This window comes from Nicotiana tabacum, chromosome 16, assembly GCF_000715075.1.
Source record: "Nicotiana tabacum cultivar K326 chromosome 16, ASM71507v2, whole genome shotgun sequence".
NCBI lineage: Eukaryota > Viridiplantae > Streptophyta > Magnoliopsida > Solanales > Solanaceae > Nicotiana > Nicotiana tabacum.
This window is the reverse complement of record NC_134095.1, coordinates 61552844-61624932: the sequence shown is the minus strand read 5'-3', so window position 1 is coordinate 61624932 and position 72089 is coordinate 61552844. Positions and strand designations below refer to the sequence as shown.

At 38.0% G+C, this 72089-nt stretch overlaps 1 protein-coding gene across 2 annotated transcripts; it reads left to right on the top strand.

The window, feature by feature from the left end:
* Positions 1-16586: 16586 nt before the first annotated feature.
* On the top strand, positions 16587-58836 carry LOC107798886 (protein PIR). Of its 2 annotated transcripts, none has more exons than XM_075232870.1 (30): positions 16587-16916; positions 17031-17103; positions 22413-22477; positions 22560-22637; positions 24190-24309; positions 24403-24473; positions 25692-25784; positions 26844-26913; positions 27007-27071; positions 28213-28408; positions 28505-28661; positions 29445-29533; positions 30955-31170; positions 31467-31678; positions 32854-33001; positions 34072-34240; positions 34536-34612; positions 34947-35117; positions 35486-35562; positions 35645-35747; positions 36481-36600; positions 36705-36848; positions 38185-38334; positions 42283-42426; positions 42675-42762; positions 44539-44669; positions 47231-47438; positions 49136-49308; positions 51889-52095; positions 58473-58836. In XM_075232870.1, the coding sequence occupies exons 1-30, from the start codon at positions 16863-16865 to the stop codon at positions 58665-58667; spliced, it is 3864 nt and encodes a 1287-aa protein (XP_075088971.1). In that variant the 5' UTR covers positions 16587-16862; the 3' UTR covers positions 58668-58836. The 2 variants fall into 2 exon arrangements, with proteins under 2 accessions (XP_075088971.1, XP_075088970.1); XM_075232869.1 differs by having other exon boundaries at positions 28505-28669; positions 29447-29533.
* Positions 58837-72089: the final 13253 nt, after the last annotated feature.

The following is a 72089-nucleotide window of genomic DNA, read 5'->3' as shown; positions in this document are numbered from 1 at the left end:
ACCCTACAAATGGTCAAACAAATCATTAATACACATCAACGAGTACTTGTTTTTAATGGTAACATTATTCAACTGGTGGTAATCAATGCAGATCCATACTTCTTTTTCATAAATAATATCGATGCACCCCAAGGTGACACACTCTGTCTGATGAACCCCTTCGCTAGCAACTCTTCAAGCTGTTCCTTCAACTCTTTCGGAGCCATGCAGTATGGTAGAATAGAGATATGCTGGGTACCTAGCGTCAAATCAATAATGAAATCGATATCACGATCTGGTGGCATGCTTGGTAAATCAAAAGGAAACACATCAGAGAACTCCCGCACCACGGGCACTAAATTAATCGTGGGAGTCTCTATAGTAGTATCTCGAACATAAGCTAGATAACCAAACAACCCTTCTCGACCATATGTTGAGCCTTCAAGAAAGACATAACCTGACTAGATGCACTAGTAAATAAATCCCTCCACTCAAATCTAGGCAACTCTGGCATTGCCAAGGTAATAGTCTTGGCATGGCTATCGAGGAAGGCATGATACGGAGATAACTAGTCCATGCCCAAGATGACCTCAAAGTAAGCCATGTCGAGCAACATAAGATCCATTCTGGTCTCATAATGATAGAAAGTCATGATATAAACCGGTAAACGCGATCCATAACAACAGAATCGCCCATTGGCATAGACACATATACAACAACACCCAAGGACTCAAGAGAGACATCTAGATAATGAGAAAATAGAGAAGAAACATATGAATATGTAGACCCTAGATCAAATAGTACTAAATCCTCCCTACCACAAACAGAAATAATACCTATGATCACGGTATCTAAGGCTATTGCATCTGGTCTGGCTGGAAAAGCATAGAACCTAGCTGGAGCAACACCTAAGTGGCCTCCACCTCTAGGGCGACCCCTATACACCCGCCCTCAGCCTCTGGCAGGCCGAATGGCCAGTGCAACAGCTGGTGCGATGATCATGGGCTAATGGCCCTACTACACTACCTTGCCCCGAAACTTGGGGCAAGATCTCCTCACATGACCAAGTTCCTCGTACTTATAGAAACCTCTCAGTATGGAAGATGATTGACCTTGAGTATGACCTTAGGGACCTGAATACCCGTTGGAAGAACCTTGAATAGCCGGTGGACGATAGGAGCTCTCTAGAATGATGTTGAAATAGGGCCACATCGGTGCACCCCAAGAAGGTGGTGGCGCTGAATATGTGGGTCTACTGGACTGACCCCTCATGAACTAACCTCTACCCCCATACAGGGCGCCACTGAATACTCAAGAATGCCAAGGCCTTTTCTCCCCCATCGTATACAATCGGCCCTAGTTGCGGATACCCTCAATCCGTCGATCTATCTCCATAACTTGCTCATAAGGAATCCCCATCTCAACCTCTCGAGCCATAGTAACCTGAATACCATTATGCAAGCCCGCAATATATCTTTGCACTCTCTATGTATCGATGGGGAGTATCATAAGTGCATGGCGGGACAACTCAGAGAACCTAGCCTCATAATTGATCACAGACATCTAACCCTGCTGGAGCCGTTCGAACTGGCCCCATAGCTCTTCCCTCTGAGAGGGTGAAACATATCTTTCTAGAAAGATATGTGTGAATTGATCCCAAGTCAAGGGAAGTGATCCCGCTGTCTGCTATGAAGATAGGATTGCCACCATCTACGGGCCCTGCCCTCCAACTAAAATGTGGTGAAGTCCACCCCGTTGGACTCCAATACTCTCATGTTATCAGCATTTCTCTACAATGATCAATAAAATCCTAGGGTTCATCATGTCGCTCATCGCCAAAGGCAGGATGATGTAGTCTGGCCCATCTATCCAACAGCTTGTGCGGCTCAACAGTTGCATCTGGTTTGAGCTCTAGTGCAACCGTTGCAACTGGCTGAGCCCCGCCCACAGGTAGTGCACCTTGGGTATTATTTATGGCAGCAGCGTGCCCTAGAGCCTGAGAGATAGGGGTCTATTCTCCCCCTCCCGCCTGAGATGTGGTTGGGTTTGGTGGAAATAAACCAACCTGCATCATAGAGTCAATGAACCACAAAATACGGCCAATGATCTCATGAAATCCCGGCGCAGACATGAAATCTGTCGGGGACGACTTAGCTGAAGGTACCTCACCCTGCTCCTCAATGATAGGATACTCCACTATATATGCTGGTGTTACGATAGGAGCAACTCTAGAATGCCCTTGTCCTCTAGTAGGAGCTGGAGCCCTCCCTCAGCCTCTAGCAATAAGGGGAGCAACTCATCCACCACCGGGTACATCTATCGCACACGTTCTCACCATGTGTGAGAGAATAAGAGAAAGATACTTAGTACAACATCAATTTCACGATAGGAGATGAAGAAAGAGAAGTTTCCTAATACTCTATAGCCTCTCGAAGATAAATACAAACGTCTCCACACCAATCAACAACGCTCTATTAGGACCTCTCATGACTTGTGAAACCTATGTGAACCTAGTGCTCTAATTCCAAGCTGTCACGATCCAATTTTCATATAGGTTGTGATGGCGCCCAACGTCATCGCTAGGCAAGCCAACAGTGAACTAACCATTTAATGGCTCATTTTAATATTTTTAAAGTCATTGATTTTTAATAAATAAAGAAAACAATTAGTAAGTGAGCATAGTAATGTAAAGCATAAACTAAACGTGAGAGTAAGATAGTGAATTAAATAATCAAAAACCATGAGTGACTACTAGAATTTTCAAAATCGGTGTCACAAGTGCACGAGCATCTAGTAGAATATACAAAACTCCTTAAAAACTACTGTCTGAAACAGAATTGACAGAAATAATAAATATAAAAAGAGAAGGCTCTGGATGCTACAGAACGGAGCATGAGAAACAACTCACCACTAGGCCTCCGGGTAATGCGGATGCGTGCTTGGACGAACTCCATATGAACCTGCCTCAAAACCTGCACAATATGTGTAGAAGTATAGCGTGAGTACGTAAACAATGTGTACCCAATAAGTATCTAGTCTAATCTCGAAGAAGTAGTGACGAAGGGTCGACATCGACACATACTAGTGGTCAGTATACATAATGTGCAAGAATTATAAATTATATGCATGAAATACAACAATAATAATGGAATAAGAGGCAATATTTTAAATGATTCTTTAACAAAATAACAAATTAAAAGTCTCCAAATATCACATGCTAATTTCAACAAGTGTAGGCCAACATTTATTTACAAATTCTCAAGTCATGAAGGATATATCGAGTATAATCGGACTCTTAGCGACAACTCGCACGAGTTATGCCGAGGTCATACGACCCCATCCATAATAATCGTATACATACATTGTTGAGGTCGTACGGCCCGATCCATATATATATATATATATATATATATATATATATATATATATATATATATATATAAGTAATAAGCTATATTCGATAAGCTATATATACATCTTATATACTCTTCGGACTGCGGATTAGGTGTTTACAACTTTAAGGTAAGCCCATAAACGAATATAAATTTCCATTAATAATTAAACATTCCGCTAAGTCTCTAAGTAATGAAGCTCGATTTAACATAATCTTTAACAAAATTTTTACTTATTAATACAAACAATTAAACTAGCAAGTTGAGTTCAAACAATGCAAGTATTGCATAATAAAGTCCTATGTCTATCCGGACATAAAATAAATTTTAGCTACACACAAACTCTCATCACTTCGTGCGTATGTAGCACCCAAAATTAATAGCAAATAAAAATTTAAACACCTACGAGGTTAATTCCCTCTTACAAGGTTAGGCAATAGACTTACCTTGTTTTCAAGTTCACTTTCCGGTCCACAAATCACTCTAAAAGCCTCAAGTTGGTGCCTATAACGATCTGACCGGTCGATTTAAGCTTTTGCACTTTGATCGCCAGTTCTCAGACATTACTAGCTCCGTATGGTGTATTATGACTTATGCAAATCATCGGTTTTGGTTTTTAGGGTAATCAGAATGGATTTGGAAGGACAGTTCTCCGTTTGAAGCTTAAAATTTGAAAGGTTTGACCAAGTTTTGACTTGTTAGTATATGATCTCAGATTTGAATTTTTATGATTTGGTTAGCTCCGTTAGGTGATTTGGGACTTAGGCGCGTGATCGGAATGTGTTTGGAGGTCCGGAGTAGAATTAGGCTTGAATTGGCAAAATTGGAATTTTGGCGGTTTCCGGTTGATAGGTGAGATTTTGATATAGGGGTTGGAATGGAATTCCGGAAATTGGAGTAGTTCTGTTGTGTCATTTGTGAGTTGTGTGCAAAATTTAAGTTCATTCGGACGAGGTTTGATAGACTTTTTTATCAAATTCGGAATTTGGAAGTTTTTGGAATTCAAAGGCTTGAATCCGATGAAGATTTGATGTTTTGATGTTGTTTGAGTGTTCCGAAGGTTGGAACAAGTTTGAATGATGTTATGGGATATGTTGGCATGTTTGGTTGAGGTCCCGAGGGCCTCGGGTGAGTTTCGGGTGGTTAACGGACCAATTCTTGGTTTTTGAGAGTTGTAAATTTTTCTTCTGTTCTGTTGCAGAGTTTGGTTCTTCGCGTTTGCGAGAGGGCCTCGCGTTCGCGAAGGGTTAATGAGAGGGGTAGTCAAGTTGTCTTCGCATTCGCGATATAGGTCCCACGTTTGTGAAGGTGTATGAGTTTAAGGCTACGCGTTCGCGACCTATGCCTCGCGTTCGCGCAGAGTCTACGGTCATGTGGAGTTCAGGCAATTAAGCCTACGCGTTCGCGATTGGTGTTCCGCGTTTGCGTAGGGTTGAGCTGTGTTGTCATCGCGTTCGTGGGTGGGCCCTCGCGTTCATGAAAGAGAGAATTTTGGTCAGTGAAGCTTTGGGCTTCGCGAACGCAAGGGTGCTGCCGCGTTCGCAATGAAGAAAATGTCTGGGCAATCCGATTTTATTTGGAAATCAAGGGTTTAAGTCCAATATCACAAAAACCATTAGAGAGCTCGGGAGAAGGTGAAATTTGAGGAGATTTTCAGTGGAGTTATTGGGGTAAGTATTCTTCACTCATATTTGGTTTAATTCTATTATTTAGTGTTGAATTTTATTATTTAATTTGAGAAATTAGATTGGAAATTGGAGAAAGATGGAAGAAAAGTTTGAGAATTCTTTTGGGGATTTGAATAGGCATTTGATGTCGAAATTTGATGATTTTGGTATGTATAGACTCGTGAAAGGATAAGGATTTTATTGATGTGATTTTTATCGGATTCCGAGACATGGGCCTAGGGGTCGGGTTTGGCCAATTTCGGGATTTTTGATGTAAATTGGTTATTTTCGAGTGGGCTTTGTTCCCTTAGCATATTTTGATGGTATAAATCTGTATTTGGTTAGATTTGGAGCATTTGGAGAGCGAGTCGAGAGGCAAGGGCATCGGGGGCTAGAGTTTGGACCGGATTGAGGTAAGTAATGATTGTAAATGGTTGTCCTAAGGGTATGAAACCTCGAATTTCATATCGTTGTGCTATCTTGAGGTGACGCACAAGCTAGATGACAAGCACGGGGTCGTGCACCATTGGAGATTGTGACTTAGTCCGTCCCGTATGACTATTAAACTGTGTATTTGATTGAAAATTGTTTGCTATCATTGTGTTTTGGAAAGTATTATCATGTTTTGGGCTGAATGCCATGTTTGGGCCTCGTGCCAACTATTTTGGACCCTTAGGAGATTTTTACTACTATTCCTCACTGTTTTGACTTCATATTTGTACTCGGTCATACTGTATTCTACTGTACTCATAACTCAGCCATATTTACTCCGTTTTTGATATTTTAAGTGATATTTTGGGCTGAGCATCAAGTTTTACTGTTGCCTGAGTGGCTTGAGAGATTTCTGACTAAGTAAGGCCGAGGGCCTGTGTTGTGAGGATACTATAGGATCGGGCTGCGCGCCGCAACAATGTTGTATTGATTCATGATTATGAGGATGAGGGCCTCATTTGTTACGACGCGAGGTGGCTTGATATGAGGCGTAGAGACTGTTTGATTATGCCACGAGATGACTTGTTATTGCGTTTGGGCTGTAAGGAGCCCCTCCTGGAGTCTGTACACCCCCAGTGAGCGTGGGTACCTAGTGTGAGTGATATAATGTAGCGCGAGGGGCTGTTATCATTTTATATTGTTGCCCCATGGGCTGTTCTTGATCCATGTCTTGCCCGATGGGCGGTTCTTGAGTTATGTTATGCCAGAGGGGCTGATTACGAGTGATTGTGAGGTAGCCCGAGGGGCTGGTTCTATTGATATTATGCCCGAGGGGCGGTTCATGGTACATGTTTTGCCCGAGGGGTTGTTTACATTTCTATCATGTTTACTCACTGTTTTATCACTCATTTGAAACTATTAAAAATTGTTTTAAAAGGTTTTACCGAAACTGATCATGATTTTTACAAAGTAAATGATTTCTGTACTGTGTTGGAAATGTCCTGCATGTGTTCTAGCATTTTGACATAGTTTATGTGTTTTCTTACTGCTCAACTTTCATTTATTTTTATTACTTACTAAGTTGGCGTACTTACATTACTCCCTACACCTTATGTGCAGATTCAGGTATTTCTGAACCCGGTAGCGGGTGCTGATTGCTCAATGGCAGAGTCATCGGAGTTAGAAAGGTAGCTGCCCGACGTTCGCAGCACTACTTTTCTCCCTTTTGTCTTCCTTAGACTGTATTTAGTATATTTTTAGACTCTTCGTTGTATTCAGACCTTAGTAGATGCTCGAGACTTGTGACACCCCGATATCGGGCTTGTGTATTTATTCCGCATTGTTCATTTATACTTACATTATGAGATATTTGATTAATTAAAGGCTTAAAAAATATTTTTTATTAATAAATGGTTAATTCGGGAGCTATGTCGGTTGGCCTAGTTTCACGATCGGCGCCATCACGACCGAGTCAGTTTTAGGGTCGTGACAAGTTGGTATCAGAGCCTAGGTTACATAAGTCTCACGAGTCATGAGCAGGTTTAGTAGAGTCTCACGGATCGGTACGGAGGCGTCTGTACTTATCCTCAAAAGGTTGCTGAACTTTTAGAAAAAACTTTACATTCTTGAATTCTTATCGTGCGTCCTTGATTAAACTTGAAATGTAACTCTTTGAATTCCTTCCACGCGTTTGTATGCGCGCATGAGCGATCGGTATCAGCTGCGCGTCGACGACTTGTGATTCTCGGATTGATGGGCGAGATGTGATCTCTGTGTGTTGATGTTGGGCCAGTCTGGAGGAATTGAGGTCGGGCCTTGCCTGTAGCTTGAACTCTGAGCTGTTGATTGCGCGAGCGCGTGTTTCTGGATTTATATGTTCGATAGTGTCCCTATCAGGGGGAGTGATGACTGGATAGCAATGTGATGAGCATGATGTGACTGCGAGATATGCTCATATGATTTGAATGAGATGAGAAGGGTCTGCTTGGGGGTAGTAAGAACTATCTGGTGCTTGATTTCCATCGTGATTTGATGTATAGCCCCAAGTTGTGGGTCTGTTGAAGGATCTTTTTATGTTGCCTAGTTGGGAAGCGAAGTAGATTTTACGTTGTGATATGAGTTCAGACTCAGGAAGATTAAGTTACTGCATAATTTTTATGACGGTGGGAGGGTATAAAGAGAAGTTAGTTTGAGGCGAAGCATGTGGGTTATCTCCTGTGGAGTGTTCTGAAGTTTGTGTGATCCTTATGTTGTTTGTTGGAAGATCTCTTTTACTATTGGAATAGATGTGTTGCAATTTGAATTTGGATCACTTAAGAGAGTGGTCTTGACTGTTACGAGGGTGAATGCAAGATTTGCAAAAGATTTGAAGTACTATATGTCTGTGTTGCACGAGCTTATGAAGGATTGAGTTTAATCTCACTATGATATTATGGCAGTAATAGAGTATATGCATTATGAGTTATTATGTGTTTTGATCTATGGCTTTGAGCCAAGTGGGGGAGCCTGCTATTGATTAGTTGATTGCACGGTTATGTGCTATGTTGGTTCCAGTTTGAGGCGTACTGGTGAATCAGTTATTGCTTATAGAGGTTGAGACCGAGGATGGCTCGAGTAAAGGAAATTTCAATAAAGGTTATGTTATGCTTTATGAGTGTATGAGAATCACGGCATGACTTGAGTTTTTATTGGTAAAGGATGTACGGTGCATAAAACAGGAAGTTGCTTGGTTGCATTAAGGTAAGGTTACATTCTGCGATGCTGGAGTGCTATTGGAGCACAGGTCGTCCGGTCCGTTTGATCGGTCTAATTGTAGTTTGAGTAGAGTGGATGACTCTCGAGAATGGTTCTAATGGGTTCAAGATTTTACATGTAATAATTGGAGATTTTCAAGTTGTATATTTGGCTAGAAACTGAGGTTTGCATTTGAGGGTGTCAAGACTCGTGGTATTTCTATATCATTATGGGATTCTATATATAAGTATCAGGAAGGTGAAGGTAATGGCTTTGGGTTCGCAGGGAGTCACTTCAGGGTAGGTATTTTGAATGTGGTGCTTTTGGGAATATTTAAGAGACTATTCAGCGGCTTATGAGCCTTAGACGGTGTGGTTTTATGCTTGGGTCTCGTGCGGTGAGTTTGGGTTGAGGAATTGTGGTGTTATAGCGAGAAGAAGTATCAAGTTGAAGGTAAATCAAAAGAAGCTTGGATAGATGGGATAGCTTGGTAGTAGGCCGGATTGGCATGGTAAGGATATGATTAGTTCTTTGGATGCTTATGAGGTAATGAGTTTCTGCAGGTGTTTCGGGGCAATGCTCTTGGGTTTTGGTGGTCTACATAGCTTGGTTGAGTTAAAAGGATTCAGTCCTGATGGTTTAGTTTTGTGCAAATGGAATTCGGAGAGTTCTTGATGGTTTCTACTACGGTTAGAGATGTATATTTTCTACGAGCGTGAGGAGCATGGGATGTATAGCGATTTTCTTCTAGATCGGATCAATGGAAAGTTCTTGGCTAGTTGAGTACGTAGTTGCTTGTAGCTCGGAAGGGATATGAAGTTCTCATGTTTATCCTAGGATGATATGGTATATGCGGTATGTTGTGTAGGATTGAGATTTGCATGTGTAAGGTCACGGTTCAGTTCTGAAAGGAAGGTCATAAAATTCTTAGGCAGCACGGGCAGCTTCAGATGATTAGGGAAATGATATTACTAATTGGTGTGGCTTGATGAAGGTATACGTTTCAAGAAAGGGCAATGCGATTGAGTTGATGATACTTCATTAGTATTGCGACACTCTCTTGTTGGATCGACTGCTGATATTCAAGTTTGCTTGGTGGCACAGAAGAATTATAGGAGTACCTCTCATGGGATGATTGGGTATTAGAGGTGTGTTGTATATTTGGACGGTAAAGTTGGGATCGGATATAGTGATCCACGTGCTGTATGGATTTGGAGATCGGAGTTCTCATAAACAGGTTAGGACGTGGTTGTGGACCGCGTATATCGGTCTTGAGTGGTAAATATTGGAGGTTTAGAGACCCGAGTGGATCCTTATTGCTTAGTATACTAGATTTTGGTGTGATATTGGGTATGGAGTGGTTGTCTCTATGTTGTGTTATTCTAGACTATTGCGTTAAGGCAGCGTTGGCTATGTCGGGGATGCCATGGATTGAGTGGCGAGGTTCGATGGATTATGTTCCCAGTAGAGTGATTTCATTTTTGAAGAACCAGTGGATGGTTGGGAAGGGTTGTCTTTCTTATTTGGCCTTCGTGATGGATGTCAGTGCAACGACTTCTACCATTGATTCAGTTCCGGTGGTGAGGGATTTTTTGGATGTGTTTCCTGCTGCCGGGCATGTCGCTAGATAGGGTTGTTGATTTCGATATTGATTTGGTGTCGGGCACCGTATCATATGGCACCAGCAGAGTTAAAGGAGTTGAAGGAGAAACTTCAAGGAACTCCTTGATAAGGGGTTCATTGGTAGGCCCATATGGATGTGTGTTCTAACTTGAGTCGGCTTGGTTGACTCCGAGTTGTATTGTTGAGGGATGTGTTGATTCGATTGTTATTGAGCATATTAGTGATATGGGGAGATCTATGAGTTACATTTCCGTGTTGCGAGGTGCTAGGATTTGTTGGTTATAGGCACATGTGGTGCGATTTTATTGGGGCCTCTTAGTGGAATTTGAGCGGGAAGAGTATTGGGTATTGCTCGGCGGATGGCGTATCGATTGTGTCCTTTCGGGTTTGTGTAATGTTATGTCAATTGCTTAGCCGTGGTTAAGATAATATGCTTTGGTTCTAGACTGTATCGATGTGTCATGTCACCAGAGTAGTTGTGTTGGATTATATGAGATCGTTGGGATCTATAATAAATACAAACGAATTCAGTTTCAGCATGTTGGAAGGATAATATCGATGTTCGGCTTAGAAATTGCTATGATCCTTGCCAAAAGAGAAGTAACTTCACGAATGGTTGATCTGAGGAATGGTTATGACTTTCTACGTGTTTCATTTATCATTGGCAGTATACGGAACTGTTGGAATGTGGCTTTATTGGATAACACTTAAGAGGCTTATTATCGATATTCTGTTGTTTTGAGCAACCGATGTGATTAGAAGTTATCGCTACGAGTATTTGAGTTATGTGGTATATCATGTAATTGCATCTGAAGTTGAAGGTATGGTTTGTTACATCTTGTTCGGGCTTATTCAGAGTATAAATGTGAAATTTTAATCTTGTAGATGATTTCAGAAGTGGAAATGTCATTCTGAGGTTTATGGGCTAAGTTGGATTGCGAAATTTCAGTTACATTGGTTTATCAGACCTATATGAGATAGAGTGACGTGGGATCACCCCCAGGTATGTACATGGTAAGGTTACACTGTGGTTTGATGGCTTTGAGAACAACTCTGGGCACGTTCGAAGACGAACGTATGTTTAAGTGGGGGAGGATGTAACGACCCGATCGGTCGTTTTGAGCTTTTGCACTTCACTCGCTAGTTCTCGGGCATGACTAGCCCCGTGTGATGTATTATGACTTATGCAAATCGTCGGTTTAGGTTTTCAGGGTAATTAGAATAGATTTGGAAGGAGAGTTCTCCGTTTGAAGCTTAAAATTTGAAAGGTTTGACCAAGTTTTGACTTGTTAGTATATGATCTCGGATTTGAATTTTTATGATTTGGTTAGCTCCGTTAGGTGATTTGGGACTTAGGATCATGATCGGAATGTGTTTTAGAGGTCCGGAGTAGATTTAGGCTTGAATTGGCGAAATTAGAATTTTGGTAGTTTCTGGTTGATAGGTGAGATTTTGATATAGAGGTCGGAATGGAATTACAGAAATTAAAGTAGGTCCGTTGTGTCATTTATGAGGTGTGTGCAAAATTTCAGGTCATTCGTACGAGGTTTGATAGACTTTTTGATCGAATTCGGAATTTGGAAGTTTTTGGAATTCATAGGCTTGAATCCGATGAAGATTTGATGTTTTGATGTTGTTTGAGTGTCCCAAAGGTTGGAACAAGTTTCAATGATGTTATGAGATATGTTAGCATGTTTGGTTGAGGTTCTGAGGGCCACGGGTGAGTTTCGGGTGGTTAACAGACCGATTTTTGATTTTTGAGAGTTGCAGATTTTTCTTCTGTTCTGTTGTAGAGTTTTGTTCTACGCGTTTGCGAGAGGGCCTCGCATTCGCGAAGGGTTAATGAGAAGAGCAGTCAAGTTGTTCTTCACGTTCGCGATGTAGGTCCGCGTTCGCGAAGGTGTATGAGTTTAAGGCTACGCGTTCCCGACCTGGGTCTCACGTTCGCGTAGAGTCTACGGTCATGTGGAGTTCAGGCAATTAAGCCTACTCGTTCGCGATTGGTGTTCCGCGTTCGCGTAGGGTCGAGCTGTGTGGTCATGCGTTCGCGGGTGGGCCCTCCCGTTCGTGAAGGAGAGAATTTTGGTCAGTGAAGCTTTGTGCTCCGCGAACGCAAGGGTGCTGCCGTGTTCACGATGAAGAAAATGTCTAGGCAGTCAGATTTTATTTGGAAATCGAGGGTTTAAGTCCAATATCACAAAAACCATTAGAGAGCTCGGGAGAAGGTGAAATTTGAGGAGATTTTCAGTGGAGCTATTGGGATAAGTATTCTTCTCTCATATTTGGTTTAATTCTATGATTTAGTCTTGAATTTCATCATTTAATTTGAGAAATTAGAGTGGAAATTGGGGGAAAATGGAAGAAAACTTTGAGAATTCTTTTAGGGATTTGAATGGGCATTTGATGTCGGATTTTGATGATTTTGGTATGTATAGACTCGTGAGAGGATAAGGATTTTATTGATGTAATTTTTATCGGATTCCAAGACGTGGGCCCGGGGGGTCGGGTTTGGCCAATTTTCGGATTTCTTATGTAAATTGGTTATTTTCGAGTGAGCCTTGTTCCCTTAGCATATTTTGATGGTATAAATCTGTATTTGGTTAGATTTGGAGCATTTGGAGTTCGAGTCGAGAGGCAAGGGTATCGCGGGCTAGAGTTTGGACCGGATTAAGGTAAGTAATGATTGTAAATGGTTGTCCTGAGGGTATGAAATCCCAGATTTTACATCGTTGTGCTAACTTGAGGTGACGCACACGCTAGGTGACGAGTGTGGGGTCGTGCACCGTTGGAGATTGTGACTTAGTCCGTCCCGTATGACTAGTAAACTGCGTATTTGATTGAAAACTGTTTGCTATCATTGTGTTTTGGAAAATATTATCATGTTTTGGGTTGAATGCCATGTTTGGGCCTCGTGCCAACAGTTTTGGACCCTTAGGGGATTTTTACTACTATTCCTTACTGTTTTGACTTCATATTTGTACTTAGTCATGCTGTATTCTACTGTTTTCATAACTCAACAATATTTACTCTGTTTTTGATATTTTAAATAATATTTTGGGCTGAGTATCATGTTTTACTGTTGCCCGAGTGACTTGAGAGATTTCTGACTGAGCGAGGCCGAGGGCCTGTGTTGTGAGGATACTATGGGATCGGGCTGCGCGCTGCAGCAGTGTGGTACTGATTTATGATTATGAGGCCGAGGGCCTGATTTATTACGCCACGAGGTGGCTTGATATGAGGCCGAGAGCCTGTTTGATTATGCCATGAGATGGCTTGTTATTGCGCTTGGGCTGTAAGGAGCCTCTCCCAGAGTCTGTACACCCTTAATGAGAGCGGGTACCTAGTGTGAGTGATATGTTGTAGCCCGAAGGGATGTTGCTGTTTCATATTGTTGCCCGATGGGCTGTTCTTGATCCATGTCTTGCTCGAGGGGCTGATTCTGTTGATATTATGCCCGAGGGGCTGTTTACGTTTCTATCATGTTTACTCACTATTTTATCACTCGTTTGAAACTATTGAAAATTGTTTTAAAAGGTTTTACCGAAACTGATCATGATTTTTACAAAGTAAATGATTTCTGTACTGTGTTGGAAATGTCCTGCATTTGTTGTAGCATTTTGACATGGTTTACGTGTTTTCTTACTGCTCAGCTTTCATTTACTTTTATTACTTACTGAGTTGGTGTACTCACATTACTCCCTGCACCTTGTGTGCAGATTCAGGTATTTCTGAACCCGGTAGCGGGTGTTGATTGCTCAGTATCAGAATCATCAGAGTTAGCAAGGTAGCTGCCGACGTTCGCAGCACTGCCTTTCTCCCTCTTGTCTTCCTTAGGCTGTATTTAGTATATTTTTAGACTCTTCGTTGTATTCCGACTTTAGTAAATACTCGTGACTTGTGACACCCCGATGTCGGGCTTGTGTATTTATTCAGCACTGTTCATTTAGAATTACATTATGAGATATTTGATTAATTAAAGGCTTAAAAAATAATTTTTATTGATAAATGGTTAATTCGGGAGCTGTGTCGGATGGCCTAGTTTCACGATAGGCGCCATCACGACCGAGTCGATTTTAGGGTCGTGACAGTGCCGAATAATCCAAAAACTAGTCAAAAGTTGTACAAACTAATCAATAATTGCCCAGAAGTTCATAATTTAACTATTAGAGTAATTACTCAACCCAATTTAGAAGGTTCCTAAAATTTACCCTGGGTTCATTTGGCCGAATTTCGATTTTTTTTTTTAAAAATAATCGTTACCCATAGCCTCACGAACACAAATATATGGTTTCTACCCAACCCCATAATCTTTTTCATGGTCAAATCTAATTTTTATCAAATCCTAGGTTTTTCAACAAACTCCTAAAATTTTCATATTTTTACATGTTAAAATCTACACATAATCTATGTATTTAACTTACATTGTATAAAAATCACTTACCTTCGATATACAGGTGAAAACCTCTCTCCAAGAAACTCCAAATTCGGCCAAGGGAAATGAAAATGAGAGATAATGGTCTAGGTCCCGATTTTATTAAATGGCAAAAGGCCAAATATATCGTTGTACTATGCTAAAAGATTTAAATATACCATTCGTTATACTTTGAGTCTAAATATACCCCTGTCGTAATACTTATATTTATAGATCAAGATAATTAGCTAATCAAAAAAGATGTCAACGAAATATTACCATATGTATAAGTTAATTCTATGTTATTATCTATTTATGCGTTACTAATTTTATAACTTTATATATCAACTAGTATTTATTTTAGTAGTCTACAATATGAAGCACGATATCTTTCGATTTAAATACAAAAGATACAAATAGTATCACTGTCCTCTTGAACACCGGCAATTTTATTTTAATTGATCCCGTTAATTTTATATGTATAGGACAAAAATAATTGTACACCTCATCTGATAGACGGAAGAAAAGAAATTGAACATGAAAAATTATGACAAACATGTACATTTGAAAAACAAGTAAAGCTACCAAAATTATTTATTATCCATAAAATTATGCTTTTGCCACAAGTACAAACATAATAAATTTGACTAGAAACAAACGAAAATCAATTCCAAAATAAGATATATTTGATAAAGAACGTCGATAGCACTACAAAGTCAAAGACCATTAAGGTGAGGTCAATTTTGTCTAAAAAGTAAAATAAAATAAGATATACATATACATATAATATATTCGTATATATTACATTATTTTTTAAAAGAACATTTACAATAAAGAAATACCTCTTTCTTGCCAAATTAAACTTTGATTTGTCATTTTCGTAGATTCAGATAATATTTAATATTTAACCTCGAAAATTAAGTCACCAACTATCCATATTAATCATCCACAAACACTTACACTTTATTTTTCATGCATAATTACTTACTTAAAACTTTAAGTTAATAACATTAATATTATTTTACTACATTGTGTACCACAAAATAACATACACGTGCAATGCATGTGCGGAGAGATTACTTTTAATAAAAAAAATTAGTAACATAACCAGTTTGACTCCTCAATTAATTATTTGGTTAAGTTTTCTTATAACTTTTAAAGTATCATGATCCGTATCTTGTTGAGTTTCGTTTAACATCTTGATTCTTGAGTTTTGCTTGAGTGGTTACGGAAGATTGGTAATTGAAGTAATTGTCTGAAAAACACAAAAATCTGAAAAGAAAAATAGATAAAAAAAAGTACAGTATAAGGGAAAGACAAAGAAAATATTGGCGTTCTCTTCGGGGAAAAGAAATCTCAATGGAGTTAGTCTTCAAAGGGAAGACAACGTGCTGCTCCTCCACTTTGATTAAAATAATTTTTTTTATTATGACTTCCCCACACAATGTATGAAGTAGTCATGAACGTACTAATTTTTTTTTATATATATATATATATATATATAAATCATAAGATTCGTAACTACTGAAATTTTTTAAGTTGTATTTAAGTATATGACCCTCATATTTTATGTTTTTTTCCAAATCAGTTGTTCACTTACCATAAGGTTTTTATGGTACGTTTTCAAATCTAAATTGTATCTGTTATTTTCTTCTCTTAAAAAAAGTATTATATTATATAAATTAACTTTGAACCATTTAATGCTTTACCTCTAATCCAAATAATTGCTCATTGGGGTATCAAATATCAATAATTTGATTTGACAGATTATTTTGAAATTAAACCTTATTTTCTTGATTATCCTATTGTGCAAAGGTAAAATTAAACTTTTTGATCTGTCTCAATTTTTTTAATATTTGTATGATTAGGTTAATTTTCGGTAGTTTATTTTTAAAATGTCTTGTAAGAGTAACTGTTATTTTTAATGTAATATATAAAGTGTAAATTGTACAATTTAAATAAGTTTAATATTTTTATTAAACAAAAATTTTACATGTAAGAGTTTAAATGAGTTCCAACTTTTGGTAGACGTTTGGACATAAAAATTATAATTTTTGAAAATTAGTAGTAGTATTTTAAGATTAGTTGAAAAATGGTATTTGAAATTATGTTTGAAGATATATTTTATTTGAAATATTGCAGTTTTGTGAGTGAGGAAAAATGTATTTCTAAAAATTTTAAAAAAGCGATAAAAACTTTTTTTTGGTTTTTGAAAATTCATTTTCGGAAATTTTTTAAAAACTTGCAAAATTTTATATTTAAAAAAAAAATTTCGAGAATTTTTTTTTTTTTTTTTGGACAAACGGGTTTACTATTTTCAAAAGTGAGTATTTTTACACTATCGTTTCTGAGTGCTAGAACTAACACTGGTCTCTGAATTGTTTATAATTCCTAGGAGTAAATACAAAGTGGAGCTGTAGGAGAATTGCACCTCCTCCTTAAATTGCTGTACCTTCTCCAGATCTAACAAGACCAAATACGCAAACACAGCGTTAGTTCAAGAGTTTCGCTCCTTCAACAAAAACATAAGAGCAGAGCCCCACAGTTCAAGAGTTTCGCTCCTTCAATGCAATAACTTTCTGCTAATTCTGAAAGATATTTACCACATTTTGTCTCTCAGATCAAATGGCTGTTCCGATTGAAGAAGCTATAGCTGCACTATCCACATTTTCTTTAGAGGTTAGTTTTTTTAACGTAATTATTATGAAAATTAGATTCATACTCAGGAAATGAACTTTATATATACGTTTGTTTTTTTCATTGATGATTTTCTCGTTAAAATTATAATATTAGGATGATCAAGCAGAGGTACAAGGTCCAGGGTTTTGGGTTTCAGCTGAAGGAGGTGCAACTATTAGTCCAATTGGTAACACATATTTTTCTTTTAGGTCTTCAGTACTGATTCAGAAGTTTTTTTTTTCTTATTTATTTTTGTTGTTGGTAATGTTATTATTATGATTATTATCATTTACATTTTTCCTGAATGTTTTCATTAAGGATGTTCCCTTTTGAGGTCTTCCTTTCTGTAATTATAAATTACTTTGCCTTCAATATTTTGTTTTGTTAAATAAAATTGCCTTCAATATTGTTTAGATGTGCTGTCTTTTTTCTCATTTTTTTTGGTAATCGAGAAATCCTTGAGGACCAGTTGGGATCAAACTGGGTTTGTTTTTGTTGTTGCTTGAGGACCAGTGCCGCGAGGTTTGAAACTCTTGATGATGTTAAGTGGCAGAACTCCCACATCGGTGAAGTACCAATTTTTCACCCTATAAAAGAAAGCCAAATGTTTGGGATTTAAAGACACGTCTCATTGCCTTCTTATCTTCTTAAAGCATTTGTATCTTCTCTCTTTAGTATTATTTTACTTGTATTTTTGGAGTGGAATAAAATATTAGTTGTGTCCGAGTAAGTAGGCAAAATTGGCCGAACCTCATAAATTCTGGTGTTCCTTTTATTGTTGCTTTATTGTCTTATTTATTATTTGGTGGCTGTCACAATTTTTGGTATAGTAGTTGTGACTCATTCACACTATATACATTTGGCTTCCGCAACAATTGGTATTAGAGCCAAGGTATTGTCTAAGTATGCTCTGTGGTTGTAGCATAGCTGTTCTTCCACATCAGAAAAGATTTATCTTGGTTAACTGAGTTAAGGTTCTGTCTGAGTATGCTCTATGGTTGCAGCTTAGTCTGATCTTTCACACCAGAAAGGAAATAATCTTGATTTGTGTCGTCAGCTATTAAATAATATTTGTGTCAAAAATAGGAGACAATAAACAAAAGAATCTACATCAAGTGTCAATAATACGTCATCATTGGCATCTTCCCTTATGACAAGAATTGTGTCAAATGCGAAATTTGTGGTAGAAATTTTTGACGGGTCAGGACATTTTGGGATGTGGCAAGGCGAGGTTCTAGATGTCCTTTTTCAACAAGGGTTAGATCTTGCTATTGAAGAAAAGAGACCAAATGTTATTGGAGAGGAAGATTGGAGAATTATTAACCGTGTTGCTTGCGGTACCATTCGATCCTACCTTGCTAGAGAGCAAAAATATCCATACACAAAAGAAACTTCTGCAAGTAAATTACGGAAAACACTGGAGGATAAATTTTTGAAGAAAAACAGTCAAAATAAATTGTACATGAAGAAGAGACTGTTTCGCTTCACCTATGTTCCTGGTACCACGATGAATGAACATATCACTAGTTTTAATAAGTTGGTCACAAATTTGCAAAATATGGATGCAACTTTTGATGATGGTGACTTGGCCTTGATGTTGTTGGGGTCACTTCCTGATGAGTACGGGCACCTTGAAACTACTCTACTCCATGGGAACGACGAAATTTCTCTTAGAGAAGTTTGTTCGGCTTTGTACAGCTATAAACAAAGAAAGGGAGGAAAACAGAAGGGCGGAGAAGGAGAAACACTAGTTGTGAGGGGTCGTTCTCAAAATCAAACGAGGACAAGGAAGGGAAGATCCAAGTCAAGATCTAGACCCAGCAAAGATGAATGTGCCTTTTGTCGAGAAAAGGGGCACTGGAAGAAAGACTGTCCGAAGTTGAAGAATAAGGCCAAACATAAGAATGGAAAGACCATTATGGATTCAAATGTAGCTGATTGTGATGATTCAGACTTCTCATTAGTTACAACAGAGCCATCAACATCATCAAACATATGGTTGATGGACTAGGCTTGTAGCTATCATATGTGTCCTAACAGGGATTGGTTCGTGGATTTTCAAGAAGGAGAATATGGAGTCATCCACACAGCGGGCAACAACCCTCTTACCTCATATGGAATTGGTTCAATACGATTAAGTAACTATGATGGAATGATCAGAACATTAACAGATGTTCGATATGTACCGGATTTGAAGAAGAATCTCATCTCTATGGGAGCCCTAGAATCAAAAGGGTTCAAAATCATTGCAGAAAATGGAGTGATGAGAGTATGTTCCGGTGCACTAGTGGTAATGAAGGCCAATCGGAAAAACAATAACATGTACCGTTATCACGGTAGTACAATTATTGGGACAACGACAGTGACATCCAGTGACGAAAAAGAGGCAGAAGCAACTAGGCTATGGCACATGCGCTTGGGACATGCTGGAGGAAAATCCTTGAAAACTCTATCAGATCAAGGATTGTTAAAAGGAGTAAAAGTTTGCAACTTGGAGTTTTGCGAGCATTGTGTCAAAGGGAAACAAACAAGGGTTAAATTTGGTACAACAATCCATAATACTAAAGGCATTTCGGATTATGTACACTCTGATGTTTGGGGTCCTTTCAAAACACCTTCATTGGGTGGGAAGCACTATTTTGTAACCTTTGTTGATGATTTTTCCCGAAGACTGTGGGTGTATACAATGAAGAGCAAAGATGAAGTGTTGGGAATTTTTCTCAAATGGAAAATGATGGTGGAGAATCAAACAGGCAAGAGGATCAAGTGTATTCACACAGACAATGGAGATGAATACAAAAATGATCATTTTAATAAGGTCTGTGAAAATAATGGCATTGTCCGACACTTCACTGTCAGACATACACCACAACAGAATGGAGTGGCAGAGCGTATGAACCAGACCTTGCTGGAGAAGGTACGGTGTACGTTGTCCAATGCTGGCTTGGGCAAAGAATTTTGGGCTGAGGCAATTACATATGCATGCCACCTCATTAATCATCTACCATCTGCTGCTATTGATGGCAAGACACCATTTGAAAAATGGTATGGAAAGTCTGCTGTAGATTATAACTCTTTGCACGTGTTTGGCTCAACTGCATATTATCATGTGACGGAGTCAAAATTGGATCCAAGGGCAAAGAAGGCTATTTTTATGGGAATTACTTCTGGAGTCAAAGGATATCGCTTATGGTGTCCTATGACAAAGAAAGTAATATTCAGCAGGGATGTTACCTTTGATGAATCTGCTATGGTAAATAAGGTAACAGAAGATACCAAACAAAATGAGGGTGTTTCTAAGCAGGTGGAGTTCGAGGGAAAATTTATTTTTCCTACACAAGAAGTAGAGGAGGAAACAAATGAAGATTATCCTCTGGAAGAAGAGCCAGTAGAGAGGGAGATTCCAACTCAGGAACCTCAACAATACCTCGAATCAATAGCAACCAGCAGACCAAAAAGGACAATAACAAAACCTGTTCGTCTTATAGAGACGGTTGCTTGTGCCGCCTCAATTGTAGCTGATGATGTTCCTACCACTTATAAAGACGCAGTCCAAAGTTCAGAAGAAGATAAGTGGACGATTGCCATGAATGATGAAATACAGTCTCTTCATCAGAATCATACATGGAGATTGGCCAATCTTCCGAAGGGAAAGAAAGCAATTGGGTGCAAATGGGTATTTACAAAGAAAGAAGGATTTCCTAACCAAGAAGATGTTCGCTACAAAGCAAGATTGGTGGCCAAAGGATATGCTCAAAAAGAGGGAATTGATTACAGTGAAGTGTTTTATCCGGTTGTAAAACATTTCTCCATTAGAATTATGTTGGCTTTGGTAGCACAGTTGGATTGGGAACTAGTTCAGATGGATGTAAAAACTGTGTTTTACATGGAAACTTAAGAGGAGGAAATCTACATGACTCAGCCAGAAGGATTCAAAGTTGCTGGAAAAGAAAATATGGTGTGCAAACTTGAAAAATCGTTGTACGGATTGAAACAATCTTCTAGACAATGGTACAAACGATTTGACGAGTTTATGTTGCGGCAAGGGTACAAGAGAAGCAAATACGATCATTGTGTGTATTTGCGCAAGCTTAAAGATGGTTTCTTTGTATATCTTCTCCTATATGTTGATGATATGTTGATAGCTTCCAAGAATTCGGAAGAAATTGATAAATTGAAGATTCAACTGAAGAAGGAGTTCGAGATGAAGGATCTGGGTGAGGCAAAGAAAATTCTTGGCATGGAAATAATAAGAGATAGACGTTCAAAGAAACTCTGTTTATCTCAGAAAGAATATTTGAAAAGAGTACTACAACGTTTTGGCATAGATGAGAAGACTAAGCCAGTTAGTACTCCACTTGCTCCCCATTTTAAGCTAAGTACTACTATGTCGCTAAGCTGAACAAGAGTATATGTCAAAGGTACCATTCGCAAATGCTGTTGGTAGCTTGATGTATGCAATGGTCTGTACGAGACCTGACATTTCACAAGCTGTTGGAGTTATTAGCAGATATATGCATAATCTAGGAAGGGAGCATTGGCAAGCTGTGAAGTGGATTCTACGGTATATTCATAATACTGTAGATGTTGGGTTAGTTTTTGAGCAGGAAGGCAATCAGTCTGTAGTTGGATATTGTGACTCAGATTTTGCGGGTGATCTGGACAAACGAAGATCAACTACTGGTTATGTGTTTACTTTTGCAAAGGCACCAGTTAGATGGAAGTCTACTTTGCAGTCAACAATTGCTTTGTCTACAACAGAGGCAGAGTACATGGCTATTACAGAGGCTGTGAAGGAGGCGATTTGGCTTCAGGGATTGCTAAAAGAGCTTGGTATTGAAAAAAAAGTATCACAATTTTTTGTGATAGTCAAAGTGCTATTCAATTAGCAAAGAACCAAGTTTATCATGCAAGGACGAAGCACATTGATGTTTGGTATCATTTCGTACGAGAAATCATAGAAGAAGGTGGAGTCACGGTGAAGAAAATTCATACTACAGAGAATCCTACTGATATGCTGACAAAAGTGGTGACTGCGGTCAAGTTTTAACATTGTTTGGATTTGATCAACATTGTTGAACACTGAAGATTGAAGATGAAGACACAACCAAAATTTGTTATTGAGAGAAAATTGAAGATGCGGAATTTTGCCAAGGTGGAGATTTGTTGAGTGGCAGAACTCCCACATCGGTGAAGTACCAATTTTGGTTGGTACTTCACCCTATAAAAGAAGGCCAAATGTTTAGGATTTAAAGACACCTCTCATTTACCTTCTTATCTTCTTAAGACGTTTGTATCTTCTCTCTTTAGTATTATTTTACTTGTATTTTTGAAGTGGAATAAAATATTGGTTGTGTCCGAGGAAGTAGGCAAAATTGGCCGAACCTCATAAATTCTGGTGTTCCTTTTATTGTTGCTTTATTGTCTTATTTATTATTTGGTGGCTGCCAAAGGTTCTTTTTTACCTTTTTTAATGTTTCAAAATATTTTTGGCAGAGTACAGTGACGTGGCTGCATATAGGCTGTCATTATCGGAAGACACTAAAGCTATTAACCAGCTGGTATATGTTAAGAAATTGTACCAGTTTTCTGCTGCTGAAATTGCACTTCTTTTCCTTGATGTAATGCTGAAGTTGTTTGCAGAACACACTTATACAAGAGGGGAAGGAAATGGGTTCCGTGCTCTACACATATAGAAGTTGCGTTAAAGCGCTTCCTCAGGTTGGTAAAGGACTTCGGCTTCTAACAAAAAAGCTTTTGATTTCTGAATATGAGATAAGGCATTATTATTAGGATCTTCTACTTTGCTGCTAAGCTTTTTGTTTTTTGTCTGGTACGTGAAAATGATAATAATATATGGTGTTTGTTTGTAGTTTATTTCAGAATATTGTTGTATATCTACATATATGTAGCAGTTATTAGTTAAAAAATCTATACATCTGTGGCAGTTTTGTGAGAGCACAAACAATGAGCAATTTCAATTCATACTTAACTTTTAGCAGGAAGAAGAGCAAAACCTTTTTAAGCAACTGGCTTGTAAAATTTCCTGATAACTTCGCCCAAGGTCACTAAACTAAATCAAATGTGGAAGGAGTGCAAAATTTGTTATTAACCAGCACATGTAGTAGCATTAAAGCTCATAAAGGTAGCTTCGTTTTAAACCAAAGTATACCCGTCATGCCACCTTGGGTCCAGGTCTAAGGAGATCTAGGTAGGTATGCCTTGGTAGTAGAAATGCTAGCCATTTAATAGACTCCAGTTGTAGCTGTTTTCATCTTTGATGACTTCAGACTTTAACTAAAATGGGAGAAAGGGGAAGTACTTGAGCAATGTTCCTTATAAATTATACTAAAAAGGGCAGCCCGGTGCACTAAGATCCCGCTATGCGCAGGGTCCGGGGAAGGGCCAGACCACAAGGGTCTATTATACGCAGCCTTACCCTGCATTTCTGCAAGAGGATGTTTCTACGGCTTCCTTATAAATTATACTATTCCTTTCAAATTCATTAAAGTTTCATATAACGATTCTCGAATGCATCAGGGTTTGTTAAATTGATTCAAGTCTACATTGATATGTAACCACCTTTTCAATGTGATAACAAGCTATATCAATGTTATTATGTCGTCGCTTAAAGCGATGAAGTGAAGGGAGGGAGTATCGCTTCATGGGTGAAGCCATGCACTTTAGAGAAGTGCACGCATCAAACAGGATTCACAAAAAGATCCTAATGAGAATCAACCAGTTCTTTGAATCTCAACTTTAAAGAGTTAGATTAATATCAACATTATTGTATTTTGAATGCTGAAATTAGTTATTTTAATTGCAATTTAATAGAAATTGTATGTTGGTATAATTTAATTTTCTCTAAATAGTGCACTTCACTTGACAGTGTCCGTTTCACTTCAAGCTTTTTGCTTTTAGCCTCATGATCCTTGTCATTTTTTGCGCTTTTCATTTTAAAAATACTGCAGTATATTGCTGTTGGGATATTAAGTATGTTATCTAGATTTGTATTTCCTTTAACTTTGTTTGGATGTTTATTGTGTAGTTAAATGTGTTTACGAAGCCCTAGCAAGAAAACAAGTGCTGAAAGCTGATTTTTCTGAGAGATAAAGTTCCTCTCAATAATTGAGGCAAATTTATGGCAGATTGAAGTTGTTAATCTTTCTTTCTTGTACATATTTTTTTGATGTCTTCACCTTCTTTTTTCCACCTTCCGACTTTTTCTTTTTCCTTTAATAAACTTGTAATAGATATAGACTTAGTATTGCAGCTTCCAGATTCTATGAAGCAAAGCCAGGCTGACCTGTATCTCGAAACTTATCAAGTTTTGGATTTGGAAATGAGCCGTCTGCGTGAAATCCAGAGATGGCAAGCATCAGCTGCATCTAAGGTTTGAACCCGTGATTCTATTTATCTAAAATCTTTGCTAAAGATATAAATTTTTTCTCACACAAGCTTTTCTGCTCGATCCATTTCAACACAGCTGGCAGCTGACATGCAACGTTTTTCCAGACCGGAGCGTCGCATTAATGGTCCCACAGTAACTCATCTATGGTCTGTACATGTGTCTTATCTTTTCATTAGTCTATTCTCTTTATATTTATAAAAAAGATTAGTCTATTACCTTTTTTCTGAATTGTAATTATTTACATTAATTGGTTAAATTACTTGCCACTATTTCATATTCACATCCTAGATGGTAATTGCTTCTTTTATGGTTTGTATAATCTTCGGAAATGTTACGAGGGAAGGGAAAGCCTAGCGTAAAGGGCGCTCCACCTCCAGTCTTAGGGGTTTGAGTCGCCAAGGAACCAAAGTGGAAAAAACCACTCTTTGGCTCCTGCATAGGGCTATTTTTTTAATTTTTTTTTTTTTTGGGGGGGGGGGGTGAGGTTTACCAAATTTAAAAAAGATCTTCGCAAGCGTGTCAGTTTTCTGTTAGAGGTCTCTTCTTTGCATTAAAATGCACAATTGAAAGCAGCTTTACTTACCTAGCAGTGTGTATCAGAAAAATTTACATAGGCATCAAAGCCAAATTTCAATAGTCCAGATTTGCGAAATGTTCAGTACTTGGTCTGACTACTGAAAATTTGATATGACAACGCATAGCTTATTACTTTAGACCAATTAAAATTAGGCGAGGCAGTCAAATTCCTCTTGACATAGATTTAACCTGAAAAAACCAGTATGTTTTTTCTCTTTTGGAGGGAAAATAGGAAAAGAAACAAAAATTCCAGAACTTATTAGCATGTCATGCCAAGGTATCTATTTCTTGTGTCTCATATAACTTGGTGATTGGGGAAAAGGGTATCGGAAGAATGAGTTCCAAAAACTTGGTTATGCAGTTCTGGATTTTATGGCAAAATGTGTGTATAGTGTATAATATTGTCTCATTGTTTAGGAGACAATGTTTTATCGGTGCAGTATTGTTGGATTAATCTTTGTGAAGAAATTAAGACGCCAGTTATTTGCACAGATCCAAAACATTCAATGAATCCTTCTTTCATGTCTGCTGTACCACCTGATTTCTCATTACTACATGATTATTAGCCCAAAGAAAAGATCAAAAAGTATACAGTTGAACAGCTCAAGTTTTTCTATCATGACCTGATATTGTGATAATGAGCTTGCAACTTTACTAGTACATTTAGTTTGTCAGTTCTGTTTTCTTAAGCTTATGATTGATGAATTTACTTGTTTTGCTCAAATGCCCCTGAATCTCTGACTTTGCAATGAGCAATAAGGCATAAATATTCAAATATTTTGTTGCAGGTCCATGCTGAAGTTACTTGATGTTCTGATCCAGCTTGATCATCTTAAAAATGCAAAAGCTAGTATACCTAATGACTTTTCTTGGTACAAAAGGTAAAGATGTGCATGTTAATTGTTTGTTCTTCATGAGTGCTCAACTTTTCAATCCCTGCCGTTTACGACAATTGGTTGCACAAAGGCTTAACATGTTATAAATTGACTACTTAACAATAATAATGCTTGTCAATCAAACCACGAGGGAATTATATGAACACTGTAAGTGATCGTTTAAAAGAAAAACACTGTAACTGATGGTAAAAGTTCTGAAATTTTTCATGACTACCGTCATGTTTGGTGTTTATTTATGAGCAGATCTTCCTTGTTGATTGCAATCAATACTTTTTATCTGCATATTTTATTGAAACTCTCTTAGTAGCAAACTATATTTCAGCAGTGATATCTTCTAAAGTGTTGCTTGTTCTTGTTCAGTGTATACCGAGTGTGGTCGCTTTTGCTCCCAGACTTCTGTTCTGATTTTAATTTGAAAGCATTCTTGAAAACATAGATCTGTTATGCCACCTACAAAATTGTGTAACCACTAGGCACTAGAAAATTAGAGGCAATTCCAACATCCTCTCCCTGGGGCGCAAAAGGGCGTGGAAAAGGCAGGATCCTCGAGGAACAACTTTGAGCTCTGAACTGCCAGTCTGCCTGGTGAAGGGGCCAAATCTTGGTGTTCCTTTCACAGTCCAAAAGAGAGAACAATGACTAAGAAAGAAGAAATGGAAAAAACCAAAGGTCCCACAAAAATTTATTTAATTGTTTGTTTGTGCTGGGTGCTTGCATCAGAAAAAATATATATTTAGTATCTCATGAAGTATTAGTCAACAAATTCTTATGTTTATAATGAGGTAGCCTAAATTTGGAACAAAATGAGCCTGAATAGAGTGCAATAAAAAACAGAGGATTCATATAGTCAGCCAGACTAGTTAGGAATTGAGCTTAGTTGATCGATTGAATGAAGCGGCTTAAGAAATTTGTTACATGGTTGTTCTCTTTTCCCCTCTTTTTTGTACTTCTCCCAACATCAGGAATTTCAGTTCATCTTCCATTTAATAGAACTTCCTATTTGAGTGAAAGTGTTTCATTTGTTTGTCTTATCCAATATGTCAGAACATTCACACAAGTCAGTGTACAGTGGCAAGATACAGATTCAATGAGGGAGGAGTTGGATGATTTGCAGGTGCATATCTAATTCTTGTCTACGTTAAGTTTTTGCATCATGTGAACTTGCACGTATTTGTGTGTGCTGAACATGAATTGCACATATTTTCAGATCTTCTTGAGCACGAGGTGGGCTATTTTGTTAAACTTGCATGTTGAGATGTTCCGGGTGAACAAGTATCCTTCCAATAATCTTTCTCTACCCAGAGGAATGGTAAAATGATGCTGCAGCACTGAGTGAATTTTGTCTATGTATATGTTTGTATGTATGTGTATTTACTGTGTCTCATGGCCTTCAAGATCTGTTATGATAGGTCTTATTTATTGGAAGCTAATCATCTTAGATATCTGAAAGTTCATAACTACATAGGTGATAAAACATTTAGTCTGAAGGAATTTTCATTTTCATCCTTGTAAATCTTGAGGTTTCTTCATAACTGAGATATTTAACTTATCCGATTTTGGAAGTAAAAGAGAAACAGCTTTTCAAGTTTAATAAAAAAGTGTTCAGTTTCGACTTAACTAAACTTAACTTTTTCAGACCTACTCTTTTGACAGAATTCCTGAAAGGAGCCAGAAGTTTGATTTGGAGGAAAATATTCAAATCTGACTTCTACAAGAGTCACTATAAACATAACCATGAATTTTGCAAAAGGAACTTGTGCACATCCTGTCTTGAAGTTCAGAATTTTTACTTCATTTCTTTTATATACTTTTAGTTCCCCCTGAATGAATGTTCCTAATTTTTTTCAAATTATTTACGTATTAAACAAAATCCGTCCTGAAAGGAAAAAGAAGATAAAGAGGAAGAATGCATAGAAAATCCTAAGAGAGACATTATCGCCTGAGAATGGTAAGAGAGAGCATTGGCATATACTACCCTCTGCTAATGGCCTTAGAAAGGTAAGATCTGAAATAACCAGTGCTTGACATAGCCAACTTGGTATTTCCTGCTGGATTGGATTAACCATTGGGACAGAATGGAATCTGTCTGGGAGGATCTTATATTAGAAAGGTAATCAATCTTCCAACCTCGATATCAGAGGTCAATTCGTTCAGCTTTGCATTCTGAGAATCTGAAGTACCTTTTATATAAGTCACTTTGATTGAGTATAGCACAAATCATGGAGAAGGGCACTTCTGATGAAGCCAGCACATGTCCATCGCTTTCAAGATATCTGACCACTAATGTCTGCACTTTGCGATTTTTTGTATCTAAATATCATTTGATTTGGTCGTAATTTCTATCATGTATGGCATGAAATTGTCTACTCATTTCCTGTGCTCTACTTTTCCTGAGCTCCTTGACTCTTTATAGTGTTGAAGACATTCTTCAAATTCTCATTGTCTTCATAGTCGAGTCGTTGGAGTTGAATTTTGCACTTCTGTTTCCGGAGAGGCACACACTTCTTCGTGTTTTGCCTGTCCTTGTTGTCTTAGCATCATCATCAGAGAAAGATAGCGAATCATTGTACAAAAGGGTGAAAATCAACAGACTTATTAACATATTTAAGGTATGTTCATTTTGTTCTTATTATGATATAAACTTTAATACTACATACTCTCAACCCCTTGGAAAATTGTCCTTTGTTACCTTTCTCTGTATGCAGAATGATCCTGTGATACCTGCTTTCCCAGATCTTCACCTGTCTCCTGCTGCAATTTTAAAAGAGTTATCAACATACTTCCCTAAATTTTCTGCACAAACTCGGGCTCTCACTCTTCCAGCACCTCATGAGCTGCAACCGCGTGAGGCACAAGAATATCCTTTCTCAGTGTTTCTGACCTTTAATCTTCTTTGTTGCTTTTGACGCTGTTCAATTTTGGGTCCATGTGAGTCAGAATCGGTTTTCCTGAAACTTACTTTTCATTACTGCTGATAACTTGAGAACAGATTCTGTTGAAACAGAATAGAATTTTAGCGAGGTGCTTTTCCTTTCCCTATTCCAATTGATTACTTAAGTAACAGAAAATCTACTGTTTTTTGAAGGAAATAGTTAGAGAAAGCTTACAATATCTGTTTTTTTCTTTTTCTTTTAACACTTCCCTCTCTTCACCAGCAGTCCCAAATTATTACTTTTCTCCACGAACATTATTACTTTGAAGAGTCGCGACCAAGCATAATATTGTCCTAATTTGAAGTGGTTTAATATTGTACACATTTTTTGCAGCTCTCCCCCCCCCCCCTCCTTCACAAGAGCAGTAAGTTTGAATCCATAAAACTTATTTGGCCTTCTAATGGAGGTGTTATTTTTTCTTGGTATTAAAATTCAGTAAACGGCTTTTAAAATGTTTTTTACTACTGGAGCAAGTATTCTAAAATATTATAAAATATCAGGCAGTTCATATTTAATGATAGAAAGTTTAAATGCTTTAGTTCTTTTATAGTACGTGTCATCTATGGGAGTTTATTTGTATTTTAACTTATAAGTAATTTCTCTATACTTTCCATTTGTTTCCTCTATTTTGTCTAATAAACTTCCTCCACTATCCACTGGAAGATCTTCAAGGGTTTACTTTAAGTAACTTCTTAACGAACATTTACATATCAGCGGCAATATCTGATTGTCAACCATATTGGGGCGATCCGTGCTGAGCATGATGACTTCACTGTTCGTTTTGCTTCAGCCATGAGTCAGGTGCTTCTCTCTCTCTCTCTCTCTTGACTTCTTCTTCTCTTTTTTTTTTCAATGTGTTCTACGACTTGTAAATAATACAGCTCGTAGAGTTGATGGCAAGTCGAGTTCACAGATTCAGATTAGCAATGTTTTAGGTGGCCGATGTGATAACAGATCAAGTATCACATATTCTGATTAGCAATGTTTTAGGTGGAGGTTGGATCTTCCATTTGAATTGAGCCCGATAGTATATATGAACCTGGCTCCAGAAACTCAACATGTACGGGCCTATGGGGAGACTCGTTTGAGGTGGAGGTTGGATCTTCCAATATTTTTAGCAATGTTAATATAGACTCGTTTATAGCTATGAATCAACAGGGGTCCGTGAATATCTGTTATGGATACACACTTTTTACCATCTTTGGTTGTAATTTAAGAAATTTGCATGGAGCACCCGTACTCATGTCACACCCATTCATCCGCCACGAGTACATCAAGACAAATGAATTTCCAATGTAACATAGCTCTTTTGCTTAGAGATGTATGATGGAAATGTTAATTTCAGAATATACGGAACCTGTAAATAAGATTTAATTTTTTCTCCCGATATGATCAGTCCTGTACTTCAAATATGAATTTCCTTTCAAATTAATATGAATACTTAAATGTACTGCAGGGACAATAGAAAGCTAGGAATTTCAAGTTAAAACTAATTTATAAAGAGAGATTGGGAGATATGGAAGTTATTGAATGTCAGATGGATGGGTTTATTTGTGATTTAACATATGGAGGAAAATGAAAGAAAAGAAATGGAAAGGTAGAAAAGTATTTGGTTCTTGAGCATCGGCATGGGAACCAACTGTCCACACTTTTCCTTTTTCTTTTCTTTTGTTTCTTTTAGAATGTGTGGAACAGTGTTCTGGCTGTAATCATTCTTCTTTTTGTTCTTTTATTACGGTGTTGGGGTAGGGGAATAGGCAGAGCGTGAGAATGGGATAGGAAGCTGCATCAAACACAAGTGGTAAATTTACATAGTTTTGGGGGAGAATTTTAGTTTCCAATGAATTGTAACTGAAAAAGAAATTTTGGCCCCCAATGCTTTGGTCTAGTGGCAAGAGCATAGCACATGATGTCTGGGTTAGGCACACATCACGGGCTCGGACCGCGCCGCAGGCAAAAGCCTAGTATTTAAATGGAGAAAGGTAGACGGGCAGGGCCATTATACGCCAATTTCGAACTGTGTCCGTTGGCCCTCAGAAAAAATTGCATAAAAACTTAACCAGAAAACTAAACTAATCTCCCTTTTCAAGTTCTTTTTTTTAATAAGAAATGAAAACCCAAGATTCACTAAACCCTTTTTTCGCGAATACCCAGACTATGATGCATATGAATCCTCATTAGTGAATGGTTCTGATCATATTATATCTCGGCTTTCTTTGCAGCTTGTCTTGCTAAAGTCAATAGATGGTGTGGATGTTGAGTGGGTTAAGGAAGTCAAAGGAAATATTTATGACATGGTTGTTGAAGGTTTTCAACTTTTAAGCAGATGGACTGCACGAGTTTGGGAGCAATGTGCTTGGAAATTTTCTCGCCCATGCAAGGATCCCGTTCCAATAGAGTCACAAGAGATGCCTGCATCTTTTTCTGACTATGAAAAGGTTTCATTTAATTTGATTCTTATGTACTAGTTGCCCTCTTACATATAATGGTGCATCTCAGTGAAATCCTCAATCTCTTTTGCCTCCTCCCCCCCAACAACAACAACCAAAACTCACCAAAAAAAAAAAAGGAAAGAAGAAAAGAAAATGGAACTGCCATAAAATAAGGAAGAAAAGAAAACGGAACTGCTCCCTAAATGATTGAGAAGAGCTGCTTTTTTTTTTGTTTTGTTTTAAAAAAAAATATGCATCTGACATGATACCTGCAAATTTACTATTCTTAAATTGAAATGAAGGTAGTACGGTACAATTATAGTGCTGAAGAAAGGAAGGCTCTGGTTGAACTTGTGAGCTACATCAAGAGTATTGGATCGATGATGCAGAAGGTTGACACCTCAGTGACCGACGCCTTGTGGGAGACAATCCATGCAGAGGTGCAAGATTTTGTTCAAAATACAGTGGCGACAATGTTGCGGACAACATTTCGAAAGAAGAAAGACCTTTCTAGGTGGAAACCACTTCCTCTTTTTTTTTTTCTTTCTTTTTTGTTTCGGGCAGTTCTTACTATTCTCTTTTCTTTTATTAAGTCAATGAAAGCTCAAGTATATTCATCATCGTAATAGTGATCCCCAAGGTTCAACGAATGAATGAGTCGTAATAGTTTGAATGCATGTTTTGACTGGAGTAGGATACAGATTTCTTTTGGTGATTAACATATCTTTAAAGCAAAACATTATTACCTAAGTTAAAGTGTAAAGCTATTTTCTTAAAAACTTATTTTGGGCTGAACGTAAAAGATTCCATTGATGAGAAATTAAAGAAAGGATAAAGTTGTCCCCGATAAATGAATCAAGTGATAAATTGGAACATTTTATAAAACTCCACTTAATCATGACAAAGGCTGTTCTCGAAAGAGGAGAGACAATTTATGAGTGATGAAACTCGGTAGAGAATAACATTCTGATTATGATGTTTATTATGAAAAAGATGAAACACCTTTTCTTTGGGAACACAATTTGGAATTGAGTACTTTTTGCTGAAGGTGGAGAGGCATACAATTCTACTTTGAAGTGTTGATATACAAATAAGTGAGAAAACATCAACTGTGACTTGTGAGATTCAGAAAGCAGCAAGTTAAAGCTTTTGCATAGTTTTGGGAGTGTATTGGGGAAAATGATGTGAAAGCAAGGGAGCTATACACAATAGTTGAAAGCTGAAATTTACAAGTAAGCAAAAGGGAAACCAGAGTGGTGCGAGAACTGAGCAAATTTGACGCTAGGGATTATTGAAAAAACAGACAAAAGAAAAAAAATGAAATTATACCTTGTAGGGTGGCTAAGATTATGTTTTACAAGTGATTTTGGTCACTAATGGGTAAGAAGATTATGGGGGTTTTTGGGATAAGAAATTATGTCCTTGGTCCTTTTTGGTCTTTGTATATTTTGTTTGTGTTGGGTATTCCATGCTTCAGGATATGCAAATGCTAACGCATTTGAGGAAAATTTAACTTTCTATATGAATCCATACAGATTGGCTCTGGAGTATCAAACCCCGCATACGCAATAGGTCTTTCAAGTTGGAGTACCTTGTTGTCATACATAACTGATTTGGATAACTTGGATTTTGGTCCAATTGATGATCCTTCTAGTCTCTAATTGCTCTGCGTTTTTGCAATGTTTTCAGAATTCTTTCTGATATGAGGACACTTTCAGCAGATTGGATGGCAAATACTAGTAAGCCAGAGACTGAAATGCAGTCATATCAGCATAGTGGTGAAGAAAGCAGAGGGACCTTCTTTTTTCCAAGGCCAGTGGCACCAACATCTGCTCAGGTTTCCTTATATTTTCTGATTTGGTATTCAATGTTGTAGTACACTTCAAGTACAAATTCTGATTATTGTTAAAACGCATGACAATCATAAATGATATTCTTATTAACTCAAGGTATTGCTCTGGGTAGAACTGCTTCTTTAATAGTTTGTGGTCTCTTATCTCATTTGAATACTTGTGACACCTCACAAAGGAGGCTTACATGGCCAGAGTGAAAATTTACTACTTTCTTTATAAGCTTCATTGTCCTTATACATGCATTGTCGTGATCCAAGTAGTGGCAGATGGGTTATATTCTGTTACTTATCTAATATCTTTATTCTGTTAGGCACAAGTAGTGGTGGTAAAATGCTTAAAAGAAAAGAGTTATCAACCCATATTATCCATTAAAAAATGGGTTGGATAATGAACTTTAAAACGGGTCAAATATGGATAAGAACCATATTATCCACTTAGAAAATGGATAACCAATGGATAACTAATGGGTTTAACTTTTACATTTGTAAAGCCTCAAATTGGGGGTTTCTCAAGTTTGGGAGACATGGAATTCTCCCAAAAGTGATCATATTCAAGAATCCATGGATAATATGGATATTCATATTATCCGCGGGGTAACCCTTTTTTATCCGTATTAAATATGGGTTGGGTTGGATAATTTACCCGTTCTTTTGTATCACCCATTTTCGACCCGTCCATATCCGCCCCACCCCGCCCGTTTGCCACCCCTAGGCACAAGATGTTTAATTTTTCTGGATCTGAATATAAAAAATTTCAGTATTCTTTGATTAAAGCATTTATAGTTGCACATCCATGGCACATCTAAAACATCTTTTCCTGAAGTACTATATTAGTCAAGTTTTCCCAAATTAGAAGTCAGAAGTCATACTTATGACTTTATATCTCGCGGAGTAGTGCTTTTCTTCCTCTGTAAGTTAGTGCAAAATTGGTAGCAACTAGCAAACTAAATAATGATGAAAGTGATTATATCTAAAAGAGAATACATTAGAAGCGTCTACCTTGGATATTGGGTAAACTATATATTACTCATATCAATGTTTCTCCCTTTCGCCAGGTCCATTGCTTGCAGTTCCTCATATATGAGGTGGTTTCTGGTGGCAACATGCGGAAGCCTGGTGGCATTTTTGGAAATAGTGGTTCTGAAATACCTATCAATGACTTGAAACAACTGGAGACATTCTTCTACAAGCTTGGCTTTTTCTTGCATGTATTAGACTACACAGGTATCTATCTATACTGTGTTATTCATATCCTGTAAGGCTCATTAAAATTCATGATCTTTTATATTAATGTGCAAGTTAGGGTGTATAATTGTTAGTGATACTGTACTTATTTAGTCATAGCTATTTGCACGTATAAGAGTGTGGTTAGTTCTTCTGTGTCATTTTTCTGGCCTTCATATGCCATTGCTTTATGTTTTTGCATCAGACTCCTCTAACACTATTTTGAGCATATGGAAGTTGTTTATTCTGTAATATATCTTCCTTAGCATAATCCATTTCAATGCACTCCTTGCAGCTACTCTAGGAACTTTGACAGATCTTGGTTTCTTATGGTTTAGAGAATTCTATTTGGAGTCTTCTCGTGTTATACAGGTATATAAGTGCCAACTTGCTTGATGATCCCTTTTTTGCATAGTTAAATTCCTATTTGCTAGAAGTTTTGGTGTTCCATGCTGGTGGTATATCTATGGATTTCAACTTCACAGCTAAAGAGGTTCCTTTCTTAATACATATCAACATCCTGATATTCCTTTCTTGTGAGTTGGAAGTAGGAGGCGCCCTGAATCTTCTTAATATCTTAAAAGTTGTGCTTTCTGTAGTTTACTTACTCCCAAACAAATTTAAAAAATGTACGGAAAAGGCTTTGCCTAGTTCTTCTTAATCTTTAATGGCTATTTCAAGGAACTTTATTCATATCTATTTGCAGTTCCCCATTGAATGCTCCCTTCCATGGATGTTGGTGGATCATGTGATCGAATCTCCAATCATTGGCCTTCTGGAGAGTGCCTTGATGCCATTTGACATCTATAATGATGCTGCTCAGCAAGCATTAGTGATCCTCAAGCAACGCTTTCTATATGATGAAATCGAAGCTGAGGTAATAAACCGTTAAATTCGCATATTAACATTGTTGATCCCGGGGAAAACCTTTTGGTCATCTTCTCTCCATCTTCCTAACTTCACATATGTACATGCAATCTCTATATTCAGCAGATTTTGATGCTGTTGAATTGTATTCTTAATTCTATCTTATGAGCTAAAGGAACTCTATTATTTTGAATTTCAAGCATTATTCTCACCTTGTAGCATATGCTCATGTGATATTTAAAGTGCAATTTGTTTAAGATATCGTAATATCGATTATGCTTTTAGGAAATCTAGTTTAGCAGATTCAATCGGAAGCACTATCTTCCCTTTGTGAATTAAAAGGCATTTACAGCACCTTTTGTTTTCCATATTCTCTAGGTGGACAATTGTTTTGATATATTTGTCTTGAAGTTGTGTGAGACTATTTTTACATACTACAAAAGTTGGGCAGCCAGGTATTTCTCTTCTTTACTTTTTACGTGTAACTTTTACTAAATGAGATGGTCTATCAGAAGTTGACGATCTCCTATTCTGCAGGGAGCTACTTGATCCATCATTCCTCTTTGCCATAGATATTGGCGAAAAGTTTGCGGTCCAGCCAATGAGATTCATAGCACTTTTAAAGACGACTAGAGTGAAGGTAAGTATAAATATAGATTCTGTATCTGGTAATGAACTTATTTGTTTTTATTTTTATTTTGTTATGTCCAGTGACAGTTGGTTCAACTAGTAATCAAGTTACCTCGTTTTCTTCAATATATGGAATTTCCCAAATTTGCATTTGCTTCCATTTTCAAAGATTGAGAAATAAAATTCCTGATTGGTGTGCGCTGAGAAGTTTGGATATGTTTTATTTAACAGACGTGGTACAATACAAGTGACTTGTCTGACATCAACCTTTTTTACAAAAGAAAAAAGAGTGGAAAAATAAGGAGATGGAAAATATGCTATTGATATAATTATTTAACTGTTAATTTCTATAAAAAGAAAAAAAAAATATAATACTGTATCTGCAAAGAGAAGATATTATATTGTATCTGTCAAAGGTTCCACAAACCTACTTATGAAAACCAGTTACATGGATACAATGACCTCTTAAAAGAATAGATGCCGCATTAGTCTACAAAAGTTAAACATATCCTCGAGGCACCATTCATTTTAGAGGAGATGCATCCATGTTGACCAGTTGTTTTTTACTTATGTTGAAATGTGTGACCATCTCAACGGAAAGCTTAAGCTGTTAGAGAGAGTACACTTTTTACTTTACTTATTTATGTTCTAATTTTGGAGTTGTATATGAGAATCTTGGTTTACCTACATTACGTTCACTCCTTTAGTTATTAATTTCTAACTAGAATTTTTGTAACATGCAGCTTCTAGGAAGGACCATCAACTTGAGAAGTTTGATTGCTGATAGGATGAACAAAATGTTCAGAGATAATCTTGAATTCCTGTTTGATCGCTTTGAATCACAGGATTTATGTGCCATTGTGGTACAAACTCTCACATATCTTCTGAATTAACCCAAAATCTGAACCTTCCTTGGCTCTTAATTGAAAATTTTAACACTTATTCTCTCTCTCTCTAAATATATCAGGAACTGGAAATGTTGCTGGACATTTTGCAACTTACTCATGAATTGCTCTCAAAAGACCTTATAATAGATTCTTTCAATCTTATGTTGAACGAGATGCAGGAGAATGTATCCCTTGTTTCTTATTCTAGTCGACTTGCTTCTCAGGTTTGTCAGTATCTTTTTCAATCCTGTGTGAAACGTAGTATGACAGATACTCATATTTATCTATCTCTGTTTTATCTCCTGCTCCACCTTAACTTATCTTCTTGATTCTGGTGAGTTGTGGCTTTAATTACGATTTTATAAGCTCCGCAATTCTAGTCAGTTGTGAATATATATGTATATCACATAGTTATGAACTTCGTTGATTTCTTAATATGTACTGCATATGCAACCAATGAAAAGGGCGACATGTTCGCAGTAGTTATGATTTGAAAAGTTAATTGTTGGACCTAATTTTGATTCCATGTCTTCACCTTTATGATGTTCTGGTGCAATATACTTTCCCAGTTTTATTTTCTTTTGTAAGTTCTTTCTGGTCTTCAACCCTATTCTAATTTCTGCAAAATGTTAAAAAATATTCCTCTGACTTGTTGGCTTTTGCTTTTTTATTTTTTTCTTTTGAAGAAAAGGAAACGATATGATTGCAAGATTCTAAATTTGCTTCTCCTTGGGGACTGTTGGTAATTATGATAAGGGAAGAGGTACGTGGGAATGGAGGGAAAGATGGTTGGCACACTGTGTCTGTGGGTGGGCATAGGAGTGGGGTGATGGAGTGGTGCTGGGTACATGACAAATTGGTTCTCATTCTGGGCTACATGACAAATGGGTTCTCATTCAATTCAAGCAAGTGACGAGTACAGTTACAGTCAATAGTTGGACAACAGAGAACTACCAAATGCTAAGCTAAGAGTTCAAAACTAAAAACTTAAAATAGTCCCCACCCCTCCCCCCTTCCAAAGAAAAGAGAAAAGGGAGGAAAATGAAAAAGAAGAGACAAGAGTAAATAACAAGGCACTGATTTGCAGTAGGTTTCATATGTAACTAGAGAAAAACAACAATGCCTACGCGGGCACACATAAACAGAAAATATAGCCCGTCATTTTGGTTACTGCAAGGTCTGTATTTTTTTTGGAAAGGAAGTGCTGCAGCTTAGTTTATCGATCAAGTGAAGAAAAAGGGTCTGTAGACCAAAATAAATGTGCTGTGCTTTAGTACGGTGCTAGTTTTATCATCAGTACAGTAGATTAACCTTGATTGTCTTCATTTGTGTGGAGTACTTGAACGATCAACCTGCTTACATGGATAACTGGCCAATCTATGTTTTCAAATATCGTTTTGCGATATGTGCTAATTTTTCTTCCTGAATTTTATACATCTCCCGGGCCGAATTGTTTTCCTGTTAACATTTCTAATTAAGAGTCTTACTAAGACAGTTGTCAATACCGGAACAACTCACTAATGTAATAAGGATACTAATTATGCTCTTGATGTGCTCTAGATTTGGACAGAAATGCAAAATGACTTCTTGCCAAATTTCATCCTTTGCAATACAACTCAGCGCTTTGTCCGATCATCACGAGTACCCCCTGTTCCTGTCCAAAAGCCTTCGGTTCCTTATGCAAAGCCAAACTTCTATTGTGGTACTCCTGTAAGAAACTACCTCCTTGGCACATTTCCTGAATGTTCTATTACTCTTTAAATGATGTTTTCTGCTGTTACCATATTGAGGCTTCTGTATGTCTATTAAGTTTCTTCAGTTGCAACTTTTTTCAGCAGTTGTTCAGTGTATTTTCAGTCGTATATTATGAATGTTACTCTCTGAGCTGAAGAAATGATATCTGAATCTTACTAATGCAATTTGATAAAATGAGCAATTAACAGTGCAAGTAGAGCACATAGAGGAAACGAAAAGGTCGAAGTGATAGTTTCCCCGCTTCCTAGGTAGATCTCCACATGCCCTTGTATAGGTGCGACATTGTGATGATTGAATGCTAAGGGAGATGAGGTATATCTTATGAGGTTGTTTCAGAAGACCTAAAATCTCTCAGAATCAATTGAACTACTAAAGACAGAATACACAATTGCAGCAAATGATCTATATAAAAGTTACCAACTAGTTGGACTAAGGTTTAGTTATTGTAATTACACTTGCATTCGGTTCTGTTTTTACAAGGAGTCTTTTTAGTCCAATTAGAGATGTGTATACAACAACAACAATCCAGTGTAATCTCACAAGCGGGGTCTGGGGAGGGTAGGATGTATGTAGCCTTACCCCTATCCTGGAAGGGGTAGAGAGACTGTTTCTGATAACTAGAGACGTGTATGCCAGTAAATATTCAATGAGACTTGTATGCCAGTGTAGAGATAAATGTGAAATTTAAAGTACATAAGTTTTTGAGAGTTTGTAATTTGCTGTCACTCCCTCTGATTAATTTTTCTTAAAGTTCATGGCTATCTGTATATTATTTTTCGATGACATTATATCTTTTATCTTCTATGAATATTGGGGATTCTTTGAAAGATCTGGTGGTGTTGTCTTTCATTCAACCACCTCAACCTCCACTTTCTCCTCTTTAAATTTATTGCCAAATGGCTATGCAAACCTAAGTTGCTCGGACTCGGGTGCGGGTGTCCGATACGGGTGCGTATCTAGAGGTCGGATCTTTCATGATCTAAATTTTAAGATTTGGGGGTACGGATATAGGTGCGGGGATTCGGCTAAAAATAATTCAAATATCTATTGAGATTTTACACACAAGTAGGGCTGTCTTTTTTTGATAAGGTAAAACTTTTATTAATAAGGTACCAAGATGGTACAATAAAGTTACAGAAAAACATCCCAAATTACAACATCCGCAAACTATTCTCCCCCTCCCAACACCTCCAGAAACTCCATAAATTGATTCAAATTTCCTAACTGGCTACATCTACACCAAAAATACAGATTATGAAGACATATATTCTTAATTCTAATGATGTTATTTCTATGTCCTTCAAAGCAAGCCTTGTTTCTTTCCAGCCATAAGGTCCATAGAATGCACAATGGAATGGTTCTCCACATCTGTTTCAGCCTTCTAGGTACTCTTTGGGATTGCCAAGTTTCAAATAAGCCCCTCACAGTTTGAGGCATCACCCATGAAATACCACATATGCTAAAAAATAGATCCCAGCATTGCCTAGATACTCTGCAATGCAGAAGTAGATGGCTCACTGATTCTTGCTCTTCTTCACATAGGTAACACCTATTGCACAGGCTTAAACCTCTTCTCTGCAAATTGTCCTGAGTTAAACAGGCTCCCCAGGCTGCTATCCACCCAAAGCAAGCTACCTTGACTGGAGCTTTGGTTTTCCAAATAATCTTCCAAGGCCAGTTGTTATGTCTGTGATTTGACTGTTCTATCAACCTGTCGTAACAGCTTTTCACAGAGAAAGTTCTATCCTTGCCGACAGTCCAAATCAAAGAATCCACCTTGTTGTGATCAATAGCAACTTGTCCTACTAACTGCTGCAATTGGCAATAATCCTCAATTTCCCAGTCATCCAAATTCCTTCTGAGAACTATCTGCCAACCTGTATCTGAGTAGAAATCAGAGATGGTACCATCCTTGTTAACAGAATAATTGTACAAATTAGGGAATCTAGATTTTAGACATGCATCCCCTATCCATACATCTGTCCAAAATTTGATTCTTTGTCCATTTCCAACTACCAATTTAGTATAATCCAAAAATTCTTCCCATTGTCCGCTAATGCACTTCCATAAACCACCTCTTGCCTTCATGTGTAAAGCAGGAGGTCTCCAGCCTTTCTTTTACCATAAATGGCATTAATCAAATTCTTCCAAACTTTATTGTCTTCCAGAATGTATTTCCAAAGCCATTTGAAAAGTAGGCTCTTATTATGCAATTTCAAATTCCTTACTCCCAGACCACCTCCTTTTTTATCATTCAATACTATCTGCCATTTTATCAAATGTGATCTCTTTTAGTAGCATTCCCTTCCCATAGAAATTGGTTTCTCAAAGAATTCATCTTTTTTTCTACTAAAGCAGGCATTGAGAATAAAGACATCAAATATGTTGGCATACCATCCAACACACTATTAATTAGAGTGAGCCTACCCCCAAAGGATAGGTACTGTTTTTTCCAAGGAATTCGCTTACTTGCACATCTGTCCAAAACCCCTTTCCATATATTAGGATCATTTTTCTTTGCCCCCAAAGGAAGCCCTAAGTAACTTGTTGGAAACTTCTCCACTTTACAATCCAAAATATCAGCCAATTCATCAATAATATCATCAGCATTTATACTGAATATACTACATTTTGCCAAATTAGTCCTCAAACCAGTGACTGCTTCTAAAGTTAAAAGAACTCCTTTGAGGTAAAGCATCTGTTCTTTCTCTGGCTCACAAAACAATAGAGTATCATCAGCATATAGAATGTGAGAGATTGAAACCCTGTCCTCATCAGTACTTCCAAAGCTAAGGGGAGGGGATTACCCTGAACTGGTCCGATCAGTACCAGTACTGCTCTGTCCCAGTCCGGTTGGGCGGTAGGGGTAGGGGATTTAGGCAAAGGGAACAGGGAGTGGGAGGGTACCGGAAAAAGTACCCTTAGAACCCCCTCTACCCCCTTAATTATGTTTTTAACCTCTAAGTTTGTGTATATTTAATACAACAAATTTTTAAAATTTTAATTTAAAAATATTCTAAGTACCGCCCCCCTTAAGTATTCTCCCCCTAGGACCGGTAGTGGTACTGGTACGGTACACCCAAAAATCCCCTTACTCCGTACCCTTAATTCCCCTTAGCCTCAGTCCTTCGAGAAGGAGATAAAAGAAAAAGGACTGACATAGAAATTTCTATATACAAGGTATTCAATTTCACCTTAACTTTTGTTTTGATTTCAAAAATCACTATATCTGTCCCGAATTTCTCTGTCGATTTTGGTCAAAGTATCCAAAATCGGTGGGAGAAATTCAAAAATAGCCAGATTTACAAATGGTCATTCAAAAATAGCCACAGTTTCAAAAGTAATCGAAATTTAGCCACTTTTCATGTTAAAATAAATCTGAACGAAAACACTGTTCAAAATCCGGAAAAATACTCCAGCATAATATACTGGAGTTTGGAGCACCGGTGCTCCAGTCTCCAGTATATTATACTGGAGCCAGCAAAGTATACCGGTCCAGCATAATATGCTGGAAGTTCATACACAGGTGCACCGAACTCCAATATATTATGCTGGACCGGTCTCTGTTGCAGCAAAATAGTGGCTATTTTTCAATGACTTGGCAAACGCTGACTATTTTTGAATGACCAGTCCGAAAACTGGCTAGACCGTGCTATTTTAACAAAATCGGTTGACTAGATCCGGTAAGGATCCCATACTCATACCCATGTCGTGTCGACACAGGTGTGGCACCTAAAGTGAAGAGTCCGAGCAACTTAGATGCAAACAACTTTTTGTCATAGTTGTATTTGATTTGAAGATAATTATATTTCATGTATCTTGGATAGACTGGATACAATTGCTTTCCATGATATTTGAATTATTATATAGTATAATTAATCATTCCCTTTGTTCTTGCTGTAGGATTTGAATTCTGCTTACCAGAGCTTTGCTCGATTGTACTGTGGTTTTTTTGGCGTTCCTCACATGTTTTCTCTAGTCAAGCTCGTGGGATCTAGGTCACTGCCTTGGCTTATGCGAGCCCTTTTGGATCATATATCGAACAAGGTAAACAGATCTATGACAATTGCTAGTGTCTCTCCCGATAATGTCCTGCATTATTATTTCAGTATTCATGTCACTGTACTAGAGCCACTGATTTATCATGATTTGTTTTTCCTTATTTGATAATCATCTTGCTGACTTTAAGTTCATATAAATGAAAGTATTTTTAGCTTCATCTGTCTGCAATTTGTGGCATATTATCATTACAAAGCTCTGGTTTAAATGCTAACGCATTGCGAATTCTCGTCCAGATAACTACTGTTGAACCAATGATTACTGGATTGCAACAAGCTTTGCCAAAATCTATAGGGTTGCTTCCATTTGATGGTGGTATATCAGGTAAGTTTGTTGCATTATGTAGCAAAGTTGACCTCCAAAGGAATCTAAATGTCAGCTTTTTGAATGACTCGTATCCTTCTGCCTCACCTATACTGGTAGCAGAAATCAACTTCAGTGAAGGTGCCATCCTGTGGGAGACTGTTCGTGTACTAACCCAGAGTAGTTGGTTAACCAATAATCACTGTCCTTTGAAACTCGACATTGTTGGCCTCTTACATCTCCTGTTAGTGTAAGTTAGTTTTTGAAATGGTAGCCATGTTGCACCCTTTCTTGTTTTGCCTTACTATGTGTAATATTCCTACTGCCTTCTTTCAGAAGGAGAAGCAAAACCTCCTTCAAAATTCTTTTCGGGTAACTCTGGTTTATGTTAGACTAAATACTTGAGCTTATTTGGTCCACAATAGGAAGCTTCTTGTACTTTAGGTATTGTGTGCGAGCCAAGTGATTAGTCTTTTTCTCATCTAGTTTGCCTTCTAGAGAGTTAGCGCTGAGTTTGTCTTCGGATTTTGAGTTTAATAACCTCTCATAATGATTTTTATGCCGTGGTGATTGAATTAGGAAAGAAGAAAATGTTTGAAGTATTGCTAAATAACCTAAACTTAGATGCCTTTTCCCCTTTCAACTATAAGGGCTCTAGATATTTCTCTCCTTTGCTCCTCAACGTGAAGTATTGCTAAAGAACCAAACTTGGATTTTTCCCTTTCAACTGGCTCTAGATATATATCTTCTTTGGTCATTAATGTGCTCTCAACATCAGGAATATGGAATGCAGAGACAATGTATTTGGTCAATAATCTTGCTGCAAGTTTGAAATTGAAAATTTCTAATTAGTTTCTGAGCACAATTTAGTAAAATATGTTGCTCGCTCAGCATAGTCTCTTAGGTTTCGTTCAATTAGTTATGATTTATGGATATAATCTTTTCTAGAGCAGCTTTTGTAATGTATATCATACAGGCAGAATCTTGCCGTAATCTTAGTTAGAATCAGTTTGTATTTATCTTTTAGTGCATATATGATATTCCATGCTTAGAAAAGCAGCTATTTCATTTAGTTTTCTTTTAAACTGGATTAATAGTATTCTAAGTGGTAGAGCGGCCTTACTGCCATGATCCACTTATATTCAGCCCTTTAAAACTTGGTTAGCGGCAAAACCCTGGTTTTCAAGCTTCGAATTGCAAAAGTCTGCATTTCCGAAGTCACGTCAATTCTTTTACCGAAGTCTAGTCAATTTTATTTGTCAATCAAAGAGTTAGAAAGCTAGTCTTAAGCAGACCAATCTAAATTTGACCTTATTGCTGAATTCTGAGTTTTTGGCATTGCTCTTCACTCAATAATTCCTCACAGAACAGTCAGATTGCGCAAGGGATGAACTGCATTCGGGACAAAGGAGAAGCGGCATCTTTTAAAGGCTAATACACTGGTGGAGGGTCCCAGACCTCTTGACAGTGATGAATCTACCAAAGAAGAATTTGACCTTGGCCATAATTGGATGAATGAATTGAATAATGGGGGATGCACAAAACTTAATGTTTATTTAATAGGAATGTAACACTACTGGCGACTGTATGCTGTTTAGACGAGAATCTTCTTTTGTGTGGAATTGTCTACTTTTTTGTATGCATCATATGTGCGACAATTCCAAATCACATCAATAAATAATTAAACATTATCCCAAAAATAAAATATCATTTTGTATTCTCTGCTTCCCGATGTTGTTAAGTGGTTATTGTTGTTCGATATCTAATGGTGTTTTTACTGTTTTTTCCGATGCTTAGGCTGTATGAGGCTTGTCAAGGAGCATCTTAGCTGCTGGCATTCAAAATCTGAACTCAAAGCTGAAGTCCTTTGTGGAATCAAGGAGATTGGTAGCATATTGTACTGGATGGGACTTCTTGATATTGTATTGGTAAGTTTCCTGAGCTTCTGGTATGACCAATAAGTAAATTATCCTTTCAGATACTATAACAGGTAGTTGATTAGCCAAATAAGGGATACGGTTAGGTCAATGCAGGATAAATGTTGAATTGGTGATCTGCCATTTCCAGTAAATTCCCCCCCCCCCCCACACAGGTGGTATGTGAAGATGTTATTAGGTAGGTCCAACTCTAAGAAGACCTCTCATCAAGATTTAGTAGTTAAATAAAATATACTATCTTTAATAGTTTAAACTTTAGATGAGGTGGTCACACGATTCAGTTTAAAAGCCTCTAGGATCTTGGTAGAGAGTCAAGTAGTTTTCGCCTAATGGTGGGTGGACTGACTCAGCATGTCCTGCTAATGTTTTTCTTCTTTCTCTTCTATTTTCTTATTCCGGCTTCGCTGTTTCATGCCTGTTTCTAGCGACATTTTAGCGGCACTTCACCTTTGGAGGACCGCTCCAGCCTCCCACGACACCATGCCTCTTTTCGACGATTGTTAAGTATTATCTCTCTTTTCAATGACTGTCCTCATGGCATTGAATCTCTTTTCCGTTACCATTCCAGGTCACACCATGCCTCCTTGTAGTGATCGTTCTTGCAGCACTATACCTCTATCCGTCCATCTTTCTGACAAACTACTTTTCCAGCAAGATTTCAGCTATTAGAGCGTTTCAATCTAGATTTTCAGGGGATCTTTTGCTTATATTGTTTCTGTGTTTTCAAAATAAACAAGTTTAATATCCCGTTTGGCCAAGCTGCAAAAATCAGCTTATTTGAAAAGTGCTTTTCTCAAAAGTAATTTTGGTGAGAAGCAGTTTGTGTTGGACTAATTTGAAAAACACTTATGAGTAGCACAGTGTTTGACCAAGTTTTTAAAAACTGCTTCTAAGTGTATTTTTCTCAAAAGTGCTTTTCAAAAGTGTTTTTGGGGAGAAGCTACTTTTTTCCGCTTCTCCAAAACTGCTTTGCTTCTCTTTCTGTGACATATATTTATCGCCACCAACATAAGTTAAGACCCGAGGAAACAACCTCTACAAGGTAGGGGTAAGGTCTGTGTATACGCTACCCTCCCCAGACCCCACTTGTGGGAATATATTCGCCTATTCGGTATGTTATTGTTATTGTTGCACCAACATAATTCACAAGATGGTTAATAGACCTACTGTTCGTTTGATCCAGTGTTTTGGATAGCGTGCGGCGACAAATAGCGAAGAGGGCCCGTTTCACTGAGGCGAGAGGCGTGCAGCGCTCGTCTTTTTGATGTGAAGCGACAATTTATACAAAAACATAAATATTATATACATATAACTAAAAACTCAATAACAATAATATATTAATAAATATATCATTCAAAAATTAAAGACGCAATAGATAGTCATAGACTCATAGATTCATAAATTAAAGTCTGATAGTCTAAACTCTAAAACAAGCAACAAAAAAAATAAACCTACTGCCTCTGCTCTATTTTGAAAAACAGTGCAACAAAATTGAAAAAACAGAGCTGAAAGAGATGATGGAAGAAACAGAGCAAAGAACCCAAAAACAGAGCAAAGAAATAAAGAAGAAAGAAGAAAGAAGAAGAAAAAGAAAAAAGAAGAACAGCAATGGTGGTCGACCAGAAGAAGAAGAAAGTAGAAGAAGAAGAAAAGAAAAGAAAGAAACATACCTGGTGAAGAAGGGGTCGCTGATGGCTGACGATGGAAGAAGAAGAAGATGTGAACCCAACCCCTATTTTGTCGCTGAAGAAGAACTGGAGAAGAAGGGTTCGCTGCTCGTAAGAAGTGATTTCACCCAAGCCCTAATTTTGTTGTTTTAATATAAACCGATGCCTTTTCTTGCATTATTTTCAAATAGCGACGCCTCAAATCGCTTCTCGCATTGCAGCGCCTCTCGCTACAAAGGCAGAGGCGCTCGCTTTTCTTCTTCGCAACGCAACAGCCCAGAAATGGCGACACTGACTCGCCTCGCTCGCTACACGCTTTTAGCGCTGTAGCGAGCGCTATTTATAACATTGGTTTGATCTCCTGGGCAATTTTCCTAAATCCTTGTTATCTGAAAGTAGTTTGAATATCTCAGTAACTAGAGTTTACTACATTGTCCTTTGTTATGTTTGGGGAAGGCAGACTGTTGAACAGCATTTCTGATCCTGCTGCTCACCTGGATAAGAGTTTATTACTTGCATAAAGTATGGAGTTGTGTCGGAGCTTGTGCTTACAATCTCCTAAGGCAGAAGGTTCTCCAATATTTGATCTCATCCTATGTGTCATAAAGTAGGATTTCTGTAAAAGGAAATGAATGGAGCAAATGAATGCCTAATAGGCTGTTGACCCTTTTTATTTTTTGGACATGATGCCCTTTTTCATTTGTTTACATCTGTCTATGAAGTTAATTGATCTTGGACCATTGAATTACAACAATCTTCACGTTCTTTTTACTTTTTAGTTATCACCTTATTTTTGCATGAAAACTGATGGTATTTACTGTTGTGGTAGTGATAATATTCCACAAAGAGGAATCTTTAATATCTTCTGTATTATACATGTGACAGAGAGAAGTGGATACCCGCCATTTTATGCAAACTGCCCCTTGGTTGGGCTTGATTCCTGGTGCTGACGGGCAAATATTGCACTCTCAAGATGGGGGAGATAGCCCTATGGTCACTCTGTTTAAATCAGCAACTACTGCCACCGTGTCCAACCATAACTGTACAAATCCAACATCATTTCATACTATATCAAGACAAGCAGAAGCTGCTGGTATGTACCTTTACAGTATCTAGCCTTTTAATGAGCTTGTCGATATAATCATTTAAGACATGTTAAACAACTCATTATGGCATCTAAAGTCTGATATCATAGAATGCAGTCATGGTTCAAGTCTCTCTGGCACATTCCCCATTGGACTGTGTCACTGTGATGCTTTAGTACCATCATGCTTACAGTGTCCTCTTTTTCCTCTTGAAGAAGAGGAATTTAGTCTTATGTGCAGGAAAGCCCTATTACATAATTATATTAGGTACCAGAATATTTGCAACTTTTTAAAAGGCTTATCAGACAATTGGGATCCAAAAGACAGTGCAAACTTGCTTATTAGATATTTGGACTAGGAAAGATCTAAGTTGCTCTGACACGGCAGTTTACGTGCCGCACCCGTGTCGATACGACACTAGTATGTGTGTGGGATCCATACCGGATCTGGTCAAATAATTTTGTGTACTCTGACCACGACAGACGGAAAAATTTGAGACGAGATACAATTTGATTCCCGAAATCAGAACCAAAATTAGGGAAGAAGATAACTTACCGTATCTAGGAAATCAATCTTTTACTTATCTACAACATGAGAATGAAAAAGAAATCCACACTTTACAAACTATACGTAAGTATTCCTCAAAGTTTCTCATAATTTAGAGATATTTTTATATTTATTTTTTTGAATTATTTTGAGCCCGATCCCCGCACCCGTATCCGTACTAGGATTCGTATCCCCGAATCTTAAAATTTACATTCGAAGGATCCGACCTCTAGATCATAACCGTGTCGGACACCCGCAGCCGTGTCCGAGCAACTTGGGGATAGATATTGCCAACTTGCTATATCTTGTCTTTATTAGCATTTTAGTATCATTTTCGTTGCCATGTTTCACTAGTTATGAAGCCATTTGCTTTTAAGATGATAGGAAAAAACTGGACTGGTTCCTGTGGCTAATAAGGGTCTCTAGGTAAAATACACATATCATTGAGTAGTAAACTATATAGGAGCAAGATATCCTCTCCCTGTATCATATATTTTGTCATTTATTTTTTCAGCACATTTAGTGTGATTGGTAACAAAGATGTGGGCTTGTATATGTGGCGAAATTTTATGTGAATTTGGACGGTCCCACCGCGAGCAATAAATAAAGGGCAGCCAGGTGCACTAAGCTCCCGCTATGCGCGGGGTCCGGGAAAGGGCCGGACAACAAGGGTCTATTATACACAGCTTTACCCTGCATTTCTGCAAGAGGCTGTTTCCACGGCTCGAAACCATAACCTCCTGGTCACACGACAACAACTTTACCAATTATGCCAAAGCTCCCCTTCACCGCCAGCGATAAATAAATTATTAAAATTGCAGTTTAGGCTCATTTTCATGAATCATTTGAACTGAGTCCTTGCTCATGTATAGAAGGTAGTTATGAACTAGGGAAGCTAAGGTGGGAAGTTACTTCTGATTCCCTCTTGTTAAACACTCATAAAGATTCCTCCAATTTTGTCTCTCTTTCATGCTTTTGTGCAATTTCTATTTTCTTTTATTCCTTCTTTTAAGAACGGTAATGATCATAACTACTATGATTGTTACGTGACAACCAGTAAATCCTGTTATTTGTTTGAGTTGTTCTAAGTTGATAATCTTGTTTGCTTTATTCTTGTATCATGTAACATAAGCATTTCCCCTTTCCATTTTTGTTTCAGATTTGTTGTATAAGGCCAATATTAACACTGGAAGTGTGCTGGAATATGCCTTTGCTTTTACAAGTGCCGCATTAGATAAATACTGCAGTAAATGGAGTGCAGCCCCAAAGACGGGATTTATTGATATTACCACTTCCAAGGACTTCTACCGGATTTTCAGTGGACTCCAAATTGTAAGATACAAAACATCATTCGCTTCATTTGTTTTATAAAATTTCATTGCATTTTTAAGTTTTAACTGCATATTTCAATGGTTTTGAACACTAATGATGTCTTCAATGTTGCAAATTTGTTGTGCTTGTGCACACATTATGTTTGTCTCTGGTTACAAATTTACCTGATTAATACATCAACAACTATCAGCTGGACTGTCATGGAATCATAGTTTATGCAGAATCCCTGCAATTTATTACCTCTGTACCTTTTTCTGATTAAAAGAACTACCTCTATTCCTTTTTGTTTGACCTATTCCCTATTTTAGTCTATTAGAATGTTAAGTGTTTAGTGTTGGAGTAGAGTGTTAGAAGAGTTATGTTCTTATGTTAGCTATTGTCCCACACTGTAAAAATATCATGTGTTTTTATTCAACACTTATAAGTAGGTGTGCCTTGTGTTCATTAAATTATCAGGTCTTTAATATGTCTCTTCCTTTTTTTTTCCTTTTCACAGGGCATCGCAGCCTTTACAATCTTGGTTGAGACTCTTTTTTTTTTTTAATTGTTAAAAAAAGTCATGGTAGGGATAAGGTCTGCGTACACACTACCCTGTCCAGACCCCACTATGTGGGATTACACTGGGTATGATGGTGGTGTTGATTGAAGTATTGATTTCAGCAGTTGAGATTCAAATCGTTTATGCTTACCATCACGTGGCCATACACCTAACGGCCCCACCAATGTTTTCCTTATTTCTTTCTGCATTGTCCCAGTTGCAATCGATGCTGCTCATCCTTCTGCCAGCCAGTTCCCCTCTCCGGTTCTTTGGGTCGTTCCTCTGACTTACCCCCAGCAATAATCTACTCTGCCTTTTTTCAGAAAAACTTATATTCAAAGCAGCTTTTTCACACGCCACTCCTCTCTGTCCGGCTATTTAAATAGCTGTCACTTTTTGACGACTGCCTGACACCTTTTCACTGACCACCCGGCTCCTCTTTTCAGCAACCGTCCAGCGACTCTCTTCGCGCTCACCCCAGCGCCTTCTTTTGGCTACCTCTCCGATGGCACCACACCTCTTCTAGCGAATCTTCTAGTGTCACCTTGCCTCTTTCCTGTGACTGTTCCAGCGTTACTGTGCCTCTTTTCACCGACTGCATCACTACTTCTATTTCCTATGACCGTTCCAACGTCACCATGCACTGTACCTCTCTGACAATGCCACACTTCTTTCTGGTGACCATTTTCGATTCATCTCCTGGATACTGCTCCAGCAATATATTTTCCAACGACCAGAGCTTTTCCAGCCAGATTTGGCACGATTTTCCAGTATGTATTCCGACTATATCTACTTTTAATGTCTTCAACACAAAAAAATTCAAGTTGGTTTTCCCACTTTGACTTAGAGGGGACGTGTGAGGATGTTGAGAGTTAAAGTGTTAGAGCTTTATGTTCTTGTAGTTGATGTTGTCTAATTTAGAAAAACTATCATGTATGTTAACACCTATATATAGGTGTGCCTTGTCTTCACCAAATCATCAAGTCTTCATCTATCTCTTCCCTTATGTTCTTTTTTCACTTAATCTATCCGCAATTACTTCTTTCACGTAATGGTGACTTTTTTCCCTCTCCTTTCCAGGTTATCTGGATATGTTGTTCACTTTCGTTAGGTGGAAAGTTCTAATACAATTTAAATAACACAAAAGTTTTGACTCCCTACTGTTACTATGGTAGACTGTAATCTTTTTTGTGTACAAATTACGCACTTGCTTGGTGCAGTTTAATGAAATCTGTCTTGCTTATCAAAGATTAAAAGAAATAAAAAGAAAAAAGGGCAGCCCGGTGTACTAAAGCTCCCGCTATGTGCGAGGTCCGGGGAAGGGCCGGTGCACTAAAGTTTCTGGCTTCTGCTTTGTAATGTATTCGCTCCCTGCATTTTTTCAGAAGCTCTAAAAACAATATGCTTTTCCAGGTAGTCCAATATTGGTTATCCTCTCTAAATTAGTCAAAATTACTACTTGTAGTCCATGATAGTTTTTTTTACAAGTACTTGTAGTCCATGTTAATTAGTCTATTTAGCCAAGATATGATCTCTTCTGCAAAACTAAGGCCAACATGTTTCAGCATTGGTTTTAATATATGACAGGATAACGGATAACCCAACTACATTCATCAGACATATTTTTCCAACTGTGCACAACTCAATTAAAGTAGATATAATACAGAGGGACCTATAAAGTAATACCGTCATTATACAAGAAGCCAGGACTCTTTATTATTTTCTTAAATTTGACAATAAAGCAAGATATGTTAAAGGAAGACACCAATAAGAGAATATCATTACCTTTTCCAAAAAAATAAAAGAGGAATTCATTATCCTAGCGGAACTAAAAGTTACACTAGGTAAGTAGAACTGTCCAATCCCTTTGGAGTCGAGGGGGTGTCGTCAAGATGAATATTCCTCATGGGAAGCCTAAAAGGTTGTTCCCTAGCACCTTAGTGATTCATGGCCAAGATATAACCTTGTTTAGTACTCTGATTGTCAGAGAGTGGAAATATCTTTGGTGTAAACTGTTGATTTGACGTTGTTGCCAACTGTAGGAATACTTGGAGGAATCTGTTCAGCTACAATCCAACACTTACGAAATGTTGGGCGACTCAGTTGCTTGGGGTGGATGTACAATAATCTACCTGCTTGGCCAACAATTGCATTTTGAACTGTTTGATTTTTCCCATCAAGTCCTCAATGTTGCCGAGGTGGAGTCTGTAGCAATATCGCCAACCCAGAAGAATCCTAATTTCCTCCAGGTATGATTTGCGAATTAACCAAACAAATAATGCTCTTTGTTATTTTGAACATGTGGAACTGCATCTGTAAGAATTAACACTATAATTATGTTCTCCACTTCATGATGGCTTGTGTTTCTTTCAACTAAAATTATTCGAAACTGTGTCAACTAAAATTTTGTTGTGACAGTTTAATTGACGCATAATTATTCCAACCACTGCTCTCTCTTACACCCCCCCCCCCCACACACACACATATATATAGGAGATTATTGAATGATTTAGGTACACCAACTTCTCGTTTCATATAGTTCTGAGAAAGTGAAACATACAAACTGGGAGTTGTGTTTTTAGGTGACATGCTGAAAGCCTTATAAAAACAGGGTTTTGCTTCATGCTTTGCTGCTAATACCTTATCTTTACATAATTATCCAAAAGAAATAATTATGTTGATTGATGTGGTAAGACTTGAACCTAGAATCTCTATGTGCTATGATATCATGTGAAAAAAATCTGACCATACAACCAAAAGCCTTAGGGTAATTGGTATTAGAGCCAAGATCTTTATAAATCCTTTTAGAAGTCCTACACATCTCATGTGAAACCACTATATAACTCAACAGTCCCAGGACCTTAGTTGTGATCTGGAAATTTTTTATGCAATCATTATAGAAGGCTGTTAAACCTAACAAATGAGATTAAACAGAATCAAAGATCTAAAGAAGGCTATCATGTGTTTGTTAAGGGGTGCAGCTATGCTCCTGAAAGCTGTTTAGCTGGAAGATCCATCAAACAACAATAACAATGACAACTATGCCTCAATCCTAACCTAGTTGCGGCTTCTAAGATGAATTAGGGGTTTTCTGCAATTAGAACTTCTTTAACTTTACACTACATGTAAATCTCTAACCAAACTAAAAAGGCTACTGACAATCGCCAACCTAATGTAAGTCTGTCAACAATGACCTAATCCCAACTAATTCATATTGCCTATTTTGACGACTCTGATCTCGTGATGTGTTAGGTCTTAGAAGCCAAAATTCACTTTATATAATATAACACTGTTGGTCTCACAACTATTTTATAGATTTCTCATTCACTTTGGTAGGTATGTTATCACATAGCAATCCTATAATACTTATCTAGTTCAGCCATCTTATTCTGATGTTGTATTTTTGTTTTCTTCTATTATGTTTTTCTCTTGAAACTCTGAGAAATTTGAAATGTCTGCATTTAAGCATCCAATCTTGTTTGATACTATCACTTTACTTGATTATTCTTGTGGGTATTAAACTTGTAATGTTTATGCTGTCTTGTGTTAAAACTTTTTCTAATCTCCGTGCTCCATAAAATGATTCTCCGTAGTTCAAGCTTGTTGATTCCTTCACTAGTTTCATCAATTAATACAATATCATTTGCAAATAGCTTGCACCATGGAATCCAATCTTAGAAGTTGACCATACAACATAAATCAGATAATGAAATAAGGGCCTCAATTCTTTTTTACTTTCACTTTGTCTCCTTTCTCAAACAAAAGAAGAAAGATGAGGATTTCTCTTTCTCATCTCTGTTTACCCGTAAAACGGTACAATTGAATTTATACGTGGTTTATAGACAAGTGAGTCGATTTGACCCTAAAATGATAAATAAATTAGACAAAAATATAAGACTTAGCCTTGAAATCAATGTAAAACAGCAGACATCTCGGTCCTGGGAGCAGATCTTCCGGAGGTAGTAAGAGCAATGTAAATAAGCAAGAAAGTAAAATCGTATTGAGCTTTGAACAAAGTATAATGTTTGTTTGTCCGAAAATTCCTTTTTTTTTTTACAATGATGGTAGAGCTCACTATTTATAGCTGCACCTAGGGAACAAGGTCCTAGGATCAAGCCCCTCTTAAATGACAATTATGAGGGCCATTGAAGAATGTGTGACGGTAGGCAGTGAATACCATATTCTCTATAACAGACCGTGCACTTAATGCTATAGAATATGCTTCATTGAATGCTACCGGGTGGCAGGTATTTATTCCGCCTTTATGAATATCATTCCTCTTGTAACAAACGAGATCGTTGCGTTCGGACCCGACTGTCTTCTGTTTCGGCTCCACGTGTCGCTTTCTCATGCTATCATTAAATGTGAACATATTTTATCCTATACAGATAGTCCCCCTGTTTTCCGGTGGTATAACTTTGTGTCACCGGGAAATTGGTAGAGATAGTCCCCCTTAATATTATTCTATTATTCTAAAAGCTTAGGGCAATTTAATTCAGACATTAACATTATGGCATAGTATTGTTTAGACCTGTGTATTTGCTCCCTGCCCTATTCGGAGGGTCTAGGATATTTAGTTTTATATATCTTGCTGATCCTGAGTCTTTAGTTTATACTTTAATTTAGTCTTTAATTTATACTTTGTCTTAGTCCATATTATTTTACTCATCGTATTAGTGTCTAGTTGCAACTTGTCTTCTTCTAGTTTGGTCTATTGCCTTGTGTGTGTTAGTGATTCCCCTTAGTCTGACGTAGATATAGTGGCTGTGGTCTGGGATGGTCGAGTGAGGTCATGTCCTCGGGGGGAGCAGGGGGTAGGACGGGAGATAGGGCAGGGGTTAGAGGGCAGGTCGGGAGGCAAGGGAGGTAAAGAGTACAAGGGTGTCCATTGGTTGAGAATTGGGTCATGGAACGTAGGTACATTGACGGGAAAGTCTATAGAGTTGGCGAAGATCCTCCAGAAGAGAAGGATCAATATAGCGTGTGTACAAGAGACAAGGTGGGTAGAGTTGAGGGCGAGGGACGCGGACGGGTATAAACTTTGATACTCAGGAGTCGAGAGGGGTAAGAATGGAGTGGGTATCTTGGTGGATGGGGAGCTTAGAGAGTCTGTGGTTGAGGTTAGACGAGTGAATGATAGATTGATGATTATTAAGTTGGTGGTTGGAGAGTGCACTCTAAATGTTGTTAGGGCCTGTGCGCCGTATTCGGGCTTAGATGAAGAGGCTAAACGACGTTTCTGGGAGGGATTAGATGAGATTGTGCGCCAGGTTCCGCCTGCTGAGAAGCTATTAATAGGAGGGGATTTCAATGGTCATATTGGGTCGTCCACAGGTGGTTATGGGGAGGTGCATGGAGGCTTCGATTTTGGGGAGATGAACGGAGGAGGTACCTCGTTATTGGACTTCGTTGAGGCTTTTGGGTTGGTGATTGCGAACTCTACCTTTCCGAAGAGGGAGGAGCATTTGGTCACTTTTCAAAATGCGGTGGTGAAGACTCAGATTGACTATCTCCTCCTCAGGAAGTGTGACAGAGGGTTATGCAAGGATTGCAAGGTGAGATACTCACGATGCATCATAGACTATTGGTGATGGATATTGGTATTAGGTTAAAGAGGAGGAAAAGGTATGCTCGAGGAAGACTGAGAATTAGGTGGGGAGCCTTAACTAAGGATAAAGCCCAAGAGTTGGAGGGGCGATTGTCGGCAATGGGAGCTTGGAGGAGTAGTGGTGATGCAAGCACTATGTGGTCTACGACAACAAACTGTATAAGGGAGGCTGCGAGAGAGGTATTAGGGGTCTCGATAGGTGCCTCTGGCGGCCACAAAGGAGACTGGTGGTGGAATGAAGTGGTCCAAGGTAAGGTGGAAGAGAAGAAGGCGTACCTAAAGTTAGTTGGGAGCAAAGGTGAGGAGGAGAGGCGAGTTAGCATGGAGAGGTATAAGGTAGCTAGAAAGGAAGCTAAGCTGGCGGTCACGGAAGCTAAGACTGCGGCTTATGGTCATATATATGAGGAACTAGGGGAGAAAGGCTGGGAGAAAAAGTTGTTCCGGCTGGCCAAGTTGAGAGAGAGGAAGGCTCGTGATTTAGACCAAGTAAGATGCATCAAGGACGACGATGGTATAGTATTGATGGAAGATTCCCAAATTAAGAGGAGACGACAAACTTACTTTCATAAACTTCTAAATGAAGAAGGAGATCAGGATATTGTGCTAGGTGAATTGGAGCATTCCGAGAGTCATTGTGATTTTGGGTACTGCAGGCGCATTGAGGTTGAGGAGGTGGTGAGAGCTATAAGCAAGATGACTAGGGGCAGAGCGACCGGGCCTGACAAGATACCGGTGGAATTTTGGAAGTGTGTGGGGAGAGCAGGTTTGGAATGGTTGACTGGGTTGTTCAATGTTATTTTTAAGGTAAAGAGGATCCTAAATGAGTGGAGGTGGAGTGCGATGGTTCCACTGTATAAGAACAAAGGTGTTATTCAGAGTTGTAACAAATAGAGGGGTATCAAATTACTTAGTTACACCATGAAAGTGTGGGAGAGGGTGGTTGAAGCGAGGGTGAGGATGTCAGTATCTGTATTCGACAACTAGTTCGGGTTCATGCCGGGTCGTTCTACTACAGAAGCTATACACCTTGTTAGGCGGTTGGTGGAACAGTACAAAGATAGGAAGTAGGGCCTGCACATGGTGTTTATTGACTTAGAGAAAGCATATGACAAGGTTCCTAGGGAAGTTCTTTGGAAATGCTTGGAGGTAAAAGGTGTGTCAGTTCCCTACATTATGGCGATTAAAGAGATGTATGATAGGGCTAAGACTCGGGTAAGGACAGTAGGAGGCGACTCTGAGCATTTTCCGATTGTTATGGGGTTACACCAAGGCTCTGCGCTCAGCCCGTTCTTATTCGCCCTGGTGATGGACGCGCTAACACACCATATTCAAGGGGAGGTGCCATGGTGCATGCTATTCGCCGATGACATAGTTCTGATTGATGAGTCGCGTATTAACGAGAGGCTGGAGGTTTGGAGACATGCTCTTGAGTCTAAGGGTTTCAAGCTGAGCAGGACGAAGACAGAATACATGGAGTGTAAGTTCAGCGCTGAGCCGGGGAAAGTGGGCGTGGATGTGAGGCTTGACTCACAGGTCATCCCAAGTAGATGCAGCATCAAGTACCTTGGGTCGGTTATCCGGGGGGGAGGAGAGATCGACGAGGATGTCACACACCATATTGGGGTAGGATGAATGAAGTAGAGGTTAGCATCTGGAGTCCTGTGTGACAAGCGAGTGCCACCGATACTCGAAGGTAAGTTTTATAAAGCGGTAGTTAGACCGGCCATGTTGTACGGGGCTGAGTGTTGACCTGTTAAGAACTCGCATATCTAGAAGATGAAAGTAGCTGAAATGAAGATGTTGAGGTGGATGTGCGGGCACAATAGGATGGACAAGATTAGGAATGATGATATCCGGGAGAAGGTGTACGTGGCTCCCATTGATGACAAGATGCGGGAAGCGAGGCTCAGATGGTTCGGGCATATACAGATGAGAAGCCCAGATGCTCCGGTAAGGAGGTGTGAACTGCTAGTTGTGGAGGGCATGAGGAGAGGTAGAGGGCGGCCTAAGAAGTATTGGGGAGAGGTGATCAGGCAGGACATGGCGAGGCTTCAGATTTCTGAGGACATGTCACTTGATAAGAAGATGTGGAGGTCGAGTAAGGGTTGTAGGTTAGGAGGTAGTTGTGTCTTGCATTAGTTCGTTCTGTTGCTAGAGTAGTCTTGTAGGTTTTGTCTAGGTAACGGGTGGCAATGTCGTGTCTTACTATTTCTTTTTTAGTGCCGGACCTATTTACTAGTTGTCGCTTTTGTTTTGCAGCTTTCTTCTGGATTTTATGTTCCTGTTTTTCTTATATTTTCTTATGGTTTCTGTGATAACACTGATATTGTCTCTTTTTGACTTTTTGTCTTCTTGAGCCGAGAGTCTTTTTAAAACAACCTCTCTATCCCTTCGGGTAGGGATAAAGTCTGCATACCTACTACCCTCTCCAGACCCCATTAGTGGGATTTAACTGGGTGGTTGTTGTTGTAACATCATGGCATAATGGAATATACTGAAGATGTATTAGTTGAAATCAAGCAAAGGTGCCAAAATTAATGAAAAAACAAGATCAAAACTAACACAAAATGGTAACTAAAGCACCAAAAACTCTTGTATGTTAGTCTTTCACTATGCATAATCATAGTAGTGAAGAAAATGTGGCGATGATTTCAAAAGGAAAATGAAAAACTATGGAAAACAATATAGTAACTATTAATAATAATTGAGGGAAAGGATAAGTGTGGATTTGGAAGTCGTAGGATTTAGCTAGCAAGAAGTTCTTTGTTCTATCGGCTTGATTTACGATTCACCGTCTATAATTTCTGACATGAGAACCCCCCGGGGGGGGGGGGGGGCTAAACCAAGGGAGAACAATTAATTTTATTTGCAAGTGTTGTACTATAGATTTTCATTTCGTATCCTCTTCAATTCTCTTTATAACTATTGTTTACACTCATTTTGGTATGTAGAATATCATGTATTTTCCATCTAATCCTTTCAGCCCTTCATTGACCAAACTTCCTTTTCAATCTAAAGGGAATTGAAGGTTTGCTAGAAGCTATGAAGAAAGCTAGGAGGCTAAATAATCACGTATTTTCAATGTTGAAAGCCCGCTGCCCATTGGAAGATAAACAGGCTTGTGCGATCAAACAAAGTGGTGCACCATTGCATCGGGTAAAATTTGAGAATACTGTGTCTGCCTTTGAAACATTGCCACAGAAAGGTGCCTGAGATCTTGCTTCTATTTTCATTGCGGGAGCTGTCATGGTATGCCTGTGTTATTGTGTATGTAATATATCTATATTGCTGTACTTGTTGCTCTGACAATGAAGGATAGTACTTTATCAGTGATGGTAGAGATTCAGATACTGTAAAATTAAGTAAAACGAGTTCATCAAAATAGTTTCTGAGGCAGCAGAATGATATATTCAACTAGTTCAAATAATGATCCGATAAATAGGTAATGGAGAAAGAGCAGAGAGTACGCAAAGACTGCCAGATTAGTTAAATCGGGGCAAAATGCAGAAAAGAAAAAAAAATGAGTGAAATTTCCCGAATGCATAAATGACTATTTGTTTGAATTCATGAGGAAGGAGAACCTTTCTATTTAAGCAAAATGGCTAAATGCATGGACCTTTGATTCAAGCCAAAATTTTAAGGACAACCTGCGTTCGTTTTAGTCTTCAGAGTCAAAATCATGTCAAAAGAACAGAATATTGTTTGCTCGAGATCTCTTTGAAGTGCTGCGTTTAAAATTACAAAAAATAACTAAAAGAGTTTCAGCTAAATGCGCCAATAACCGTTATTATTAACCCAAAAATAGAATCACAACTGTAATCTAATAACTTAACGTGTTCCCTGTGGAGTTTTTTTTTAATATTAAAAAAGTTGACACTGTATTCATTCTTTAATCTTAGCCGGAGTTATTCTTGCCTAAGGGAGTTGGAGAGTCTAGCCAGAAGGACCTTATCTGTGAAAATCTTGGATGGATATATAAGTGTGTTCGGTATGAAAGGAAATTATTTTTAGAAAGTGTTTTTCATTAGTCATTGCCGATAATGTTTGATTACCATAAAATATTTTCATCAAAAAGGGAAAATAATTTCCCATATTTCTATGCTCAAGTAATTTTCTTTACAGCTATCTTAACTTTTATTTGATATTCTTCTTACAACAAATATTTAGACATAACTAATACATATTTAATACTCATAAATTTCATCAAACACTCTATACTTCGCTAATACTCCCTCCGTCTCATAGTATCAGTTGTGGTTACTAAAAATAATTATCTCAAATTATTTGTCATTTTAGAAATTCAAGACAAAATTAATTATTTTTTTCTTTTTTACCCTTAGTAATAATTATTGTTGAAGACTACAAAGACCTCAATTATGGACAACTTTATTCAAATAACAATGAAGAAAGGTTAAATATTGAGACATGAATAAGGGTAAAGTAGTCCAAATCCCATTAATTAATTTTTCTTAAGGAACATATACAATAGAATTATGACAAATAATATGAGACGGGGAGTAATATTATAACTCTATAACATGCTTCACCCACCCACATGCGTACAAAAGACTATTGTTGAAAGTTGGAGGGAGAAACCTATTTTCACCCGTGTTATAAATCACAACTCCTAAAACATAGTAAAAGATCATTTACTATGAATTGTTGCACAAAAAAAGTATTTACATTTTTTATTTGTTCTTCTTCACGTAAACTGTCAATGTGAACGTTCCTAGTCTCATCGACCATTATATATCACTCATTCAAATTAACCTCTTCCATTTACGTTCTCATAAGAACATTTTCCGTGAAAAGTATCTTTGACTACATGTCAGCCTTCTTTTCTTTTCCTTAGACAAAACTTAACTTTTTCGGAGTTGTTTTGTTCAATCTTGGGTAGACAAAATTATGCCATGTAATTATAAGTTTTATTCTAATTTAAATTTATACCTACAAGGCTACAACTAAACGCTCCATAAAGTTAATCCCAAATTCTATACTTGGATAACCCCATTTCCTGTAAGGCTGTAATTAGTAGTGGTAAAATGGTTAAAAGAAAACAGTTAACCACCCATATTATCCACTAAAAATTGGGTTTGATAATAAACTTTTTAAAAACGGGTCAAATATGAATAAAAACCATATTATCAATTTAGCAAATGGATAACCAATAGGTCTAACTTTTACATTTGTAAAGCCTCAAATTGGGGGTTCCTCAAGTTAGGGAGACTAGGAATTTTCTCAAAAGTGATTATATGCAAGAAATCATGAATAATATGGTTACTCAGTCGGTTAACCCGTTTTATCTGTATTAAATATGGGTCGGGTCGGATAATTTATCCATTTTTTCATTATTTGTTTTCGAACCGAACCATATCCGACCTGACCTACAATTTCGATCCGAACCATATTCCACCGACAAAACCGTTTGTCACTCCTAGTTGTAACCAAACGACCACTTAGGTACAAAAAAGCCTTTTTCTTGAGAAGGCAGAGCTGGCGAAAGCTGGAAAACAATAAATGCTTTATGGTCCCTTTTGCATGAGTAAAAATAGCACGGTATAGTCAACGTTTACTAAGTCAATAAAAAATAGTCACTATTTTGTTGCAATAGAGATTGGCTCCAGTATAATATACTGGAGACTGGAGCACCGGTGCTCCAAACTCCAGTATATTATGCTGGACCGGTATACTTGCTGGAACTCCAGTATATTATGCTGGAGTTCTAGTGTACTTATGCTGGAACTCCATCATATTATGCTGGAGTTCCAACATACTTATCCTGGAACTCCAGTATAATATGCTGGAGTTCAAGTATACTTATGCGGGAACTTCAGCATAATATACTGACGTATTTTCCGTGTTTTGAATAGTATTTTCGCTCAGATTTATCTTTACCTAAAAAATGACTAAATTTCGATTATTTTTGAATTTGGGCTATTTTTGAACGACCTATCTATTTTTTAATTTCTTCCTTTGCATGATTGAAGGGAGCATTTCAGCTGGAAGCTTTAACTTGTTTTTCTAACGTTTGGTCAAAGAATCAACGCCTATTATTAAACTTACATCAATAATATTGTTTAACAAAAAATTTAAATATTAAGACAGAATTTTCCAACTTGTAATACTACGCATTGATCTCGAAGTACCTAAACATTATGACATGTATTAAATATGCTTTAACTTTTGCTGAAAATGTAAACTACTAGACCTTTGGAAAGATGGTAAAATCACATGTAGTCAAACCAGTCTACATGTATTTCACCATGAGAGTGCCAAGCTGGTTAAAAGAATTAAAGCTAATACTATAGAATGAGCTTTAACGGTTAGGCTTCTATTTTTCTGTTTTGTTTTCCTATTTGATGTTCGATATTTATTTTGGATTTTTACTAATCAAGATTCGCATTACGTGCTTATAATCTATTAAAAGAAAAAGTGCTCCTCATCAATTTTTTTTGTTATTTCTAAAGAACCTTTGATCAAATACAAAGAAAGACTATCCATCACGCTACACCCGTAAGTATTAAGTGGTAAACTTAGTCCACTTTCAATAGTTAGAAGAAGTAAAAATACCACTAAATTCTGATTAATTGTTTGAGGTGAATGACTTTTGTCTATTACCAGAGCACGCGATACATTCATAAAATCTGCCACGTAATCTGTCAACATGCATAAAAGCCAAGAGTTGTCTAGGGATTATACGGCCGGAGGAAGATATCAGTAAGACAGGGGTCAACTGTCAAGGACAGGCAAAGAACCAGGGGTTTGTGTTTTCTTGTAATATAAGACATAATTTGCTCCATATATTTCAATAAAGTAAAAAATGCGGATGAAGTTATCAAAAAAAAAAAAAGAGAGAGAGAGAGAAGAAAGTCCATAAGGAGAAAGAACAAATTTAAGAAGTTACAAGATTTAACAGGAAAGTCGACATTCTTCGAGAGGAACACAATTTTCATTATCGCCCTAAAATTTAGCCAGAATATGAAGTAAAAGATTGGGCGAAATTATAAGATTTATAAAAAAGAAAATACTTAGACATTTTGTTGAAAAGTAGGCAAGAACAACAAATGTAATTTCTCTTCAATAATAAGAGAGAGAACAATAAATGTGAGACACATCCACGAGTTGTGCTACCACAAAGTTATTACATTTCACCTAACTTCTATTACTTCCTTTCCTTCTATATTATATTAATAATAATTGAGTCTCTCCACCCATCTTGCTACGACTTTATTCGAGTCATTTACAACGAGCAACTATTTTTAAGGGATTTCTACCTACGTATACTATATACAAAACTTATTTAGCCTTCCTAATTAAATTTAACTTAATCACATAGTCATATATAATTTTGTTTACCCCGTAAAATAATACAACTGAATTTATATGTGGTTTATAGATAAACGAATTGATTTGGTCCCAAAATAATAAATAAATTAAATAAAAATGCAAGACTTAGCATTGAAATCGAGATAAAATAGAATATAACTTGGTTCCGCGAGCAGAGCTTCCGAAGGCAACAATAATACCAATAAACAAGAAATAAAGTGTTATTAAGCTTAGTATAATATGTATAGCATAAGCTTGCCAGAAAATTAGTATCCTTACATTGGTTGTTGAAATCCCTATTTATAGAGGCACTTAGGGAACAAGGTCCTAGGATCAAGCCCCTCTTAAATGACAAGTATGGGACCATTGAAGAATATGTAACGGCAGGCTACGAATGTCATATTCTCTATAACGGACTATGTATTTAAAACTGCAGAATATTTTTTATTGAATGCTATCGGATGACATGCATCTATTTGTCTTCATGAGCAACATTCCCTTTGGGGATTTCCTGGTGCCGACCGAGACTGCTGCCCCCGGTCTTGACTTCCACCTGTCTTGCTTTTCATCTGTCTCTGATTTCACGTGTCGCTCTATTATACGAGCATTTAATATGAACCAATTTTACCCTATACAAATAGTCCCCATGCTTTCCGGTGGCACATCCTTGTGCCATCGGGAAGTTGGTAAAGATACCTTTCTTGGCGGGAAATTTACTGACCCTCTCTGAAACGTTTCTGACGCTTGATTAGACGCACGTCTCTCCGCATTTAATGCCCCGAAGAGGTGTCATCCTATTCAGCAATACTTTTGCTGGTTCTCGAGGTAATCATGGCCACGATCTTAGCCGCATATTCCTTTACTTATACACTTCATTCTTCTCCTTTTACACTTCACAATTTTTCGAATTCTCGCAACTCTTCTTACTCAACTCTCTTTTGCTTTCAACTTTCTTTAACCCTCTCTTTCAGAAAAACTCTTGTTACCCTCTGCTAACTATGGCCTCTTCTTCCAAGAACTTCAGCTCTTCAAAGAACAATAAAATCATTGATGATGTCGCACCTTCTACAGTGAGCACCATTATCCTGAGAAAACTTAGTACAACCAAGGACTTTGAAGGGAAGCTCCCTTCCGCTAACTCCCTCACATGGGCTGTTGGTGTGTACCCTTCTTCCATCCGTCCTTCTAGCATCCCCGCTGAGAAGGAAGACAACGGTTGTCATGTTTTAAACAGCATCTCTCCCGATATAGTGGAGCGGGTAACCTTCTTTAAGAACGGTTTACGTACGTTTATATGTACCCCTTCACTTTGGGTCCGTTCTCGTTGAGCGGGGGACTTGTATCCTTAATATTGGAGTTTTGATTCGTTATCAAGTCTGCTTGGCACAAGTGAGCCCTTCTGTGTGACGGACGGTAGCCTGTCTTCGGCGGCTATGCTAGGAGACGGGAGAAGAGCTCTCCCTGGCTCGACTGATTAACTTGTATTCCCCCAAGATGTTTTGTGAGGGAATGATAAACTTCAGCAAACATGGTCACCATGCTTTGCTAACCATCATGGATGACGACAATGACCGTGGATGAATGGAGCGGTTCATTGTAGTTGTCCCCATGGATATCATCCTGGCCATAACTCCTTCCTTTCCCGAATCATGGAATTGTACACGTAAGTTCAACGTCTGGCTTTTCTCTTATTAAAGATCGCTTCATGCTGTTACTGATCTTTCTTTTCTCATTATTTCAGCAACTCGGTGGACACCACCAAGGGCTGAAGGCTTAGACCAGTGGGTCCAAAAGATTTTGAATGTCACCATGCCTGAGACCCATCGATGGAAAGAATTGGCCCTCAAATATGGGTGGAAGGCCAAAAATCATGGCAAGTTGATTCTCGAACTTATCTTGTTCCTTATCTTACATATAAAAAAAACTAGCTAACTTTTCCTTTTATTGAATTCAGGTCTTCTGCAGGTCTCTGTTATCATCCCCGAGGAGAACGTTTTGGCTGATCCCGCAGATGTGGTGAGGTTGTTGCAGGAGGCCTTTGCCCTAACGGGTGTCGCCAGACCTGCTTCCGGTGTGGGTGCTTTCTCTCGGAGTCCCTAGCCGGAGAATAAGCAACAAAAAAGGCAATGCTCATCTACGGCCGAGGGTAAAAATAAAAAGGTGAAGAGCGTCGCACCCGAGCCAGCCATAGACACTTTGGCGAGTGATGATAATGGATGAGCCAATGATGAAGGGGCTTCTCTACATAGAAGACGACGGCCTTCATCAGTTCAACAGACTGCTCAATCTGTTGAGCTTGTTACACCAACCGAGGATGAGGTCCAAGCGTTCTAGGGAGAGAGTGATATAGTAGAATATGCCAACTCTGGCTTTCACGCCCCAATCTCTGCTCCCGGTACCATGAGGCTGGGTACCGGGTCTTTTTCATCTTTGGTTGGCGAGCAACCAATAACTAGCAATGCTTTTGCCGCAGATGTTCCTCGACCCACAGTGCACTCAAATTTATCTCCTTCTTCGCCAATCATGCCTTCTCAACCAGCAACTGCTACATAATCTCCACCGGCCACAGACACCCGAGAGGAGGATGCTCCTCCTCCCCAATCCCTAGTCCATGGGAATTTGGGCCATGACTATTCTCCCCCATCCGCAGATCCTCAGAGGAAAAGGAGCATCTGCCTTTTGGTATCTACCGAGTGCTATCTATTGTCCCGGCCGGTGGAACTCGCCAATTACCTAAAGCCTCTGGCTTCAGAGAAAGATAAGAACAAAATACATTCTCTCTTGGGGGAGTGTATGGTAAACAACGCTATGCACAATGCAGTAGCAATACGATATCTGTTCCCTTTGATGTTCCTTCTAACTTTGCTATGATTGGATTTTTAATTTGAACTTTTGCTTTACAGGCTAACTTCCTTGCTTCTGAGGGACTTCAAACGTTGATCCTTGATAAAGAAAACCTAACATCCAAACGGGATCAACTGTTGGCCGAGCGGGATCAAATTGTTGCTCACCTCCCTATACTGGAAGCACAAGATGTCGAGGCCGTTGAGTTGGATGCTCGATTGCAACAAAGCGAGCAAGAAGTGGTGACCCTCAGCCAAGAGGCCGCCCTGTTAAAGGTGCAATTTGAAGAGGCCAAGGCAAAGTGGGTTGAGGTCCAAAATGTTGTTCTTGTTGTTGCCGATCGCGAGGCTGCCTCTACTGAAGGACTGAATAATTTGGAGGCAGCCTTGAACTCTAAAGCTAAAGAGGCTACTACTATTGAGGAAAAGAATTCCCAGATGGAAGAGAGTTATAGGAAGGTCATGAAGAATAATAAAGTTTATAACAACACTATCTGTGACCTTGACATCAGTCTCTAGGCTGCTAGATCTGAGCGGAATAACCTTTCGATCGAGGTTGACCAGCTTAAGGAAGAACTTCATCGTCGAGTGGCTTCCCTCATTGTTGAAAAAACATATTCTATCTATAGCATGAGGAGAAAAATCTTGGAAAAGGCCAAAGCGGGCGTCATTGACTTTGATGCTGAGATTGCCAAGGCCCGTGAGCTGGAGTCAACTGCCCGAAGGGGTCTCATGGTCCAACCTGATATGACTAACTCTTCTGGTTTCCATTCCAAGTTCTCGGGAACTGAGGAGGAACTTGAAGGGGATGGTGATGAAGGTCAAGATCTTGAGCTGGCAGTAGTTTAGCTTTTTTGCTTTCTTTCCTTTTTTTCCACTTCATACTTTTCTATTTGTGCTTCTTGGCACGTTTGTTATATAAAAATACTTTTCGTGCAAGTATTGCGCAAATTTTTCTTTTTGTGTTGAGTTATGAAAGGATTAAGGCGTGTTTTTTCCCCGGTAGTTTTTGTATCCCAGGCATGAATTCTTCTGGAACTAACCCTTTACCGTGAGGGTTTCATAAGAGAGGGCCCTCTTATTGTTACGGTGCTCTTAAAGAGGACGTCTGTTCATTCTGGTACTAGCATTTCAAGTACTTGATTACCTTTCAAATGACAAAATTCATTCATCGTTCGGACAAGAAACAAGATAAAAATAAAAGGAATTTAATTTATTCCTTCCATTTTCAAATGTATATAAGCATTCATTATGCTAAAAATGAAATTCCCATTACTTGTGGCTAATTTGTACAACTTGTTTTTACAGGGCTGGCCGCACAATCCCCAATCCCGATGATACAACTTTGTTCCCGAATTTTGTAGTCCCGGTTTATGTGGCAGTCATATTGCCATATTCTCATATCATTCCCCCTAGTGTTTGAATGCGAAGAATGCGAATTTGAACACTAAAAGTCTTGATCCTTTGACGATCCCACTAGTGAATGGTTGGATAATCTTTAGTCTGAAAGAAAGCTTCATTTCCATTAGAAAATTTGCTATAGAGCCAAAGATTACCTAACCACCCCCCCAATGACTTGCACTCGTGAACGTTCGGGTAACCTTTGGCCCAATAGAAAGCTTTATTTCCTGGTAGGAACTTTGCTATCGAGCAAAAGACTATCTAACAATCTCGTAGTATCTCATTGCTTCCATGCCTTTTCATTTAAAGGTCTTATTTGTGTTGACGTTTCTTTCTCCGTACTATGCTTTCCGTTACTGCCTCGTTAAAAACCTTGCTAGAAAAACCCAATTGGGACAAAAACTGGGCGAACAAAAAAAGAGTGCAGCACATACTTTCAGTATAGGCAGTGCTTATTAGCAATAGTATCTTTTGAGGTAAGCCACATTCCAGTTGCTTGGCAATTTTATTCCGTCTTGATTTTCCAATTCATATAATCCTTTCTCAGTGATAGCTGAAACCCGATAAGGTCCTTACCACGTTGGACCCAGCTTTCCTGCATTGAGCTCTCGGGTATTTTGAGTCACTTTCCTTAAAACCAAGTCTCCCACTTTAAAAAAACGGAGATTGGCTCTTCGATTGTAATATCTTTCCATTCTTTATTTTTGAGCCGCCATCCTTATATACGCCAAGTCCCTGCGTTCATCGAGCAGCTCCAATCTGACCATTAATGCTTCATTGTTTGCTTCTTCGTCCGTCCGGATGTGTCTCATGGTAGGTTCTCCTACTTCCACTAGGATCAGAGCTTCTACTCCGTATACGAGAGAGAAAGGTGTCTCCCCCGTGCTTGATTTGACTATTGTTTGGTATGCCCGTAACACTTCTGGTAGCTCTTCGGGCTATTTTCCTTTGGCTACTTCTAATCTCTTTTTGAGATTTTGAATAATTACTTTGTTCGTTGATTCTACATGTTCGTTTGTGCTTGGGTGGTACGTCGATGATGTGATTCTTTTGATTTTTAGGTCTTAAGGAATTTTGTGACCTTTGCGCCTATAAATTGTGGCCTGTTGTCGCATGTTATCTCTTTTGGTATCCCAAACCTACAAATTATGTTCTCCCACAGAAAATCGACTACTCCGCGCTCACCGATTTTTTGGTACGGATCTGCTTTAACCCACTTAGAATAGTAGTTAGTTAAAATCAAAAGAAATCTTACCTTACCGGGAGCTAGCAGCAGCGGACCGACTATGTCCATCTCCCATTTCATGAATGGCCAGGGCAACAAAACCGAATGCAATAGCTCTGCCGGTTGATGCACCAACAATACATGGCATTGACACTTATTGCATTTCTGAACAAAAGCCTTAGCATCTTGTTCCATCCGGGGCCAGTAGTATCCCGCCCTAATTAGCTTTAATACCAAGGAATATGTTGTTGATACCCAATTTTTCCCTATATTTTTTATATGCATAAATACCTTCAAAATAGCATATATATATGCATATATAAGCATGCACAAGATTTTTATAATTTTTCCCATAATTTTAAGGATTTAAATTGATTTATTTCCTTCCCTTTTATTAATAAAATCCCCAATAATTATCCCTCAAATTAGTGTTGTGGTAATTTAGTCATTTAATTTCTATATTTATTCCAAAATATGGTTAAAATATTTTTTATGCATTTTTATAATGCATTTTATATTTTTAAAGCTAAATTGCATATAATTGTAATATTAGCCCCATTAATGTATAATTATATTTATTTGCATAAAATCAACCTTCTATATTTTTTAAATTTTGAAAATCTATTTTAAATCATTTTAGTACACAAAATTATTTCCCAGAAATTATATAGGAAAAATTGGCTATTTAAAATATAGCTAGATTTGCATTTCAATTGTAGCCCAATTTAAACCCAACCTCAACCCAATTTCTAACCAAATTACCCGACCCAAACCCTAAACCCGCCTACCCGACCCAAGACCCATCAAATCCTAACCGTTGATCTTTTAGATCAACGGCCTTCGTCCGTTCATTCCTTTTTTATCCCAAACGATCCCTAATCCTAGCCGAGTATTTAGAGACCGCTGCCTCTGTATTCTCTCATCTCCTCTCCTCTCTCAACCACTCAACCTAACTCTAGTTCCTTCAACCACTGACCTCCCTTTCTCTGGTCTTCTCCGGTGATCTCCTCTCAACTCCTAAGCCTCCAATAGCTCCTCTAATGTTATGCTTGCCTTCTCTAAGGTCTTCAAAGGCCCTGGGCCACGCCTACTTGCATCTAGGATTTGCTATTTGTTTGTTCTTGGCTACTTCAGTGTGATTTCAAGCAAAATCATGGTGTGCTTGTTACGATCCTTAGGATTCTAGATAGGTTCTTTCATCTCTATTTGGGTTTCTTCTGAAACCATAATTTCTGCCTACATATTCTAGATCTGTACAATTTTAAAACGATTTGAGTTTGTTTCTTTAGTATTTTACACTGTTCTTGGGATTCTTTTACAAGAATCATCGATTTCAAAGGGTTTTCACCTTCTTCTAAAATTAGGGTTTTCGGAACTCCTTTTAAAAAACTTTGTTTAAACCGATTCATTATGTTTAAACTTCCATCTCTTGCATATTTCGACCTTTTCTATTATTTTACTACCTTTTCAACTCACCTATGTTGAAAGCCCTAATTTTCTAGACTTCTTCGTTTGGTTCTGTGTATTAGCATGACTGCTCGTTTCTTGTTTGAGTTTCTGTGACTATCTTGCTTCGACTATGGTCTTAGTGAGTTTTTAGCCTAACTTATATCACCTCTATGTGCTTATGTTCATCTTGATTGTTCAGACTTGCCTCTTTCTATCGATACCGTTTAACATGCATGTTTGCCATGTCTGGTTATTCTTATCTACTCTATTTATATGCTGAATACTGAATCATGACTCCCTCTTTGATTGATTCTGAATTCCCTATTTTAGGGTTTGATTGAAAGACCTTCCTTTAAACCCTCAATTTCTACCTCTTCTGTTCAAATTAACTGATTCTCCTACCTTGTCTGTTGTGGTACTTTATTCTTACTGAACTATTTCCTTAATTAGAGTTTTTGAACTTAGCCCTAATTGTTTACCCTATGCTTACTGAATTTTTTAAATCTTTCTTTATTAGTCATACACTGATTTCTTTCCTTATCTGTTACTTATTCTTACTGTTTGAATTAATTCCCTTAACTTAAAGGAGTACTTATCCTGACTTTGATCTAATTGATTCTGAGTTCCATAATTACTATGCTACTATGATTCTTACCTTATTTTTCATCTAATTTCGAACTACTATATATACATACTCTCTTATTATAAATAGAAACCATGCCTATATGACTTTTGTATCTTGTTATGTTAGAAATCATGCCTATAGGTCTCAATTGATTCCATAATAGAAATCATGTTTAATAGGTCCTAAATCAGTTTCACAAGTAGATGCCATGCTTATATGATATAATTCAATCCAGCTTCGGTTATAACAAGTGTTTACATGTTTTTCATTTGTCATCATGCCTGCAAGTTTCTAAAATCAGGGTTAAAATTAGATATCATGCCTATAAGGAACGCCACCAGAAAATTTGCCTGTCGATCTAAACTAGTTTAAATAAATCAACCCACTCCACGTTTTAGTTCACTTCTAAACCGTTTTAATTAGTGGTTTATATTTCCTTGAAATGAGTTCTTTTAAAATTTCCTTAATCTATCATTATACAGCATGCCCATAGGGATTAAAAAGTCTGTTTTAAAATCTGCCCTATTTTACTATAAAATGTAGTTATCAGTATTCCGCGTATAGACAAACCTATAGGATATTTTTTCAATCTTGCAACTCTGAAACTATTTTTTTGTGACTTAATACTGTTCTAGTTTAATAGGCTTTTAAAAATTAGTAGGCAACTGACACGGTCATTACTTCTAAGTCTATAAAAAATAAACTGCTTGTTTTCTATATATTCACTTAGACATCATGCCATAGGATACTGTTTAACAAAAAGGCTTTTATTTGTGTTAGAGTCGTGCTGTTTACATGCCTTATTTGTGGAGGTAAACTGAGCCTCTTATTTGCTCCTTCATGTTCTTCTTTGCTGAAGTCCTAACTCTTCTTGCCTGTCGCCTTAGTATTTTCACCTTTAAAACCTTAAGGGTCTGTCTAGAACCACCTATAGGTAGAGGTCTTAAATCCATCCAGGACCATTAAGAAGGGATGGGTAACAACACGTAATAGAGATCGGTGACCAACACTCGCTTTGAATGACCACTAAGGGGATGGGAAGGGTAGATATGGGATATGATGACTACACGCTAATGTCACGTGTAGCCCCTCATTGAGGAGTGTTTACTAGACATTGTGTGGGGTGATCCTATAGGCTAATCAACCTAGGACTTCTCCTTTTCAAATTTCCTTTTTGTTTAAACTTTATTTTATAATACAACTTGTTCAAAGTCTTTATTTTATTTGAGTTATCCAATGTGCTTTACTTGCAACCTATTTGATTAAACTATTTATTTGGTTAATGGACTAATTCATAAATATAAGTTCGACTGAGACCCACAATTGTGGATCAAGAGGGGTGCCTAACACCTTCCCCTCGAGGTCATTTTGAGCCCTTACCCTAATCTCTAGTAATGCAAACCAATCCAAGAGTTAATCACTCTAGGTGCCCTAACGCACCATAGCTCGTTAGGTGGCGACTCTTCAAATACCCAATTCCCAAAAGGAGATGAGTTATTACACCCCGTGAATGTCGAAACTTGGACCTCTCTCCGCGGAGGGAAAAAAGGGGGCGTGACATATGCGCCCAAGTGATTTCCACAGATTCTTTCATGAACTTCTCTCATGACGTAGTTAGCTTCAGAGGCTCCCAAACATCGGGACAACAAGCCTTGGAAAGACTTTCAATACAATTGACCTCTCCTAAAGTAGTATCGAGCTGCTTTAGTGTGTAGCGGCCAGGATGCGTTGGGATCTTTGGGTAGTTTTCCGTGCTCGAGATAGTC

Coding starts and splice junctions, on each gene's coding strand:
- LOC107798886 (XM_075232869.1), top strand. CDS start 16,863: ATGGCTGTTCCGATTGAAGAAGCTATAGCTGCACTATCCACATTTTCT. Junction 29,534..30,954: donor TTGCTTCAGCCATGAGTCAG/GTGCTTCTCTCT, acceptor CTTTCTTTGCAG/CTTGTCTTGCTAAAGTCAAT. Junction 33,002..34,071: donor TGGCACCAACATCTGCTCAG/GTTTCCTTATAT, acceptor CCCTTTCGCCAG/GTCCATTGCTTGCAGTTCCT.